Below are 72,089 nucleotides of genomic sequence, written 5' to 3'. Positions count from 1 at the left end.
CACATCTTGCTTTTCAAATCTCCCATCTTAGATCATATTTTCTGCCACAAAGATATTTTTGTTGGTTATAGAACTCTAGTTTGCCACTTGTTTTCAGATCACTTTGTCTTTGGTATTCTATAGTTTCAACATAATGTCTATAGGAGTGTGCGTGTTTTTTTTTTTTTTTTTTTAATCTTGCTTGGGATTAGATATGCTTCTTGAATCCATGTATTGATGTTTTCTAATAGTTTTACAGACAGTTCAGTCCTTATATCTTCAAATATTTCCCTTGTTTCACTCTCAATTTCTTTTGTTTTTGGATCTCTGATTAACTGTATAGTAGATCTTCTCAGTCTGTCCTACAAGTCTGTTATCCCTTCTTTCATAGTTCCTATCTCTTCATCTCTTGGACTGTATTCTGTATATTTCCTTCAGTTCTTTATTATAATTCTCTAAAATTCTATTCAGTTGTGTGTAATCATTGTTAAACACTTTCACAAAGTTTTCAATTTCAATATATTCCATTAAGATGGGTTCTTTATGAATTAATAACTACTTCCTCCTTGGTTATATTTTTAATTCTCTCTTTAATTTATTAAAATGTAGAAAGCTTATTTTATACCCCAAGTCTCATAGGTACAAAGATAAAATTTTATGAATCTTATTCTATTGTCTTTTGTTTCTACTGGCTCTCATGCATGGTTACTTCTTCATAAGCTTATTTTTCTCTCATTTTCCTTTTATCTCTATCTGTGGGAATTATTTTGAGCTTAGGATAAAGGTATGTTCACTCAAAAAAGAACTTGAGTTTGGTTCTGTTAGACTCTTGGAGAAACCACCAGTCTGGTTTTGCTTTAAACTAAATACTCAGCTTTGGGTTTTCCAGGCTACATACATGGTGAATATTTGGGCTGTAAACTTATGTAAAAACTAGCTTGCTATCTCAAAAATCTCAAGAGATTAACTCACATTCCTACCAAGGTTCAAAGCAGGTAGTACGGTTTTCCTTTCAGCCTCCTGGATAAGGAACAGATTTATTCCTAGTTAACCCTTAAACTGTAGGTATGGCTCTTTGGGTCCCAAAATTTGTAGAAGGATCTCTTGTTAGATTCTTCATCTTAGGCGGATTATAGGCTTTGTTTCTTGTTCCCTGAACTCCACAAGACTGTGAAAAACAGTTTGTTGGGCTCAGCATATGCTCTTAAACTAAAAGTTGCCTTCAGAGAGATGCCTAGTCCTTTTAGGTCTCTGCCTTCATTTGGTCACTGAATAATAATTTCTTATTCCTTTTTCTAGCTGATAGATGTATTCAAAAAGATTTATAAAGTGCTTGTGTCTGTTGTACAAATATGAGTGCTTTTGGTTAACATTAAAATTTTTTCTGTATCTTCAAAGTACTTTTTGCAATAAATCATATATTTATTAATATAAATATTAATAGGGCTTCCCTGGTGGCTCAGATGGTAAAGCGCCTGTCTGCAATGCAGGAGACCTGGGTTCAATCCCTGAGTTGGGAAGATCCCCTAGAGAAGGAAATGGCAGCCCACTCCAGTAGTCTTGCCTGGAAAATCCCATGGACAGAGGAGCCTGGTAGGCTACAGTCCATGGAGTCGCAAAGAGTTGGACACGACTGAGTGACTCCACTTCTTCTTCTTCTACTATATTTATAAAAGAAAAATAAAGGTGTTATTTTTCTTTGTTTTTAAACAGAAGTCTTAGACAATAAAATGGTCTTAAATGTTGATACTCTGAAAAATTGACCTTCCCTAGTATTTCAATAACACACTTCATTTTGCCACTGTTTAATAATTAAGAATGTCCTTTGTGTAAAAGATAGTACTTCTACTGAATGATTTGATAAATTATACCTGATTAAATGTGATTAAGAAACAGCCTGAAAAATAGTCAATCTGGTATTTTCAGACATTTTAACAAGCACAAAGGATTTACTGCAAAGGTGATCCCATTGATTATGCAAAGTGCAATCATTAAGAGGTCTGTAAAAAACAACTTGACCTAAAAAATACGTCTCTAGCAACCAGTAAACTTGGACCAAGTTTGCATGCTCTTAACATTCTCTTTCTCTATCTCTCCTTCTCTCTCTCTCCTTTTGCTTGCATGCCTGCTCAGTTTGCTCAGTCATGTCCAACTCTTTGTGACCCCATGGACTGTAGCCTGCCAGGCTCCTTTGTCTGTGGAATTTTGCAGGCCAGAATACTGGAGTGGGTTGCCATTTCGTTCTCCAAGAGATCTTCCCACCCCAGGGATCGAACTTGCATCTCTTGCAATGCAGGCAGATTCTTTACCACTGAGCCATTGGCAAAGCCCAATGATTATTATGACATGGCCTCAAATATCATTAAATCTTCATAGATCTGTCACTTGTGGCACAACTTAGATTTGGGAAGTTTTAAAAGAGCATGCAAAGCTTGTAACTGAAAGCAACAAGAAGTAAATAGATTCAATCTATGAAGAGAACAGGTTTTATAGTAGGCCACAAGAGCCATAGAGGAAGTTTCAAAAGGGGTAGGTTAGTACAGAATGAAAAGGAAAAGAAGCTACAAATTAAGAAAATAATCAAGGGGTAGCCCAATTAATTCTACATATTTATTGTCCAAGAGATCATTTTTAGTGTCACAACTTTATGGGGGCTGTCATTTCTCTGTTGACACTCTAGCACCAAACATATTCTTCTTTAAAAACCTAAGAGCTCCATGAGGGCACAGACTGTTTTGTTCACTGCTTTATCCAGGACTGATAGTCAGTCAATAAACATTGGCAAAACCTACTGGACTGCATGAGTTCTGACAGGTGGAAGCTGAGGATGCCCATGCTGTACCAATTCTTAAATATCTTATTTATAAGCCCTAGATGTTCCTTTGATTTACATTGCTTGGCACATATTTGGCATTATATATACACACACACACACACACACACACACACACACACACACATATATATACATAACTGGATATTGTAGTTCACCATCTGTTAACTACAAATTCACCATCTGTTCTTTCCTGTATGTTCCCACTGTCATGGCATAATTCCACACAAGACTTTTAGTGGCCTGTATTTTCAACACCCTCGTAATTTACTCAGCCACCATCAATGCCAACCTCCATCCCAATTGATAGCTATTCTATTACCAAAATAAAATGTCTAAAATGCTATTTTTGTCATGTCTCTCCCCTGCTAAAAACCAACAAACCACAAAACACACTAATGCTTCTCTTTCATCCATAAGATAAAATCTAAAAATTCAAACAGTTTAATTTGCATCAAAAACTCTCTAAAATCTAGCCCAAACCTACTTTTTTCAAGTTTAGTTCCCTAAATTCTGCTGCATCTGTGTCCTTAATGCTCTTCCCTATTGATTTATTCTTCCCACTTCATCCATCTGCTGAAGTTCCACTTCCTCTGTGAAATCTTTCCTGGTTGCCCCAATCCATTATAAGTTCTTCATCTTATGAAACCCAGTATCATTCAAGCTTTGCATTTTGAGGTTTTTTTTTTTAACTTTTTTCACAGAAAGGCATTTTATTTTAAATATAGCAGTGTGTACTGTCAATCCCAAACTCCCAGTCTATCCCTCCCTGGCAACCATAAATTCATTCTCTAGATCTGTGAGTCTATTTGTATTTTGTAAATAAGTTCATTTGCATCATTTTTTAAAGAATCTGCATATAAGGGATAACATATGATATTAGTCTTTCTGAGATTTTGCATTTTTGGTACAAATTTTAACCTACCTTGCATTTTAATACATATACATATCTACACATCGTGAAATTTTAAATTCTCAGAGTATAGGAACCATGTATGCATGCTAAATCGCTTCAGTTGTGTTTGACTGTGTGTGTGACCTTGCTATTTATTTGCTTCTTTGCCCAAGATTCTAGAATAATATGTGAAAACAGTGGCTAAAAATTTCCATTTCCTATTCCAGGGGATCTTCCCCACCTAGGGATCGAACCCTCACCTCTTGTGTTTCCTGCACTGGCAGGCAGATTCTTTGCCACTGAGCCACCTAGGAAGCCAGAAATTTGCTGGTTAATTGGCTCACTCATATTTCACTCTCTCGATCCTTTCCTTCCTTTCATTTATTCAACAAATACTTTTGAGGGTCTATTCTGTATGCCTAACAAGGAGGATACAAACATGACAAGATACAGTCCTTGATTTCAAAGACTTTGCTGTCCAGATGTTAATCACCAAAGAATATTAAATGATGCACTGATCACCTAGTGGAAGAGGTCTGAATTACAGTCTCTTGACCTGCTAACCATTATTGCGTTTTCAAAATTTGTTATAGGAACTCTTTCATTGTTTCACTTTTTTCAGGATACACATGCTGTTAAACAAACAGGTTAGAGGCTAAATCAAGATAAGAACCAGGTAGAAAACTCAAGGCCTGTGGTTCTCAAACCTGGCCGCACAGAACAATCCCCTGGGGAGCTCTCAAAGCTACCCAGTGCTTCTGCACCAATATAGATCAACTCAATCAGAATGGAGGGAGGAGGCTCATCTAGGCATCTATCTTGAAAGTTTCCCAGGTGATTCTGATGCTCAACAAAAGGTGAAAAACACCACTCTAGGCTAGAATAAATTGCATTTCTACATATCCAGCAAAATTATGTTGAAAGAATAGTAACAAATAAGTATAATTTACATATTCATATAAAAATGAAATCACGCCATCATATCCATTGGTTTAGACAACTAAATTAGGTAATGTCCTTTAAGAAAATAAGTTCAAAATTCCTTAGTATTATTAACCAGTGTGGATAAAGAAATCACCAGCTTTTTACAACACATTTGCTCTCTATTTTTATTTTGCTAAATTAAAATATGAGGTAAGTCTCTCATGCTCCTGTTTTTAAAATACTGGTTTGGACTGAGAGGATCTAATAGCAAACGTGAAGGTTAGCTATATTACACAAAGCTCATATTACACTAGAGGACTGGTTCACAAACTTCTCAAATCATCTAGAAGTCTTGCTTAAACCAGATCACTGAACCCCTGCTCCAGAGTTCCTGATTCAGTAGGTCTGAGGTAAAGTCCCATAATTTGCATTTCTGACAGATTCTCAGGTGATGCTGATGATGCTGATCGAGAGATCACATTTTGAGAACCACTGATTTATATAGAGAAAAAGCTCATAATAGATGTTTGATAAATATCAGATCAACTTAATTGAGCTGAAAGGTGTTTTTTTAAGTATAGAATCTACAGTACATTCTAATATGTATAAAGATAGACTACATTTTTTATCAGTTTCCTATTTCTCTAGGTCTTGCTTATGAATAGATATCACCATAAGTGATATTATATTATCAAAAATGCAGCCCCCTGGGTTCCATTCCAGATAAATTTAATGAGACTCTCTCTTGGTGTGGCCCAGGAATCTGCATTCTTAACAAAACACCCAGGCATTTCTTGTGCACAAAGTTTCAGAACCAATGCTTTGTTCTCTTACACTACTGCTTTTGTCTTACACTACTGCCTTTCTCTCCATCTCTGCAGAAATCCTGTCCCCTTCTTCAAAGCCCAGCCCAAATATAGCTTCCTTCCAAGCAGTCTCCCCCAATTCCATAATTACCACATACAGCAGACAGAAAACAGGGAAATGAGTGCTGTGGGATAGGGCAGTGGGACAGTTGTAATGGAGGAGTAAGATTGGCTCTGGGTTTTGTACACAGAGGTTATACACTTGACTTTGTGCACATGAATGGAAAATTACAAGAACTGAAATAAGGGTAAATTTTAAATTTATTTAACACTGAATCTCTTGCTATACAACAGCTATATTTGAAGCAGAGGTATGGTAGGCATGCCTGGACAGGAAAGGAAACAAGGAGGAGAAAAGGAGACAGAATGGCTCCACATTGGATAACCTCAATCGTCCATTAAGGAAAATGGATAATAACATTCACTGAGGGGCCTTTCCTTACCCAAGAGGAGAATAAAATAGGCATCCAACTCAGCTGACCTTGAGCCCATGATGGGGAATGAATAACATGGAGGAGTTAGGTCAGGTAGTTGACAGCGGCATCTGAGAGGGGTGGCGTTAAGTGTGAAGCTAATAAGAGACAGAGAAGTTGAACTCAAGAACTTCTTTAACATCTCTGGTAGTTTTCCCTAAGTACAGTACCTGTCTTGCTAGTCAGAATTTGTATTTCTTGCAAGCTCTCCAGATGATTTTGGTAGACTAAAATTTAAAAGTTACTGATCCAAAAATAAATAAATAAATCAATAAATAAAGATAAAAACTACTGATCCACAATACTGGAAATGTATGTGTGGTGATTATCTGTGTGTGTGTCTGTACTCAGTCGTGTATGACTCTTTTGTGACCCCATGGGCTGTAGCCTGCCAGGCTCCTCTATCCATGGGATTTCCCAGGCGAGAATACTGAAGTGGGTTGCCATTTTCTTCTCCAGGGCATCTTCCCGATCCAGGAATCGAACCTACATCTCCTGTATTGGCAGACAGGTTCTTTACCAACGAGCCACCAGGGAATTCTTATAGCCTCCTCCCATTCAGCAGCTGGGAATGAATGGCTACCCACTCTGGTATTCTGGCCTGGAGAATTCCATGGAGTACAGTCCATGGGGTCGCAAAGAGTCAGACATGACTGAGCGATTTTCACTTTCACTATTCAGCAGCTAGTAGAAATTATACACACTAATGTAATATATAAAAGCAGATGATACACATTGAGAAAAATAAAAAGGACCCTATTACAGGTATTAGGCACTTTCTTCTACTTTTCATCCTTAACGGTTTACATAAGATAATCAGCCAACCCATCAACAAATACCTACTGAATGCTTTTCATATATTTGCTACAATGGGATAATGATGTTTATAATTTGTTGTCTTAAATAGCTTTTACAATTAAAGAAAAATTGTTAAGACATTTTTTTCTGTAATGAGATAAAACCACAGATGGAATTTATGATGATTTAATCTAATCATCTAATTTTAGATACGAAACTGAATGAAGTCCAGAGAGATCAACAATTAATTTGTTCCCAGTCCCAAAGCTACTGAGTAACACAGCCAGTGACTGGATTTCTGGTTTCCTGTCAGTCTCAAGCATTTTTTTATACGTGTCAAGATTTAGTGAATATTCTAGCAGCCCAACTCTGTGGAAGTGTCAAACTCACTGACTTCAGTGCCATAGTAGTGCTGGGATGAGAGTGTGGCTTCAGAAATTGGTATCTGTATATTTTGCAAAGTCTTCATATAAAAGCTAAAAATAGGAAATTCTATAGCAAACTTTGTCATATACTTTTAAAATAGTATGTGCTCTCTAGGTATAAAATTTATCACCACACCATCAAAAATTGATTGCTAGATTATCTTGTAAGCTAAGAAAAACAAACTATTAAATTTAGTAGATTAGTACACTCTGCAGGTGATATTTATTCTTTTCATTTGACAATTGACTGGTCACACCTGCTTTCTTTTCCATAATATGCACTTGGAATTATAAAGAAAAAGGCCTACCAGACATTCAATTAACCCAGCTGTCATACATCTGTTGTCGTCTCTACAAATGTAGCAATTCACTGGTAATTACTCTTCTCATAACAATCAAAAACTTCACACCTCTTTTAATTGTCATAGTTTCTTCTTCCATCAAAAGTATCTCAATGACTTTGTGATTCAAACATTCCAGAACATATACAACTATTCCTGATTTTCCAAGTGGGCTTGTAAATAAGTCTGGCGTCTCCAGAGTGACTTGAAAGCTTACAGATGTGGTCTCAGTGTGTTCCACCAAATTTCAAAATATGAACCTAGACTAGCCAATAAAGGTCTACTCCTAACATGGCTATAAACTTGCTTCCAGAGTGTAAGCAAATTATGTAACTGTTTTGTACTTAAGCTTTCCAATCTGTAATATGTGCAAGAAGACTCGGCTCTCCTTCTACTTAAAAAATCATTTGGAGCATAGTTCATGGTTGTTGTCTGAATGTTTGTGTACTCCCAAAAGTCACATGGTGAAAACCTAATACCTAAGGCAATGGTATTAAGAGAGGGCTTTGGAGGAGGTGATTAAGTCATGTGAGCCAAGTCTTCATGAATGGAATTAGTTCCTTTCGTTAACATTTATTTTGTATTGGGGTATAGCCAATCAATAATGCTGTGATAGTTTCAGGTGAAAAGCAAAGGGACTCAGCCATACATATACATGTAATCCATTCTCCCCCAAATACCCCTTCCATCCAGGCTGCCATGTAATGCTGAGCAGAATTCCAACAGTAGGTCTTTGTTGGTTACCCATTTTAAATATAGCAGTGTGTACATGTCCACCCCAAGGTCCCTAATTATCCATTTCCCACATCCTTCCCCCCACTACAGAGAAGGCAATGGCACCCCACTCCAGTACTCTTGCTTGGAAAATCCCATGGGTGGAGGAGCCTGGTAGATTGCAGTCCATGGGGTCTCCAAGAGTCGGACATGGCTGAGCGACTTCACTTTCACTTTTCACTTTTATGCATTAGAGAAGGAAATGGCAACCTACTCCAGTGTTCTTGCCTGGAGAATCCCAGGGATAGGGTCGCACAGAGTCGGACATGACTGAAGTGACTTAGCAGTAGCAGTCCCTCCACTACCCAGCAACTATAAATTTGTTCTCTAAGCCTGTGAGTCTCTTTATGTTCTGTAAGTTCATCTGTATAATTTCTTTTTAGATTCCACACATAAGTGATGTCATTCGATATTTCTTCTCTGACTTACTTCACTCAGTATGACAATCTCTAGGTCTATCCATGTTGCTGTAAATGGCGATTATTTCATTCTTCTTAATGACTAAGTAATATGGAATTGCTCCCCTATAAAAGAGGCCCCTGAAAGCTAGCTTGCCCCTTCCACCACATCATAATACAAGAAGTCTGCAACGATAAGAGGGCCTCCATCTCATCATGCTGGCACTCTGATCTGGGTCTTTCAGTCTTGAGAACCATGAGAAATTAGCTTGTTTGAAAGCCACCCAGTTTGTGATATTTTGTTACAACAGCTGGAACTAACTAAGACAATGATATACAAATTTCCTGGGGCATCAACTATGTTGTGCTAATAGCTTCTCCTGGAAATTAGAAATTTACAAATCTGCTGGAACAGTTGTTTTTCTTAATGAATTAAATAATAAATATTACCATTTATTTATGTAGTACTTTATTTTATTCAATAGAGTTTCAGCCATAAAGCATGGATTTAAGTACCAGCTGTGTGCCAGGCATTGTACTAAATAGAACTAGAAAAATGACTAAAGCTTTGTCCCTTGTTTTTGGAGTCTTTGAGGCAGCTCCATAAACATAATATCTCTTTCCTGTTCAATTTCTGAACCAACTGAGAGGTAGCACATAGTAGTAAGTTAGATTTTAAAATATCAGCTTCATATCTCATACAACTGATATTCAAGAATATGATACTTCTAAGGCCAAGTGAATTTCATAATCTGAATCACAGAATTAATTATAGACTTAACCATTTAGCAAGATCAAACCTGAAAACAATGGAACCAGTCCTTGGAGAACAGAATAGGCTACATGTTCCCTACGGGCAGCTGCTCCCAAGAAGCAGGGGACAGGAAAGGGCTGCACTATGCATACTTAATTTCTGCATCCAAAGTCACCAATCAAGTGGTTGATTCCTCTTCCATACCTGGTTGTGTTATACTAATGGGTATCTTTCCACCTGGAAGGGAATATGAGGAGTGAAGAAGCATTCCCCACTCCAACACCTACCCTCTAAGTAAATAAGAAGTGATTATTTCACATTGTTTTTATATTAATAACAGGAAGCTGTGATCTAGAGGAGTCACATAGCTAGGTTGAGAACAGTATCTCAGTTCTTTATGGTATGAGTCTGGATATTGTTACCAATGAAATTAGATCATAGACTATTCCATACAATGCTACATTTTTTCTCTTGCAAGTGAAACATTTGCAAACAATACCATTTGGAATCAAAGCTTAGCTAAGGTTTTAACAAAAGCACCTATCATCTTGTGTATAGATGGGGTTATTTGCAAATTTGAATTTTCTGTGGTAAGAGCAGATAAGCTTTAAGAAATTGAATGCCACTATAGTAAAGTTGTTTTTTGGTTTTTTTGTTTTTCTTTTTTAAATAGGAAAAGCAGCCAGGCAAAAGCAAGAAAAACAAGTAAGACAAAGGAAAACCAGGAAGTTATCCAGTGTTCAATATGAGAAAGAATGCTTAATTTGGTCAACTGGTACTGTGTTTCTATAGTAGTTATAAGAGGCACTAATACATATTGAGCTCCTGATAGTTTAGGTTCTGGCTAAGCACCAGTTATGTGAGCTATCATTTAATTTTCACAACAAGTATACATGAAAGTTATATCTTCTTAGGGGGATGGGGAAAGCAGACTTACTTAGCTTAAGTGACTTATCTATTGTCATATAACCACTAATAAGTGGTAGTGTCACGGTTTGAACCCAACTTCTGACTCCAGAGCCCATACCCTTCACTAAGCTGTTAAGAACATAAACTGAGTTACTTCTAGATGCAGCATGTTCCAGCAGGGGACAATTAAATACATTTAAGAAAGTCACCTTATTTTCAAGCTTAGAATACAATTAGATACACATGACTCAAACATTTAAAAGGCTGAAAAAATATGTTGACAGTGCATAAGTGAGCACAAATGAACATATTAACAAGTGCATGAACCCCCAGAAGAGCTGGAATGAAAACGTGATTAGAGCAAGATTTAAGTTGACAAGCAGTGCTAATAGCCTGAGCTATTTAAAACCTGCTTCAGGAAGTAGTAAATTTTCATCATGGGAGGAGCTTCCCACACAGGCTGGATGGACAAACACTTAGCAGATTAATGTGGGTTGTTTTATATGGTTTCTAAAATCCCACTAACCCAGAGATTCTGTGATTTGGTCGACTTATTTCGAATAGCCATTATGTGCTACTAAGATAAGCTCCTTTCAGAAAGAGAAGTAAGACACACTGTCAAGGAGAACACAGTCTAGTGGGGCAGTTAGCACAAAACCACAAATGTAGAATGAAATGTGATAAGTGCTCATATAGCATGGGAGCAAAGAAGACCTACACCTAACTCAAACTGGGAAGGGGAATTCAAAAGGTAAATTGGACGTTTCTTAGAGGTGATGCCTAAATGAACCTTTGAAGGAAGAGTAAAAGTTATCCAGGTGTTCCAGTTATCTACTGCAATGTAATAAACTATCTCTAAAACTTTGAACAGGTATCTTATTATTTCATAATTTGGGTACCTACTTATCAACTGCGCTGGTTGGTAGGATGCAAGATAGTTTCACTCACATGCCTGGTACCTTGGAGGAGATGGCTTTAAAGACAGGTCTCAGCTAGAACCCTCCCTTTCTCCATGAAGTTTCACGGCTTCACCCTGAAAGGTAGATTCTTACAAGGTAACTCTGGGCTCCAAGAACGAGTGCTCTAAGAGATCAAGGTGAAGGCTGAAAGGTTATAGCTTAGCCTTGGAAGTCAGGAAGTATCACCTGCAGTGCAATTTTTGGTTATACCTGGTCGCTGTGAGTGAGACACATAAGTGTGTAAATACTTGGGTTGTTGTTTAGTCACTCAGTCATGTCCAACTCTTTGTGACCCCATGGACTGTAGCCTGCCAGGCTTCTCTGTCCACGGGATTTCCTAGGCAAGAATATTGGAGTAAGTTGCCATTTCCTTCTCCTCAGGGTCTTCCCGACACAGAGGTTGAAGCCTTGTCTCCCGAATTGCAGGTGGATACTTTACTGCTGAGCTACCTGGGAAGCCCAAATACTTGGGAGATGTGGTTTATTGGAGGCCAGTGTAGCATCTGGTTACCACACAAAGCTAAGAGGTTTGGGAAATTGAGAGGATTCAATTTTCAGCTAGAACAGAGATCATGCACACAGACAAAGAGGCATATAAGACTAAATCCTGAGAAACAGCAGGCTGCCACATTACCAGCTCAGCAGTGTGTGAGCAGATGGGAGACTGGGCTATGCCCCATTGCCTCGTCTTCCTGCCACCAGTTCCTACATCCTAGGTCCCACATAGATGACCTTAAAACCAGAAATGCATGCTTGTTTCAACAGCCTGTCAAAACAGGATAGACTATTACTAAGTTCAATGTGTGCAGAGACATCCCTCAGCCTTTTAAGGTTATTAAAAGGGGGGGAAGTGGATACATGTATATGTATGGCTGAGTCTTTTTGCTGTCCACCTAAAACTATCACAACATTGTTTTTTTTAATTATTTTTTTAATTGAAGGATAATTGCTTTACAGAATTGCTATCACAACATTGTTAATCGGCTATACCCCAATAGAAAATAAAAAGTTTTTTTTTTTTTTTAAGCTAGCACTGAAGTAACATCCAGACAAAAATCCTGAGAATAAAGAATAAGCAGAGACACCAACAAGGACCCACTGTATAGCTCAGGGAACTCTCCTCAGTGTTATGAGGCAGCCTGGATGGGAGGGGGGTTTGGGAGAGAATGGATACATATAAATGTATGACTGAGTCCCTTTGCTGTCCACCTGAAAATGTCACAACATTGTTAACTGGCTATACTCCAGTATAAAATAAAAAGTTTTAAGAAAAAGAATAGGCAGAGAGAGAAAATTCAAACAAATAGCTGAGACTTATGAGGTATTATCAGATGCTTAAAAATGGGACATCTATGACAAATAGATGGAGAAAAGGGAAGCCTCCTACACTGTTGGTGGGGATGTAAATTGGTACAGTCACTGTGGAGAACAATATGGAGTTTCCTTAAAAACTAAAAGTATGTATATTATCTATAGTGAAACAGATCACCAGCCCAGGTGGGATGCTTGAGACAAGTGCTTGGGCCTGGTGCACTGGGAAGACCCAGAGGAATCGGGTGGAGAGGGAGGTGGGAGGGGGGATCAGGATGGGGAATACATGTAACTCCATGGCTGATTCATGTCAGTGTATGCCAAAACCCACTGAACTGTTGTGAAGCAATTAGCCTCCAACTAATTAAAAAAAAAAAAAACTAAAAGTAGAGTTACCATATGATCCTGCATACCTAGATCCTGCATACCATGTGATCCTGCAAACCTAGATGGTATATTAAAAAGCAGAGACATTACTTTGCTGACAAAGGTCTGAATAGTCAAAGCTATGGTTTTTCCAGTAGTCATGTACAGATGAGAGAGTTGGACCATGAAGAAGGCTGAGCACTGAAGAATTGATGCTCTTTAACTGTGGTGTTGGAGAAGATTCTTGAGAGTCCCTTGGACTGCAAGGTGATCAAATCTGTCAATCCTAAAGGAAGTCAACTCTGAATATTCATTGGAAAGACTGATGCTGAAGTTCTAATATTTTGGCCACCTGATGTGACGAGCTGACTCACTGGAAAAGACCCTGAAGCTGGGAAAGATATGAGGACAGGGGGAGAAGGGGATGACAAAGGATGAGATGGTTGGTTGACATCATGGGCTTAATGGACATGAGTTTGAGCAAACTCCAGGAGATAGTGAAGGACAGGGAAGCCTGGAGTGCTGCAGTTCATGGGGTCACAAAGAGTTGGACACGACTTAGCAACTGAACAACAAACTGAGGGTGTTTTCTAGAGTGTATGAATGCTGGTAACATAGTAAGTTCAGACAATTGTTTATTTTATTGAAGTATAATTGACTTAAAATATCATATGTTTCATATGTAAAATACAGTGATTCAATATTTTATAGATTATATTTCATAGAAAGTTATTATAAAATATTGCCTATATACCTTGTGCTATATATACATTACATCCTTGCATCCTATCTATTTTATACCTAGTAGTTTGTACCTCTTAATCCCTTTCACCTACTTTGCCCTTCCCCCCATCCATCCCCTAACTGATAGCCACTAATTCATTCTCTGTATCTATGAGACTGTTTCTGTTTTATTATATTCATTTGTTTTATATTTTAGCATTCACATGTAAGTGAAAACATACATCATTTGTCTGACTTTGACTCTCTTTTTCTGACTTAATTCACTAACATAATACCCTCCAAATCGATGCATGTTGCAAATGGCAAAATTTCATTGTTTTAATGGCTGAGTCCTATTCTATTGCATAGATACACACATACATACATATATTCCATTATATATATACATATCATAAATATATATGATATATACATATATCACATTTTCTTGATCCATTCATCTGTTGATGGACATTTAGGCTGCTTCCATACCTTAGCTACTATAAATAATTCAGCTATGAATATTAGGGTTCATATATCTTTTCCAATGAGTGTTTTCATTTTCTTTGGCTATATACCCAGGAGTAGAATTGCTGAGTCATATGGTAGTTCAATTTTTAGTTTTTTGAGGAACCTCCATACTGTTCTCCATAGTGGCTGCACCAATTTACATTCCCACTAACAGTATCCTAGGGTTTTCTTTTCTTCACATCCTCACCAACACTTGTTATTTCTTGTCTTTTTGATGACAGCCCTTCTAACAGGTATGAGGTGATATCATTAGTAAAAATGCAAATAAAAACTAGAATGAGGTATCACCTCATAAAAAATAAAAAAGTTAAGTTGGTAAACTGGGTCTTTGCCATTTGCTTAAAAAATAAAATTAATGTGAATGTATTTGGTGCATCAAAAAAAAAAAAAAAAAGAATCCTGAAAAACACCAGAACAAGAAGCAGCATAGTGTCGTGGTCAAAGGTGCAGGCTCTGGAGTCAGACTCTGGAACCAGTTATTATTCCCTAGTGTAGGCTTTATATTCTAGAACTGAGCTGTCCTAGAAGGCTATAAATTAAACTAAATTTATTAGTTAAATTAAGGATTCAGTTCCACAGTCTCATGGAAGGCACATTTCAAGTGCTCAATAGCCACATGTGGTTAATGGTCACTGTACTTGACAATGCAGATATAGAACCTGTCCATCACCACAGAAAGTTCTATTGAACAGCAATGTGCTAGAAGCTCTTTCAATTGACCATTATTTAACTGATTTGCCATGTTAACTCTGTAAAACATATCAACTGATGCCCAAAACATACTGAAATTTAATGGATAACCACATATTTCTTCACTCTCAGATTTAACTGTTTGCTTATAAAACATCAGTTCTGTTTGATCCCAAACCTGTGTATTCCAGTCTATATTGTAATTATATAACTTAGTTATATTTTTTAATATATAAAATGTCGATGGGAAAAGTCTTACTTCTATGTATATTGAATTGAATGCCTTATTAAGAGATCATAAAATAACAGAAGTAAAAACATTTAGAATTCTATTTCAAGAACTCCACCTTAAAGAACATGAAACTGAAATGTCTTAAAATACAATTATAGGTGTGATTTATTAAAGGAAGATGAAGCTGAACCCCCAAAATTATAACACTTATCAAATAATGGTTAAATAAGCACACAAGACACTCTGAGTTAACATAAATATATTTAGAAACATAATCAGATATTGTATGCTTCCTAATGGAAGTAAGTCTGGAAAAAAAAAATCAAACCTGTAGATCCAATCAAGTCTCTAGATCCAATTGACATTTTATAGGAAACACAGAGGACAAAAGAACTTGTTATTCTATACCACGGGAATGCAATCATCAAAGTCTATACTGTGGGAAATTCTACAAGACAAACAACCTGGTTTCTTCAACACACTGCCAAGAAAAAGAATAGAGATGGTAGGTTAGGTGATAGATTAAGAGACTTAAAAGAGCAACAAATCACAAGGTGTAGACCTTATTTGGATCCTAATTCATATGTAGTGTATAAAATACATACTATTTTATGGAAATGTGTACAATGGCAGGGTATTTGACATTAAAAGAATTGTTGTTAATATTATAGGTGAAATAATTGTATTGTCATTATATTTAAAATGGTCCTCTTAGAGATACATACAAAAATATTTACACATGAAATATAACATGATGCATGGAATTGCTTAAATATGGGAGGGGTTAGTGCATGGAAGTATGGACGACACGTGATGAATTGATTATTATATGGGGCTGGGTATATTGAATACATAGAGATTCATTATACCATTCTATCTACTTTGTGTATATTCTAAAATTCTTCATAACCCAAAGTTTAAAAAAGATAAAATAATATATCTATCATTTTTCTCACCAAATATTTCTACCGAGACCAATTTCAATAGTGTAAAATGAGGAAAATGAAAAGAAAGTAATAAAGATTAAGACAGTGGTCGTTATTTTCCATAATGTCCTTCTTTAGTATCAAACCAAATTTTTAAAAACATATTTTTCATGTCCCTGAATCAAACACAGGCCAAAGGCACTACATTCTGCCTACTAATTTATTTAGCACTAATATGGGGTTGCAAAAAGTTGGACATGACTTAGCAACTAAACAACAACAAAAACAGTTCTGGAATCAATACTGATTCTAATCCCACATTTGCCACTAACTAACTACATTACCCTTGGACAAAGTTCTTATCCTCAATAAACCTCAGCATTCTCATCTATCAAGTGGGGTTAAGGATAAAAGTATATATCATAAGGTCATTGTGAAGATTCAAGAAGATTATCCAATGTAACATATTTAGCTTGTTTGCGGCAAAGCCCATATTGGGGACTAATAGGAGAATACAGTATGGAAATTGCACATGAGAACAATATGGAGAGTAGTTTTGAAGGTCATACCAATGAATTTGGATTTGTTGTGTTATGTGAATTGTAAATGTTCTAAGAACTTGACTAAGTGAAAATGATGTCTGAGAAAACTGACTTAACTACTCTCTCTCTCTGTAGGATGGGCCTGGTGGGACAGAAATAGAAGATAGCGAAATGGCTTAGTTGTTACAATTTTTGTACAAAGTCCTACATTATCTGGTGGCTATAAAAATGGAAAATAGTGGCAATCCAGACATTACTGTGAATAGGTACTAAAGTTACAGGTAGCAACGTGTCCATTTGAGTCCTTAATAGACTACTGATTATTGGGGAGCACCATCTTCAAACTAGAGTCGGACACAACTTAGTGACTAAACAACAACAAATCACCTCAGATAGCTAGACACAAAGGAAAAGAGATGGAAAGGAAGATGGAGGAAATAAAGAAGACATCAATCTCAGATTTTTAATTCTGTTTCCTATTTACTCACTTTATCCAATGCTAATGCTAAAGATGTCAGAGGCTTAATGTAGATTCAGATAAATGTGAAAAGTATCAATTGAAATTTAATACGACCTGATTGCTTGAGACAGAGGTAAGGTTCAGGAAAATGTCCAATACAGTTTCCTGTTGATGCCGGAACAAATTTTTCTCTTGCCACTTTCAACTTGCTTATAACTCCCAGCTGTGAACCAAAAAGAAAGGTAGTTAATTGCTCACAAAGGGAACTACAAGAAAATCTAAAAGTAACAGCTTTCACTGTTACTCAACAAAAGAGACTTTTTTTTTTTTCAAGTAAGCAGTGTTCTTTATAAATTTATAATTTTTTAAGCAAACTTTCTTGGACCAGAGCAGTGATAAATGCATTTAAGACTCATTCTTTCCTAACTGCAACCATCCCCAATGTTATTTTTCACTGTAAAACTAAGCAATTCTTAAGCTTTTCTTAGACCATAGAGCTAGTCTTATAATGTTCAATTGGGTAGCTCAGAGGTTTCCCTTGGGCTACTTCATCACTGTTTCTCCTGATTAGCTAATTAAAATGAAGCTCAAAAAAGACAAGCTTTCCACATCTGGACTCCCAAGAGAAGACAGCCGGAGATTGGGTGTTCAGTCCCTGCCAAGCTTCCTGACTTTAGGTGATTGGAACAAATCACTTACATTTGTACTACCAGTATACCTATTTTAAGCAGAAAGTCTATTAATCTGAAAGCACAATGAGACTTGATTTTTCAAACTGATTTCTTTGAGGAAAATTAATTCTGGGAGCATTAAGCACTGTTATACGATACAGAAAAAGATTGAACCACACAACAAAAGAAAAAGAAGGCTTGATTTTGTTGAAAGGACTATATAACCTTTAAAATGAGGAATTTGGAGCTTACAAAATGTCTCCTCTCAAACAAATTTCTTCTTGTATTTGATCACTTTCTCAGCTATATGCATTTACAGTATATTCAAGTGTAAGCCAGACCGCTGAGACAATGAATCCATTCACAATTCACAAAGTGTCCACATCCCTAAAAAAAAATCCCCTTTGCCAATAATAAATAGGAACAATCTCTGCATCACTCTGAATCCCATAAGGAAGTATTCTCAAAAGTTGCTTTCTGTCTTCTTTTTTTAAAAAACAGTAACACCTTATTAATTTAGACCTATAACACTTCAACACTTGTTTTGCAAATCCTGCCCCCACATAGTTTTTTTGTTTTGTTTTTAATGTATTAAATGTATAAGCCTGCTATTTGAACATACCAACACCAGGTGGCAGTTGTATGCCATTGCCTCCAAAGTTTGAGCTAAAAGGTGTAAACCGAGACTTGTTTGATTGCCGTTGACAGTCTTTTGAGCCTTGTTCGTAGCAAAAGCACATTATAAACTGAAATAATAACTAAATCTTAAAACAACATTTTAGAGCAAATGTCAATCTTAAGTTCAGGATGCAATTTTATTCAACATCTCTTAACATATTTTACTCCAACAGGAATGCTAATCCTCTTATCTATTATCACCTGCACCTTCCTGATTTTTTTTACGGTCAGCCTTCTTGTGCACATTCCCATTGACTTAGGCATGCTATAGCTGCCCTGTGTGCTCAGTCACCTCAGTCGTGTCTGTCTCTTTGTGACCCTATGGACTGTAGCCCACCAGGCTCCTCTATCTATGGGATTCTCCAGGCAAGAATACTGGAGTGGGTAGTCATTTCCTCCTCCAGGGGATCTTCCCGACCCAGCGATTGGTACCGGATCTCCCACATTGGCAGGCACGTTCTTAACCACTAGTGCCACCTGGGTGTCTCTCTCCTGGACCTCATAGTTACCAGATTTCAGTCAACCCTGCATGCTTACGTTCTTAAATGATCTTCATAAATTCATCTATTCATCCCTTTCGGCGCTATAGTTACTTTCAGAACTCACCACTTTGTGCTTGTATCATGTTGACACTATTATTTCACCTAAGTAAAGAAACAGCAATTCCTGTGGTCTCTTCATCTCCCTGAAGCTTTCTAGGTCTCCCATTTGTTCTCCCTTTCTTTCTCTTTACTTCTACCTTTTTCCTTAGATGATTTCTCTTCATGTTTGTCCCTGATTTTTACAATTAGTTTTATTTTTTCTTGTTGAAAAGAATTTACTCTTTTCAACTGCTGGAGCTGACTGAAGTTTAGCCAAAATAGCAACCAAAAATAGGCAACCCCACTCTTGAGCATATAGCCGAAGAAAAACAAGATCCTAAAGGATGCATGCACCTCAATGTTCACTGCAGCATTGTTTACAATAGCCAAGACATGGAAACACTCTAAACGTCCATCCACAGATGGATGGATAAAGCAGATGTGGTACATATATACAATGGACTATTACTCAGCCAATGAAAAGAATGAAATAATACCATTTGTAGCAACATGGATGGACCTAGAAATTATCATACTAAGTGAAGTAAGTCAGAGATGGAGAAATATGGTATGACATCCCTTACGTGTGGAATCTAAAAAGAAACAATACAAATGAACTTTACAAAGTAACAAAGCAGAAAGAGACTCACAGAGAACAAATGTATGGTTTCTGGGGGGAAGGGATAATTAGGGAATTTGGGATGGACATGTACACAGTGTTATATTTAAAATGCATAACCAACAAGGACTTATTGTATAGCACATGGAACTCTGGTCAATATTATGTGACAGTGCAGATGGAAGGGGGCTTCAGGGGAGAATGGATACATGTATATGTATGGCTGAATCCCTTCACTATTCACTTGAAACTATCACAACATTGTTAATCAGCTATACTTCAATACAAAATAAGAAATTTTAAAAACAAGCAAATAATTTTTTAAAAAGGCAAACAACTCAATTCCAAAATAGCTGAAGGACATTGATAGATATTTCTCCAAAGAAAATATACAAATGGCCAATAAGCACATGAAAAGATATTCCACATCATTAGATGTTAGAGAAATACAAGTTAAAACTACAGTGAGATACCACTTCACATTCATTAAGATGGCTATAATTTAAAAGAAAAAAAAAAAAGAAAGGAAAGTAAGCCTTGTCAAGGATGTGGAGAAATTGGAAGTCTCATGCATCATTGCTTGAAATGTAAAACAGTGCAGAGCATTAGTCGCTCAGTCGTGTCTGACTCCTTGCAATCCTGTGGACCGTAGCCCACCATTCCCTTCTCCAGGGGTCTTCCCGACCAAGGGATTGAACGTAAGTCTCCTGCAACGCAGGTTGATTCTTTACCATCTGAGCTATCAGGGAAGCCCACTACCAGTATTCTTGCCTGGAGAATTTCATGGGCAGAGGAGCCTGAGAGGCTACAGTCCATGGGGTGGCAAAGAGTCAGAGACAATTGAGCAACTAACTTTCACTTCATTTACTAGCTAGATAAGAATGTTAAGGTAGACAAGTTATCTAGTTAATGCTTAAAATAGTGCAACAACTGTAGAAAATACAATGGTTTCTCAAACAAAAATTACTATATGAATCAGTAATCCTAGGTTTATACCACCAAAACATTGAAACCAGAGACTTAAACAGACATTTGTACACACATTTTATAGTAGCATTATTCACAATAGCCAAAAGGTGAAACTACTCAAGTTTCCATCTATAGATGAATGATAAACAAAAAGAGGTGTGTGTGGATATATATATATATATATATATATATATATATATGTAAAATGCAATATTATTGAACCATAAAACATAATGAAATTTTGATAGATGCTACAACACAAACGAATCTTGAAGACACTATGCTAAATGAAATAAGCCAGACATAAAATGACAAATACTGTACAATTCCATGTATATAAGATACCTAGGAGCATCCCAGGTGGCGTTAGCATTAAAGAACCTGCCTGTCAATGCAGGAGACCTAAAAGATGCAGGTTTGATCCTTGAGTCGGCAAGATCCCCTGGAAGAGGGCATGGCAACCTATTCTACTATCCTTGCCTGGGAATCTCATGGACACAGGAGTCTGGTGGGTTACAAAGGGTCAGACACGACTGAAGTGACTTAGCATGCATGCAAGATACCTACAGCAGTCAAATTCATAGAGACAGAGAGTAGAATGGTGGTTGTCAGGGATCGGGGGTAGGGAGAATAAGGAGTTAGTATTTAATCCAGTTTCAGATTGAGAAGATGAACAAGTCTAGAAACAAATGGTGGTGGTGGTAGCAATGTGAATGTACTATAGAACTGTACACTGGTTATAATGGTAAGTTTTAATGGTGATGTGTAGATTTTCCCATAATAAAAATCATTCTGTCTAGCTCTAAACCCCAACATAAAAGAAACATTAAGCTTTTCTTGTTAGTTACTGACTTCCCAATGGTTTTGTAAGACTGATATCTGCATATATGTGAAAAACCTTTCAGATAAGATACTCATATGAGAAAATGGTTGTTTTTCCACCATGAACAAAACATCTGTAAACTCAGGAAATTTGGCATAATATATATTTTCTACAAATAACAACAAAGAAAAGCTTTTTTTAACAAAAAGTGCCCATTGGCCACCTGCTGATAATGAAAGTCTAATAGGCATTGCCTCAATTTAGACAGTATGCTATCAAATGGGAAACTTGGAATAAAGGAAATAACAAGCAGAGCTTTACCTCGCTGTATCACAAATCTATTCATTCAGAGCTTGAGATAATTCTACCCAGGTTAAGCCAATATTGACGTTGAAGTGTCTAGTAAATAATTTCTTCTCATTAATGTAAACAAGAGATAGAATTAATCAATGTAAGAGAACAACCAATTTTAATTTTTTTAGCATATTTATGGACTTCATGGAAAAGAATGTTCCTAATTAAAAGTGACTGCCCGAAAGTTAATTTTTTCCATAAATGCCAGTATTTAGGATTGTTCATTATGTAATATAACTCTGTTTATTCTGTGTGTTCTTCTCATCTATCTGAAACTTGTTTTGCTATTTCTCTGGCACAATGGAGTATCTGACCTCTCTGATAATTATCTAACCACTGCAGAGGAACCAGTGTACCCTATTCCTTAGTTCCAACTTCTCTAGCCCATCTCTCAGGCAGAGGAAGGAATCTGAATTATCTCCACATCATGAATATTGTGTTAATATTGCCTACTACTGTTCGGATACCTAGTTTATGAGAGCACTGTGCTAGTGCTTCTTCTGTGTTATTTCTAATTCTAAAAACCTTGGGAATTAGACACTGGAATCTCTATTTTAGAGGTTCGGGAACTGAGGCAATAACACTGATGTATCTTTGATCAAGGCCACAGAGCTATTAAGTGATCCAGCAAGGTTTCTAACACAAGTCCTTTAGCATCAAAGCCTGTGTGTGACCTTTCTGATACTGTGCTGCCTTCAAAACTTCATTTGTTACCGTCAGACAAGGTATATGAGGGTTTGAACTAGTTCTGAAGGAACAAAGATGCATTCTTTGCAAAGAATGTATAATTTGAGCTTACCCTTCAAGTGGCCTTGTGCTTTTCTTCATTTTGTTTCCCCCTGATTTAGTGCAGTGAGAATGTGAAAGCGTTATAGCTCAAAGGTCCCTCTGTGTCTATAATCTTTAGTTCCCAGGTTAATGTTAGCATGTCTCTAGGGATAGTTTTCTTCCTGATGACCTTGGCAGGAAGTTAACCCCCTCATCAACCCAGTGTGTACACTACACCGAAACATGAGAGGACCTTCATTTTTTCTCCAAAATATCTCTTTATATAATCCCCAGAGCCCAGTCAAGGCAGCTTAAAGGGTAAAGCAAATATCTTCTGAGACAGTAGAGAAGAAAAGTTTCCAGGAAGTCAGGGATCTGAGGTTGTCCTCTGCCCTACTGTTGATGAACAAGCAAAGGAATCAAGAACAGATAAGGAACTAGCAGATAAGAGAATTTTCCAGTGTGGTCCACAACAAAGTAACAAAGAAAAGATAAGATATTTGCAAGAAAAATAACCTTTGGATGTCCAAAAGGCTAGGTAGCCTTTGACAAAATTGTGAAGGAGGTTGTCTGTTTTCTCTTTTACTCCCTCTGCATTCACTTCTCCTCCTATCATTCTACTTCTCCCCCCATGTAGTCCCAGAGCTCATAAATACCAGTTGAATGAATGCATGTCCAAGCCTCCTACCATGGGCCTGCCTCTTCTCTCCCACTCCCTTGACATATTTCATGTTCCATAGCATTTTCCCTAAGTGTTAGTCGCTCAGTCGTGCCCGACTCTCTGTGACCCCATCAACTGCAGCCCACCAGGCTCCTCTGTCCATGAGATTTTCCAGGCAAGGATACTGGAGTGGGTTGCCATTTCCTTCTCCAGGGGATCTTCCCAACCCAGCGATCAAACCCAGGTCTCCTGCACTGCAGGCAGGTTCTTTACCAACTGAGCTACAGGGGAAGCCCCAGCATCTTCCCTACCCAAGTTAAAACTTGCTCCATCTTTTAACTTATTCTCATTTAGGAGCTCCAATTAAACTCACCTGGTCAATTTATCTAGCAAAGATGTTGATGGCTAGTCATGATTTAATGGATTACCCTTACCAGATAACACACTTGCATTTTTATAGGACTTTTCAAAACCTTAGGGCTGTCTTTCCAAGTTATCTCTTCTGCTTTTTCTACTTGTGAACCTATAAATTCCATCATGCTGTTTTTATAACCTCTCCAACAGCAGCAATGAGAAAGGTTTGACTGTACGAGATAAAGGACTAATGTGCATAAAAGAGGAGACATTTGTTTGTAAATATTAATGGGACATTGCTTACAAGCCTAGTACTCCATAACTTGAAGGAGCTCACAGTTTAGCTGGGGAGACAAAATTAACACATATGAAAAGGCAAACAACATAACCAAAATATGATGCCCTTCCTGGGTTTGATTATCTTGGAACACCTATAATTCAAGTGATCTGACACTAGCAGAGGCAGGAGGGATGAGAGAAAAAAACAAAAGCAGTAGTATATGGCAAAAATAACTACATGGTGGAGGGTAAAAGAAGCAGTAACAGGGTCACAAATATATTGTGAAAACAAGGTCATACCCCTAACATATACACCCATCAATCCCAATGTGTGCTGGATTGTTCCAGTAGTGAGGGTCCGGGCTCTGGGGAATACATGGATGAAATACTATTTAGTAAACACCTCCTAAAAACTACTTTTCATCATTTCCCTGTGAACACATTGAAAATAGGATTGATAGCATTTTAATTTATTCTGTGTCTAATATCCAGATGGTAACTTCAGCAATGGCACAAAGCAACTTCCTTAGGTTAAAGCTCTAAAATCAGGGCTTAGGAATTGAATTTTCAGAAAGTTACTTAAAAGCAGTACTTGGAGCAGTGGTTCTCAATCAAAGTCAGAGTTAGAAGCTACTGAGGAAAGGGACACTTTTCCTTTTATCTCCAAACTACAGGCATAGAAAAAACAGCTGCTTGCATCTTCCTAAATATGGCAATGATAGTAAAATACTTCTATCTGTTTTCAACTAACTTGAATTGCTGTCACATTTAGGTTAAATATTTATTTCCATATTACTTTCCTCTTTCTGTGCATCTTACAACACTGATAACATTCACACGAAGAAAATCTTCAACATATACTTTCCCACTGATTGGTTTATTCTGGAAGAGATCCCAACCTTTAGGAAAATTTTGGTAGAAACAGAATTTCCTAACTCCGAGGTCTGTTTCAGAAAGCTGTCTCCTTCTTTTTTAATCTGTCATTGTTTTTTTTTTTAAATTTAGTGAGTGATCTTTTTTCTGTGACCACTTGTTTAGAATTTTCCAGTTCTCCTGGGCTATGACTCTTTTCTCCCTAAATTACATTTCTTTTTCCCTTCTTTTATTTATTTATTTTTAACTTTTTTGTATATTGGAGTATAACCAATTAACAACGTTGTGATAGTTTCAAGTGGATAGCAGAGGGACTCATCTGTTGATAAACCTGTATCCATTCTCTCTCAAACCCCACTCCTCTCCAGGCTGCCACATAATATTGTGCAGAGTTCCCTGTGCCCTTGTTGTTTATCTATTATTCAAACATAGCAGTGTGTACATATTGATCCAAACTCCCTAACTGTCCCTTCACCCCATACTTCCCCCCAGCAACCATAAGTTCATTCTCAAAAAAATTTCTCTGAACTGACTTTGTCACACTTACTAAGAGATTCAGTGGATGTAAACCACAGTTCCCATTAGATGAAGATAAGATATTGATCAGAAAGGAGGGGGATATGGTTGAATTCCCTGAGAGAGCAAAAGGAAGGGAAAAACAGAAAAGTGGAATAACAAACTCTTTCTCCCATGAACATACATACAACGTGACTAGGAAAATTTATAGAACTACAAATGTGGCCTACACAGGTATATAACTTTGAGTACCCTTGAAATATTCCAAAGTAAGTTGTAGAAAACTTTCTCAGTAAGACTTTCCTTTGATCTTCCTATTTAATTGCAACCCTACCTCCTACCACCCACCCCACACCCTATACCATTTCCTTGCTGTATTGTCTTCCATGGCACTTATCAATACATATTTTGTAATACATATGTTATTTATTTGCTTCATTTGTTATCTTTTTGGCCCACAAGGATGGAAGTTCCAGAAGAACAAAAGTCATGTTTGTCAAATTAAACACTGTTAAAAGATAATTTCCCCCCAAATGGTAAAATCATGATTCTCATACAAAGATAAAAATAAATATATGTTTAGGATTTTACTTAAGTCACTAATGAGGAAACTGGTAAGGTTTAACAACCAGTTGACTGTAGAATCCAATATTCCTAATCTAATGTGCAAATAGAGGCAAGACTGGTTTCCCCACAGAGAGAAGAATTATCCCTTCAACTGAGAGAATTAGATTTGTTTACCTATAGACAAAACATCATTGTCTATAGACAAGAAAACTTTTGCACTGTTATCAGTTATCTCCAGAGTTGTAAATAGTTGCCACCCAAGCAGGATTAGAAAAATCTAATCCTCTCAGTTGAAGGGATAATTCAATATGCCAGCAAATTTGGAAAACTCAGCAGTGGCCACAGGACTGGAAAAGGTCAGTTTTCATTCCAATCCCTAAGAAAGGCAATCCCAAAGGATGCTCAAACTACCGCACAATTGCACTCATCTCACACGCTAGCAAAGTAACGTTCAAAATTCTCCAAGCCAAGCTTCAACAGTGTGTGAACCGTGAACTCCCAGATGTTTAAGCTGGATTCAGAAAAGGCAGAGGAACCAGAGATCAAATTGCCAACATCTGCTGGATCACTGAAAAAGCAAGAGAGTTCCAGAAAAACATCTACTTCTGCTTTATACACTATGCCAAAGCCTTTGACTGTGTGGATCACAACAAACTGTGGAACATCCTTAAAGAGATGGGAATACCAGACCACCTGACCTGCCTCCTGAGAAATCTGTATGCAGGTCAAGATGCAACAGTTAGAACTGAACATGGAACAACAGACTGGTTCCAAACCAGGAAAGGAGTACCTCAAGGCTGTATATTGTCACCCTGCTTATTTAACTTGTATGCAGAGTACATCATGAGAAATGCTGGACTGGATGAAGCACAAGCTGTAATCAAGATTGCTGGGAGAAATATCAATAATCTCAGATATGCAAATGACACCACCCTTATCAAACAAAGATCATGGCATCCGGTCCCATCACTTCATGGCAAATAGATGGAGAAACAGTGGAAACAGTGAGAGACTTTATTTTGGGGGGCTCTAAAATCACTGCAGATGGTGATTTCAGCCATGAAATTAAAAGATGCTTACTCCTTGGAAGGAAAGTTATGACCAACATAGACAGCATATTAAAAAGCAGAGACATTACTTTGCCAACAAAGGTCCGTTTAGTCAAGGCTATGGTTTTTCCAGTGGTCATGTATAGATATGAGAGTTGGACTATAAAGAAAGCTGAGCACCAAATAATTGATGCTTTTGAACTGTGGTGTTGGAGAAGACTCTTGAGAGTCCCTTGGACTGCAAGGAGATCCAACCAATCCATCCTAAAGGAAATCAGTCCTGAATGTTCATTGGAAGGACTGATTTTAAAGCTGAAACTCCAATACTTTGTCCACCTGATGCGAAGAGCTGACTCATTTGAAAAGTCCCTGATGCTGGGAAAGATTGAAGGCAGGAGGAGAAGCAGATGACAGAGGATGAGATGGTTGGATGGCATCACCGACTCAGTGGACATGAGTTTGAGTAAACTCCAGGAGTTGGAGATGGACAAGGAGGCCTGGCGTGTGGCGATTCATGGGGTCGCAAAGAGTCAGACACGACTGAGTGACTGAACTTAACTGAACTGAAGGTGTGCTATGGACATTGCAGTCTTCCACTAAAACACAAGAGTTCTCCTGACATCACAGCAGTGCCTAGCAGAGTGCCTGGCACACAAAACACTTTAGAAGGCAGCACAAGGGCCAGTATTACCAACATGAATCTAGTTCTCCAAATCATAAACATAGTCATCATCCCAGATTGCCCTCTCTCCCACTACCCTCCCTCTATATCCCATCAGTCACTGCTGTCCCATCTGATAATCTGATAATCTACCATCTGATAATCTATTTTCTTGCATGAAAAAAAAACTTCTGTTCTATTATATAAATCTTTCATCAGGTGTTTTCATGTTTAAAACCCATGCCCTCAGAATAAATTCTGAAGTAATTTAAAGCCTAAGGACCTTTACTTCTGGGTGGTAAGTAAGTAAGTGTTAGTTGCTCAGTCGTGCCCAACTCTTTGCAACCTCATAGACTGCAGCCCACCAGGCTCCTCTGTCCATGAGATTTTCCAGGCAAGGATACTGGAATGGGTCACCATTTCCTTCTCCAGGGGATCTTCCCAACTCAGGGATCGAACCTGGGTCTCCTGCACTGCAAGCAGATTCTTTACCTACTCAGCTATGAGGAAAGCCTGGTTTAATCACTAAGTCATGCCCAACTCTTGCAACCTCATGGGCTACAGCCCACTGGGCTCCTTTGTGCATGGGATTTTCCAGGCAAGAATACTGCAGTGGGTTGCCATTTCCTACTCCAGGGTATCTTCTCAACCTAGGTATCAAACTTTCATCTCCTGAATCTCCTGTTTTGCAGGTGGTCTGAATTGCATGAGGATTCTTTACTGCTGAGCCACTAGGGAAGCCAGCTTACTTCTAGGTACCTCTAACAAAGGTCTCCCCTGGTGGCTCAGACAGTAAGGATCTCCTGCCTGCACTGCAGGAGATCTGGGTTCGATCCCTGGGTCGAGAAGATCCCCTGGAGAAGGGAATGGCTACCCACTCCAGTATTCTTGCCTGGAGAATTCCTTGGACATAGGAATCTGGTGGGCTACAGTCTATAAGGTCACAAAGAGTTGGACACGACTGAGTAACTAACACACACACACACACACATACACACACCTCTAACAAAACAGGACGGTACAAAAAGGTCATCAACAAACCACCAATTCAGTATAGTTGCTCACACATAATGGATGCTCAGTAATTATTTGATAGATGAATTAATTCACAGAATTACTCAAGGAAGATCCTATAACTCATCTTTCCCCCGAATTCTTTTTATTATAGTTTATTCTATAAACACACCTTCTTTTACCTTTTCCATTTGGTACTCAGACTTCATTAAAAAAAATAATAATTGGATTCTATGAAAAATTTTATCCTGAATCTAAGGCACAAGAGTGTTAAAATTATTGTTAACTTCTCCAGTCTGACAGTCTTACCTAATTATACGCACCAATTCCATGCCCAAGGGAGTCTCTAGATGGTACTGCCAAAGCTCTGATTGTTGCAAGAAAAATTAAGAGCAAATATAATGGTTCTGTAGATGAAGAAACTTTCTAAATTAACTTGAGCTGGCTGGAACGGATGGCCTCTCTGCCTTCACTGTATTTTGTGGTATTTTATTCTCTTTGAAGGAAGGCTGATGTCTAAAGAAATCTTCAGAATCAAAGGCTAAGGTGCAGCTTAGTTCTGTGGTGATATTCTCTCTAAGAGCTCATGTTTTTGTCAGCAGCAGGTCCTTATAGTTACCATGTATAAGAGCTCCCAGGGAAAAGAAAATGTCAATTCAAAAAGTACATTTTTGAAGCCCATCACTGTTATTACAGTGAAATGCAGGATTTAATACTTAACAAACAAAAAGCACTGTAGTAGAACCCTTTTGAAACACTGAGAGTGGGTGAGGTGTCTTGCTATTCTTCCAGCCTTCCCCACAGATACTTCTATTTCCCCACTAGGTAACCAGGTCCTTCATGTCGTAGCCATAAAAGGTCTGCCCTCCTTGTGGTAGATAAATGGGGATACAAAAGCAAGGAATAAGCCTACTCATTGGAATAGCTTATGATTAACAACTACATCTGTACTTTACTTGCTATGAATTTGTCTTATCATTTGTCTTATTCTTGTAAAATCCAAGTACAGTGCAAGGGAAAAAATCCTATTAGATTCAGGTCAATCAAGGTTTCACTCTAATAGAATTAATATAATGTGGTGACTTTGAGCTGAGAAAAAAAAATTGGGGATATTCAGTTCAGTGAGCCTGTAATATTGATTTAATGACCTGTTTGAATGGGTCACACTAATTGAACTAAACTGGACTCTTTACAAGGGCAGCTGGTAGTGAAAATAATGTGTCCTGTATCCTACCAAAGTAGACAACACAGCTCATTTTACTTATTGCTTAGAACTGGCTTGCATGAACTCCATTTTGGATAGACATTAATTTTTTATTTTACTTCATTTTGTATTTGTATGCCTTTCTGTATATCACAAGGTAAACTATTTTCAAATGGAACATTAGCATAATAAATTAAAAGGTGATAAGGTGAAGTCTTTCTTATCTTGATCACTCCAAAAGTTCAGTTTTAATTTCTGTGATAGTTCTGGGGAAAAGTGGTTATTTGTGCTAACATAAAAATCATATTTTGGCAGGTGTCATATTTAAGATATATACTAATTGCTTAAGGTATACTATGGGAATGTTTTTGAATGTGGAGGGAAATGGTAAGTATTAATACATCCATTTTGAGGTTTTAATTGTAAACATTTAAACTATGTCAAAATGCCATTTCAACTGTGTTGTTTTGGCCCAAACAAAATTAGTTGACAAATTAAAAGAGAGCATTAAGGTCATGTCACTATAGCTTAATAGTCATTAACCATCTATTGTTTTGCTAAAATGTTTTTCCCTCCTAGCCCCATCTATAAGACACTATTAAAATACAGAATCTTATTTTGAATATCAATGTGTAAATATTTATTATCAACCTACCCTGTAAGCATTACCCATATGAATCATTTCCTAGTTGAAGAACTTGACATCTATTTGAGGAAGTGAAATAAATACCCATAAGCAATAAACCTCAGTATAAAACAAAGAATAATAGGATATCAGAGAAAGGCAGTTGGAAAGACTTCAGAGAAGAGATGGGATCCTCAGCAAGACCTTGAAAGGCCCAGTTGTGGATAGGTAAAGGAGAGTGAGGGTGGCTTAGTGGTAAAGAATCCGCCTGCCAATGCAGGAGATGGGGGTTCGATCACTGGGTTGGAAAGATCCCCTGGAGAAGGAAATGGTGACCCACTCCAGTATTCTTGCCTGGGAAATTCTGTGGACAGAGGATCCTGGCAGGTTGCAGTCCATGGGATTGCAAAAGAGTCAGACATGGTGACTAAACAACAACAAAAAACAGTATTCTTGCCTGGAGAATTCCATGGACAGAGGAGCCTGGCAGGTTGCAGTCCGTGGGGTTGCAGAGTTGGACATGACTTCGGGACTGAGCATGCACACAGCCTGGTACTGGTACTCATCCCTTTGCATTCCATATCAAAGCTTGAAAACTGGATATTTACTGCATCCATGGATCTGTACATGTTAGGACAATGTTTCCCCAAAGTGTCTGACAAATTAGTAGTTCTGAGAGATGTTGAATAGGTATGTAAAAATGTGCCACATAGAGTTTGGGGGAGATTGTTACATGTATATATGTGGCTGAGTCCCTTCTCTGTTCACCTGAAACTATCACAACATTGTTTATTAATCAACAATACTCCAATACAAAATAAAAAGTTAAAAAAAATAAAATTTAAAATAGGAATCTATCCAAATTTGGAACTTGAAATAAAATTGTATTGTGTTGACTATTGCTTGGTGTAAAAATATAGCTTTATTGGACAATTAAAATTTTTATGCAAAAAAAAATGTGCCACATAATCAAGTTCGGAGCTACAGCCTCCTCTATCACCATCTTGGAGATTCCCAAAGAATATTTATCCATATATCAGAATGTTCTGTAAGCTCCTAGGGTAATTTGTTTTAAATTGTTCACATTGTTTACCACTGTATTTCTCAAACTTATTTCGCTAAAGAAATCTTTTTATTTTAATAGGCCACCTATTAAACATCATTCTGTGGGAGACTAACATCCAAATGAAAACCAAGAGAGTTGCTGGAAAAAAATTGAGCATTCCAGTTTTAAATCTGCAGCTGCCTGTACCTTGTTGTAATTTCAAAGATGGTGCCCTCAAGAAAAGTGTCATGACTCCCTATCTCCACATGCTATAGTTTATCAGTGAGACAGTCTTTGTACTGTCTGCTTACTTGTGAAATGATCTAGGAGTCCCCAGGAATAAAATAGTTACAACCACCTGTGACAGTTACAAACCTAGTCTTCCCACTTATGTAACAATGCATAGCACAATTTCGAAATTTGAGTTTCCAAGGAGTCGTCTAGTTTTGTGTATTTGATTATGGTTCCATAAACATTGGTTCTAAGTGAGTGGAATAAAATTTCTATGTGGATCAAAATTCTTAGGTGCTAACAAGCAAAACCTGAAAATGGTTTTAAGATAGTATTTTAAAATGCGTCACAGTTTTCTGTATTTCATCACCTTAGTTTCCCATCTTAAGAAAGTTTGGCTACTGCCTTTCTTTGCTAGAATTTTGAATGGGATTGATCAGATTATCTTTGTGGGTTAATTAAGGAATTTAATCATTTTTACAATATTGTCTCCATTGGAAAACTCATTTGGCACTTCATGAGAGGCAACATATGTGATAATAATGAGTTTGACCTCTAGAAACAGACATAACTGGGTCCAAACTCTGGATTATCTCAGGTAATATATGAGATTACATATAAGAAGGGTACTGTTATTTTTACCATTTAATAGAGAAATTTGCCAGTGGGTTCAAGAATGGGAATTTTCTTCTAGAGTAGTTCGCAACCAAAGTTCACTGCCTTTTCCACATGTCTCTGCATTCCAAAGCACTGCTCTGCAAGTGATTAGGGTTAATGATAGTAACAGTGAAACTATCACAAAAATGAGGACTGTATGTGTAAACAACAAAAGTATGTACACTCTTACATGATAAAACAGAGCTAGGGATCTCTACTGAGACAAAGACTCAGCAACTTGGTTCACTCTGAGTGATCAGGCAAATACATGATACAAATCAATAGGGACAACCAAGGAGAAAGTAAAGAAAAAGGAAGTAAAATGTATGGACTTTTTTTCTCTATATTTTCACTTTTTTAAAATGTTGCAGAATTTTTATTTTAAAATACAGAAGAAATCACAATTAAAAAAAAAAACTGTTATACCATTTAAACAAATTTCTCTACAAAATGAATAGAGAAGCTTCTCTTCACCTGTAATTCCAGCACTGTAAATCTTAACTACAGTTCAGAGACTGGTACATATGTTTCAAGACATTTTTCTATGCTTCTACAAATAATACCTCTATGTAAAAAATATGTTCCTTAATCTTTATTTTAAAATCATAATTATGCTTAAAATTTTTGTGATATGAGCAGCCTATTTTTCAAACATGGAGCTATTTATTAAGTATATATACACACATATATGTATATGTAATTTTATTTTAAATTTACAAATGGTGACTAAGATGATGCTTACTTTAAAAATGAAAAAAAAAAGATCATGTTCTAGTTTCAAAGGTCATGCCTCCAGGGTTGAGAAGGTGTAGAATTATCTATTTTAGAGACAGAAAAAGCATTCCCTTTTTTTGCATATGTTCACAATTTATCATACATATTTAAAATTTATAGGTCACTTTCTTTTTAAATTTATTTTTAATCTACATATTATAAAATCCACTTTTGATGTGCATATCTGTAAGTTCTACCACGTGCAGATGATTATACAATTATCACCACAATCAAGATGCATATAGTTTCATCATCCTGAAAATGCATGAAGTATTCTGGGTTGATGATTATTTTCTTTTAGCACTTTAAAGATATCATTCCACTGTCTTCTGTCTTCCATCTTCCATTGTTTGTGATGACAAATTCACCATCACTGAAATCATTATTTCCCCCATATGTAATATATCCTTTTTTCTCTAGTGTTTTCAAGAAGTTTTTTCTTTGGTTTTAAGTATGTAAATTATGATGCATCTGACCAGGATTTATGTTTATTCCCTTTGGAGTTTGCTGAGCTTCTTGAATCTTTAAATATATATCTTTCACCAACTTGAGGAAGATTTTAGCCAATCTCTTTCTCCTCTCAGTTTGGGACTACAATGACAAAAGTGTTAAACTTTTTTTGATAGTGATAATAGTGCTATTTTAAAATAATTAAAACAAGTAGTAGCAATGATGAAAATATATTTTTATCAGCTCTGCTACTGCTGCTGCTAAGTCACTTCAGTCATGTCCGACTCTGTGCGACCCCATAGACGGCAGCCCACCAGGCTGGGATTCTCCAGGCAAGAACACTGGAGTGGGTTGCCATTTCCTTCTTCAATGCATGAAAGTGAAAAGTGAAAGTGAAGTCGCTCAGTCGTGTCTAACTCGTGTCTGACGCTTCGACTTCATGGACTGCAGCCTAGGAGGCTCCTCTGTCCATGGGATTTTCCAGGCAAGAGTACTGGAGTGGAGTGCCATTGCCTTCTCCTTTATCAGCTCTCCTGAGATGTTATTCACATAAACATATAATTCATTCACTTATAGTATACAATTCAAATACTAAAAATTTTGATATTTTCTCACACAAGTCCCTGAGGACCTTTTTTTTCATTTATTTTTATTAATTGAAGGCTAATTACTTTACAATATTGTAGTGGTTTTTGCCATACATTGACTCCATACATTGACATGAATCAGCCATGGATTTACATGTGTTCCCCATCCTGATCCCCCCTCCCGCCTCCCTCCCCATCCCCTCCCTCTGGGTCTTCCCAGTGCACCAGCCCCGAGCACTTGTCTCATGCATCCAACCTGGACTGGCGATCTGTTTCACACTTGATAATATACATGTTTCGATGCTGTTCTCTCAGATCATCCCACCCTCGCCTTCTCCCATAGAGTCCAAAAGTCTGTTCTATACATCTGGACCTTTTTTTCAATCTCTTCTCTCTCTGTTCTTCAGACAGAATAACATGTATTGCCCTATCTTTAAGTTCACTGACTCTTTTCTCTGGCATCTCTATTCTGCTATTGAGCCTCTCCAGTGATTTCTTTTTAATTTCAATTATTATATTTTTCCATCCTAAATTTTTGTTAGTTCTTTTATATAGCTTCTATTTCTTGGCTGAGGACTTCTATCTTTCCATTCATTTCAAGAGTATCCATCCTACCCACATGGACCATTAGAAAATATCTGTTTTAAAGCCTTTGTCTGATAATTCCAATATTTGAATTATCTCAGATTTAGCATCTCTTTATTGTCTAAAAACTTAAACAATTTATCTTGGACATGCTGAATATTCTATTTTTACTTTATATCCTTTTTAAAGTCCTCTGGCAAATGATGAGTTTAGTCTGTTGGTTGGTTGATTTAGCAGGCAATCAATTCATTTAGGTTGAAATTGCAAGTTTTACCTTCCCTTCTGTGAGCAATAGCTCTACTATCAGTTCAGCTTTCCAAGTCATTGCTATGTTGCTTGGAAATATGCACCAGTCAGGACTTACTCTGGTCTTGGGCAGTAGTTTATATCATAGCTCAGTTTTCAAAGCTTTTTTCGTGCTTTTGTGTGTGTGTGTGTCTATGCCCTGCATGCACAACTTGGGTGTAAGCCCAGAATTTGTGTCAGTTTCAATGCAGAATTAGGGAAACTCCTTCTTCAATGCTTTACTATCTGGAATTCCACAGTCTCTAGGTTCAAAAGGCCCCTTTGTCCAATTCCTCTGGCTAGAATATATGTTTTTCTCATAGATTTAGACCTGTGTGATGTTGCAAAGTTCCATGAAATGGAGGCCAGAATTAAAGCAAGAAAAAGAGAGAAAATAATTGGGATTCCCCACACATCTTTTGGTTCACCAAGGTCACTTTCCTTGCTTCCTCTAGAAAGAAATACGGGAATTTTTTTTGCATCAGGGTTTTAGGTGAGTGCCTCATCATTACAACACTGCAGATCTGTAACTAGCAAGGCCTCGGGATAAAAAAATAAAGAAAAGATAAGAATTTCCTTTGCATTTTCCAAATCACTTTCTCAGTCTTCTGGCTGAAAAAAGGAATTACTCAGAGTTTTTGCTGTCCATGCCCACTGCATAGGGTGGAACATTTACCACCCATGAGTCAAAGCCAAACAAACAAAAGAAATAGTAAACTCATCACTTTACTGTCCATTCTTCAAGTTTTTACATCTCTCCTCAATCTACGGCTCTTGTTTACTCTTCAGAGTCTCCAATGAGTTACATTTTGTGTACTGTTCATAGTTTTGGATTATAATTAATGGGGCAAATAGGCTTACTCTGTTTAGTTCAGCCCTGCAAGTCCCAGGCAATCTCTTTTGGTTGAGGAAAAGACAAATACAGGGAAATCACACATTTTAGATTTACTTGGCTATCATCTTATGTTTCTCCTTCCCAAAGACATAAAAACATGAAATAAAAGAAGGAGCAATTATGTAGGTAAAAATAAAATAGATCAAAAGAATCAATATTAATACCAAAGTACAATTAAAGGGAAAGAAACATTATTTGATAGAGAAGATAATATGTTTTGATTAAAATGGATAATTTACAATGAGGATATAACAGTAATGAACCATTATCAACAGCATAGTGTCTCTACCACTGTTGCTGTTTAGTCACCAAGTCATGTCCAGCTCTTTTGCGACCCCATGCACTGTAGTCCACCAGGCTCCTCTGTCCATGGGATTTCCCAGGCAAGAATACTGGAGTGGGTTGCCATTTCCTTCTCCAGGGGGTCTTCTCCACCCAGCAATCAAACCTGAGTCTCCTACATTGGCAGGCAGATTCTTTACCACTGAACTACCAGGGAAGCCCTGTCTCTACCACTATATGTACATATAAGCAAAATCTATTCAAGGAGAAATTGAAAAGAAACATAATTATAATAAAAGATGGATATATTATATTACTAAATCTTTGATAGAAAAAAGTAGAAGAAAACAATACTAGAGAAAACTTGAAAATATAATTTATGCATTTAAATTATTAGGCATATATCTAATAAAATGTCCTAAAAAGAGAATACACATTTTTAAATTAAAGCTCATAAGCATCTCTAAAAATTGATCATAATTTAGACCAGGGGATCTATAAACTTCTTCTCTAAGGACTGGAGAGTAAACATTTTAGACTTCATGAAGTCTTTTAGTCCCTGTCACAGGATGCAGCTCTGTTATTGTAATACAAAAACAACCATGAGCAATACATAAACAAATGGGCATAGCTCTCTTTCAGTGAAACTCTGTTTACAAAAATAGGAGGAGAGCCAGATTTGCCACCCCCTCCCCCAACCCAGGATGTAGTTTGCTGACCTCTGATCTAAACTAATCAGAGAAACTGGAAGCTATGAAGATTTCTTCAGTAGGAAACTGTGAGATAGGTCAAATAACAGAGATGAGTTTTAAATCAGATACAGACTCAAACATTCCCAGGTGTCTTGACAGATGAAGAGTAAAGCAGCCTGATACAAGAAGAGGCAGGGGTATTTGGTTCTTGATCAATGAGAAAGGTGAGAATAGAGGAGTCATGACACTGTTCAGTTCAGTTCAGTCACTCAGTCATGTCCACTCTTTGTGACCCAATGGACTGCAGCACACCAGGCTTCCCTGTCCATCACCAACTCCCGGAGTTTATTCAAACTCATGTTCATTGAGTCAGTGATGCCATCCAACCATCTCATCCTCTGTTGTCCTCTTCTCCTCCTGCCCTCAATTATTCCCTTCATCAGAGACTCCTTTCCAATGAGTCAGTTCTTCGAATCAGGTGGCCAAAGTATTGGAGTTTCAGCTTCAACATCAGTCCTTCCAATGAATAATCAGGACTGATTTCCTTCAGGATTGACTGGTTTGATCTCCTTGCAGTCCAAGGAACTCTCAAGAGTCTTCTCCAACACCACAGTTCAAAAGTGGTGCCATCAAACCATGGTAGTGTTAGGAAAATTAAATTACATCCAACTCTCAATCTAAGAGATTTTTTGTGCGTTGAAAAATGTACTAATTCTTAGACAAAATGAAAGCTAACTTCAGTAAAAATTGCTAGTGGTTAACATTTACTAAAGTGACTAATTATGTTTATAAAGATGGAGACTGGTTTTGATGGAAAGCCACAGGATTAAGAATGGATTTAATTGGGAGCTCTGTTACTAATTAACTGCATGCCCTTAGGCAAGCCACTTAGTCCGTTTTGGCCTCAATTTTTCAACAGGTAATAAGAGGCTTGTAGTGAATAGATACTTACATGCCTTATAGTTTGAAAACTTTTATGGTTTATTTAAATATCAGTGTATCACTTTAAAATTTATTAATAATACTTGTCAATGTTTAATAGTCTACCTAGCTACTTTTATGAATTACCTAACACCCTTAAAAGATAATTACCTGGAAAGGTGATCTATCCATTAAACAAGTCATCAACCAATTTACTTCAATTGTAAACAAAGCAATGAGAATAAAATAAATAGCTTCTTGAGGACCTATCTTAAAAATCCCACATCTGAAAAGTAACAGTAAATATCACAAAGGATAAAAGTGAAGGAGTAGAAATAAAGTAGGAATAAAATAAAGTTGAAAATAAAGAAAGAAAAATAGGTAACTGGATACAGTAGGAAATGATAGACAGAAAATATATCAATGATTGTTTCTAGCACCAAAGGTTGTCTAGAGAATGATAGAGTCCTGATTAGAGATAGTGATTATATATTTTTTTTTGAGGAATAAATTCACTGAACATGTAAACATTAGATGCTGAATAAAATAAATTTTATTCTCTCCAATACCTTTTGCATTTATTGTTTTCTCTATGCCAACTACTTACAAGCATTACAACTTTGAATTCTTACAATAAACTTATGAAATAGGTACTAGTCTTTCCTCCTTTTTCACAGAAGAAGAAACAGAGGCATACATATAAGAAGAAATTTGCCCAAACTCACACAGGTAAGTAGCAAAGCAATCATTTTAACTCAGTTTTCTATAACAACAAATGTTTTAAATTTACACTATATTGTTTCTCAAGTCTAAGAATTTCCTCAAAATAAATGCATCAACAAACCAAGTACTTGCAGAATAACTTCCATGTAACTAACATTACTGGATTCAGTGGTAGACCCAAAAGGAAGTTTACAACCTATTGGGCAAATAATGGAATATTTTGAATAAGAGTTGCTGTTGTTGTTCAGTTGCTCAGTCATGTCCAACTCTTTGCCATATATATATATATAATATATATATATATATATATAAATAAAAGAATACCATTAAACAATTATTTCTTTGGGGAATATATGAGGATATTAAAATCACTGCACCAGTATTAGATTTTTATGTTTTAAACTTTCTATGAGCTTTACTGAGGTATAATTTATATACAATAAGATTCTAAAATGTCAATGACAAATGTATCCAGTCATGTAACCACCATCATTACAACAGTTAAACAGAACATTTCCATCACTCCAGAGTGTTTCCTTTTAGCCTTTGGTACTCAGTATCCTTCCCCCACCTCAGACCCTGGCAATCACTAATCTGTTTTCTGTCACTTTAGTTTTGCTTTTTCTTAAATGTCATATATATTGAACTGTACAGTATGCAGTCTTCAGTGTCTGGCTTCTTTCACTTAGCATAATACTTCTGAGACTCATCCACCTTGTATGTATCAGTAGTTTGTTAATTTTTTTTTCCTGAGTAGTTTTCCATTTTATGAATGCACTACAATTTGTTTATCCACTCATCTATTAAAGGATACTTGAGTTGAATCTGGATCTTGACTCTTGTTTAAAACTCCCCATAAACATTCAACTACAGATCTTTATATGGATAAATACTTTCAATTCACTATGCAAAAGTTACAGCAGAAGTTAATATAGGAGGGCACCTAAAGGTAGCAGAAGGTCCATAATAGAGAAGGTCCTCCATATAAAGAGAAAAGAATTTTAAGAAGGATGTGGTAATTAACATGCCTTAAGAACATATGCCTTAGAGAGTCATATACCTTAGAGGAGGACTACTAATAAAGAGGGCAAAAATTGGAAGTTATTATATGAAACTATTATCACAATATTGGAACTTAGGGAAAGAATTTCAGTACAGTTGGGAGAATAAGAAGCCAATTTTAAAAGGGTATAAAGAAGCAGTAAGGAATGCAAACTGCAAGTATAGCCTACTTTTTAAAATATATTGGCAATTAAAAAGTGTGGAAGAGAAGTGAAAAGGCAATTTTAAGAGATATACAATTTCAAGGAAGATTGTGGGGGATCCTGGGGGAAGCTGATCTTCTGTGTGGCAAAGAAAGAGAGATTAACATTGCAGAGAGAGGAGGTTCCAGAAGAGTGTGGAAAGGATAAGAACAAGAGGCACCTGCCTTGAAAAAGTGTCTCTTACAAAACAAAAACAGGATGTGAGATTATATATTGGTAGTGAGGAGGGTTTGGCAATAAAAGCCTGCTTAGAATAAAACCAGGGAAGGTCAGCGAGCCATATCAAATGACCTTGATCTTACCCAAGTAGTTAAGAACCTGTTTAAAGTTTGGGAATCTACCATAGGAAAAGATCAAAAAACGTCAAGAAAAGAGGGAAGAACTAGCAACCAAAGTGAAAAACCCAGCTGAAGTTCAGTAGCACAAATTTATTGTGAACTTGATCATTATTGCTTTGTGACTTTCCTCAGAAATGAAGGTCTAAGAGAAAAATCAGATGACCAGAACAAGAAGACATCTATTTCTCGGTTTAAGAATGGGCTTTCCTTATATTGAAGGCACATTATTCTTTTCTCTAAAAAAGAAAGAAAAATATAAAAATTCACATGAGAAATTAACAGTCTATATTTGAAGCAAAATAAAGTTTGTCCTGTTTTTAAGTAAAAAAAAGAAATAATGAGCTTTTCAGATTTAACAAAAGATTGAAGAAATGAGGTATAATTGAGTTAATGATGAGATATGTTAAAATCATGGGTCCTAAATGGATAAAGAAGATGTGGTACATATATATAATGGAATATTACTCAGTCATTAAAAAGAAAGAAATAATGCCATTTGCAGCAACATGGATGGACTCAGACATTGTCATACTGAGTGAGGTAAGTTAGATAGAAGAGAAATTATCATATGACATCCCTTGTATATGGAATCTAAAAAGAAATGATACAAATGAATTTAGTTACAAAACAGAAAGGGACTCACAGACATAAAGAACAAATTTATGATTGCCAGGGGAAAGGGATAGTTAGGGAATTTGGGATAGACATGTACACATTGCTATATTTAAAATGGATAATGAGCAAGGATCTACTGTATAGCACAGGGAACTCTGCTCAATGTTACATGCCAGCCTGGATGGGAGGGGAGTTTGGGAGAGAATGGATACATGCATATATACGGCCGAGTCCCTTTGCTGTCCACCTGAAACTATCACAACATTGTTAACTGGCTATACCCCAATACAAAATGAAAAGTTTATTTTAAAAAATCATGGGTCCTAGCATTAGTAAGCAAGAAAATAAAAAAAAATAAATGAAAAGTTAATCAGGAGAGCTAAATTATCATGAGATGATTTGTGCAGTGGGAGCAAAAAGAGAGAAGCATGTAGGTATAAAAGAGTAAGGCTAAGGAAGGAAATATTATTGTGGTCAGAGTAGTGATAACTGACTTACTGAAGAAACAGTTAAACAGGCTAAATAAAGAACATGTTGGGGAGCAATTTGCAGGAAATGGAATTGTTACAGATCGCTTGTAAGAGACAAACTACTGCAAGACACCATGAAAGAAGAAATGTGGTGCTAATTAAAGATCTATTAAGATAGTTTTATCTTTTTCTGCAACAACACAGATTGCCTCCAGAAAGACTGAGGTTCTATCACCAGCACTACATCAAATCAAAGAACAAAGAGAAGCAGTTACTGGTTCTTTGATTGTGTACTGTTTTTTCTTTACAATCAATTTATCAGCTTTAGTGCATACTGCTGCCATGCTTACTCTTTCGATTGCTACCACAGTCATAAAACTGTTGCCATACAGTACATTTCAACTATCTGTCTCATCCCCCAAGTGTACACTGGCAACTTAAACAGAAAAGATTTGATTTTGTTAAATATTTTGATAATACCCTTATTATAAAGAACACCAATACACTCCTACTGAACATGACAGAAAAAATCATGAGGATAAGATAACAAAAGCACCCCATTACAAAACTGGCTGGGAGCGTGGAACCAAAGTTAAAGAGAAACCCCAGTTACATGAACCTAGGAGTTAGTTATAAGGTCCAACCCAGAGCCATGGCAGCAGTTGTACAACATACTTGATAACAATGAAAAGGACATGGATATACCAATTCCCTTACAGACGTTATCTCTGGAGGGTGGAGTGGGGAGGAGGGGGAGAAAGAGACTTCAACTCTATATTTTTGTCACTTGGTTTTTGCCAAGTATGTATAACTTCTGAAAAAATTTTAAGACTGAAAAAAGAAAAAAGGAAGGGAAGATGAAAGGAAAAGAAGAGATGTACCACCTAACTTTGGGCAATATATTTAACTTACCTATCTGAGCATCAATAGTTTCATTTATAAAATGGGAATATCAAGAACTATGTTGCCTGTTGGTTCAGTCAACAAGTATTTATTGAGTTTATTGTCTTAGCTGCTGTGAGTTGGCAATAATTAACGTTGTGAGGAATTGAACGAAATGATTCAGATGATGTGTCTGGCTCAGAGAAAGCACTCAGTGGATGCCATTATTTTTCTTCCATTTTTCTGTATAAAAGCAGAAACGGTCTCAGAACTTGAGACAGGTTTAAACAATCTAAGCTGGGGAGACTTGTGAATGAGAAAGCAGAACAATGGGCAGATTCTGTGTAAATCAGTCTACCTCCATGTTGCTTGAGGAAGTGGACTCTTGAGTAGCCTGAAAAGTCCCAGAGTCCTTGCATCTACTCTAAGTCCATTCTTGCATCAATAAGATTGAGCTGCAAACCTGAAGTCTTCTTTTCATCCTTTAGAACTTACATTTCAGAGTAGATTAATCTTTATTTCTCCTGTCAAAAACTGTACCCAACAAGTAAATTTATAGTTTCTTGAAGTATCTCACGTACCTGTTGGATGAAGGCACTCCCAATCTTGGGTGTTCATGTCTAATTTTAAAGATTAAATGATAGTAAAAAGCTTAAGTGTAATATTAAAAAACACAAATGTCTCTAAAAATTGAATGCTGGTAATGAGAAAAAAGAGCATGATTTTTCAAGGTTGATCTCATGTAGAATGTCTTTGGGGAGGAAGGGGCTGGTGGTGCTGAAGGGAGTCGACTCATAATCTATCAATCTGCACATTAAATAAGATTGTTGTGAGAAATCAAATGAAATGATTTGGGTAATATGTCTGGCATATAGTAATCATGCCTGGCACACTAATTATTGAAAACCTGCTAGATTCAGTCAGCTAAATCCAGTCTCATCATCAGTTACCTTATGATTCTGTAATAAACAGTCTTTAAAAGCCAATTTTTTTTACAGTTTCATAGAAATAGCTATTCGTGACTACATTTTGAGAAGCAATCAACCCAATCATTTATATGTATTACATGAGGCCCCAGTATCCTAATTTTCAAGGCATAGGTGAGGACAAAATTCTGAACTGGAAATCCTTACATGGAAAACAATTTAATGTGAGGATTAGATTTGAGCTTTAGATGGATATAGTTGAGAGGAAATCTATTAAATAGAAGTTGTTACAAGAGAATCAAAGCCTTAAACAGAAATTGTTTTCTTACTTATGAAAGAGTTCACGTTTTCCTAATGCTGTTCTATCAGAATCAGAATGCTTTCATCTCTGATTTGTGGGTTCTAGTTCTGCCATAAATTATGCTAACTTGCAATGTAACTTTGAACAACTCAAAGACTCATATTTCCCACTTGCAAAATGAGGATAGTGCTAACAGACTTGCCTAACTCATGGGGATTTGATAAAGCTTAAATGAGATAATCATGGCATCTGGTCCCATCACTTCATGGCAAATAGATGGGGAAACAGTGGCTGACTTTATTTTTCTGGGCTCCAAAATCACTGCAGATGGTGATTTCAGCCATGAAATTAAAAGACGCTTACTCCTTGGAAGGAAAGTTATGACCAACCTAGATAGCATATTAAAAAGCAGAGACATTACTTTGCCAACAAAGGTCTGTCTAGTCAAGGCTATGGTTTTTCCAGTAGTCAGGTATGGATGTGAGAGTTGGACTATAAAGAAAGCTGAGTGCAGAAGAATTGATGCTTTTGAACTGTGGTGTTGGAGAAGACTCTTGAGAGTCCCTTGGACTGCAAGGAAATTCAACCAGTCTATCCTAAGGAAGATCAGTCCTGGGTGTTCATTGGAAGGACTGATGTTGAGGCTGAAACTCCAATACTTTGGCCACCTGATACGAAGAGCTGACTCATTTGAAAAGCCCCTGATGCTGGGAAAGATTGGGGGCAGGAGGAGAAGGGGACGACAGAGGATGAGATGGTCGGATGGCATCATCGACTCAATGGACATGGGTTTGAGTGGACTCTGGGAGTTGGTGATGCACAGGGAGGCCTGGCATGCTGCACTTTATGGGGTTGCAAAGAGTCGGACATGACTGAGCGACTGAACTGAACTGAACTGAAATGAGATAATATATGTAAATGCATTTGGAAATGTGTAAAGTACTATGCTGCTGCTGCTGCTAAGTCGCTTCAGTCGTGTCCAACTCTGTGAGACCCCATAGACGGCAGCCCACCAGGCTCCCCCATCCCTGGGATTCTCCAGGCAAGAACACTGGAATGGGCTGCCATTTCCTTCTCCAATGCATGAAAGTGAAAAGTGAAAGTGAAGTTGCTCAGTCATGTCCAATTCTTAGCAACCCATGGACTGCAGCCCACCAGACTCCTCCAGCCATGGGATTCTCCAGGCAAGCGTACCTGTGTGGGTTGCCATTGCCTTCTCCAGTAAAGTACTATATAAATATATAAAAGGATATTTTTTAATTTCCCTCTATTCAATATAAGCATTATTCTACAATTCTAGCACATACCCTTTGGCCCTTCTCTAAACATTTATAATAGTAGTTTTCGAACATTTGTGTTTATTTTTCATCTGTGGCACTCTTTTTTTGTTTGTTTGATTCAAGTGAAATAATGGGAAAGTGAAAGCATTAGTCACTCAGTTGTTTCCTACTCTTTGTGACCCCATGAATTATAGCCTGTCATGTTCTTCTGTCCATGGAATTCTCCAGGCAAGAATACTGGACTGGGTTGCCATTCCCTTCTTCAGAATGGGAAGATAAAGGAAAATCTAAATGTAATATAAGTAAATGAGGAGCTGCTCCATTTAAGCTGGAATATGACTTCTGTGGGCTAAGCCCAACCACCCCTCCCCGTTCCTTCTCACCCACCATCTGGAGATTCCTGAGGCAAGCCCACCAAACACAACCAGAAAACTATTAATATAATGACTATAAAATGATTCCCACCTGATTTAGTTCCAAATTATTCAAAATATTCACGCACATTTTATTTCCCATCTACTGCCTTACTTTCAAAGGCAGGTACCATGTTCTCAAGTGGTTCTGTTAACCGCAATGCTAGACAAACTGACAGGCAGCCCAAATATCACGCCTCATCAAATTTTAAATGACATCAATTACAACTATATACTATCATATGTAAAATAGATAGCTAGTGGGAAGCTGCTGTATGGCACAGGAAACTCAGCTCGCTGCTCTGTAATGACCTCTAGAGGGGTGGGGCGGGGGTGGGGTGAGAGGGAGGTCCAAGAGGGAGGGCATAAATATATACATATAGCTGAGTCACTTCATTGTACAGCAGAAACTAATGCAAGATTGTAAAACGATTATACACCAACAAAATTTTAAAAATAAAAAGATACACATTATTTAATGTACCACTAACAAAGAAAAAAGTTATATCTAAGACATCTTTTCATAATTTCTCACCATGATATATTATTTTGTAACTCACAGATTAGCAAAGATGAAAAATATCCATACTATCCACTGTTGGCAAGGGTATGAGAAAACAGACTCTCTCAGACACTGCTGTTAGAATGAAAATCACTAAAAGCATATTGAAAATTGGCCTCATGAATTCATTTATTCACTGAAAGTCTGCTATGTATACAAGGAAAACGGACGGGAAAAGCCTTGCCTCCAGCAGAGCTTACATTCTTATGAGATAAAACAAATAAATAAATATATAGTGTATCAGGTACTGATAAATGTTATATAAAAAAAGATTAAGCAAGATAAGAGGGAAAAGAGTGATGGGAGGTGCAACCTTAGATACAGTGATCATAGAGTTTCTTCCTGAAAAGGTAACAGTTAAGCATATAACTGACTGATGTAAGAAAACAAAGGTACCTGCAAGAACAAAGAGGGAATTGTAGGGATGACAAGGGGCCCAGAGTGTATGAAACAGAGAACTATGGGTTTCATAAGTGTCCTGGGAAGCCATTGGGGGATTTTCAATAAGGCATTGACATAGTCTTCGCATTTTTAAAGGATCATTCATTCTATGGTATGTAAAGTAGATCTTTATTTTCTTGGGCTCCAAAATCACTACCGACGGTGACTACAGCCATGAAATTAAAAGACACTTACTCCTTGGAAGAAAAGCTATGACAAACCTAGACAGAGTATTAAAAAGCAGAGACATCACTTTGCAACAAAGGTCCACATAGTTAAAGCTATGGTTTTTCCAACTGTCATGTATGGATGTGAGAGTTGGACCATAAAGAAGGCTGAGTACAGAAAAATTGATGCTTTCGAACTGCAGTGTTGGAGAAGACTCCTGAGAGTACCTTGGACTGCAAGGAGATCAAACCAGTCAGTCCTAAAGGAAATCAACCCTGAATATTCATTACAAGGACTGATGCTGAAGCTGAAGTTCCAATACTTTGGCCACCTGATGCAAAAAGCCAACTCATTGGAAAAACCCTGATGCTGGGAAAGATTGAAGGCAGGAGGAGAAGGGGACGACAGAGGATGAGATGATTGGATGGCATCACCAATTCAATGGACATGAGTTGCAGCAAACTCCGAGAGATAGTGAAGGACAGGGAGCCTGGTGCGCTGCAGTCTATGGGGTCACAAAGAGTCAGATATGACCCAGTGATGGAACAACAAGAGTAGATCTTAAAGGGGCAAGGGTGAAAGCACTTAGGAGCCAGAAGCAGTAGCTCAGGTGAGCTATGATGGTGTCTTTGACTACAATGGCTGAGGCAGAGATGGTAAGATATTGTCCAGTTTGGGATATATTTTTAAAGGTAGACCTGAATCTTCCAATTCAAGTTGATGGATTAGATGTGAATTGTGGGAGAAAGAAAAGAATCAAGGTTTGTTCTCAGTTATTTTGTTTAAGCAACTGAGTGGAGACAGATAAAAAATGAGCAGTTTAAGAGTGGGGTAGGAATAAAAATACTGACCTAATACATGTTAACCTTGAAATGCCCATTAGATAACAAGATAGATTGAAATTTAGAGAAAGGTTAGGGCCAGAGATATAAATTTGGAAGTCATGGGACCAGCTGAAATCATGTAGGAAGCCAATTGTAGACAGAGTTCCAAGGACTGCACTTTGGGCATTCCAAACACTTAGATGTTTGTTAGGAAGAAAAAAAGAATCCAGCAAAGGATACAGGAGTAGCCAATGGGTGAAAATGATAGTATCCCAAAAGCCAAGAAAACAGTGTTGCAAGAAGTATTTACCAAATTGCAAATTATATATCCAAAGTTTCAAGATTGTTTTTATCTGTGGACCATACTCTAGCAATATATCCTGAAGAAATATTCATATATGCACACAAGGATTTAGGGCTTTCCAGATGGTGCTAGTGGTAAAGAACCTGCCTGCCAAGGAGGAGGCAGGAGACATAAGAGATGCAGGATCGATCCCTGGGTTGGGAACATCCCCTGGATGAGGGCATGGCAACAACTCCAGTATTCTTGCCTGGAGAATCCCATGGACAGAGTAGCCTGGCAGGCTACAGTCCATGGGGTTGCAAAGAATCAGACATGACTAAAGCAAATTAGCACACATGCACACACAAGGATTTAGCTATAAGAATATTCATTAGATTGCTGTTTAAAGTAGTCTGATTTATAAACTACCAGAATGTTAATAACAGAATTATTTTAAAATAATCAGTATTCCCCATTCAGTGACAAAATAATGTGAAAGCTAAAAACTAAAAGAATATCCTTTTATGTATTGCCTTGAAAAGATGCCCAAGATAAAAATAAAATAAAAATATGTCTTACATTCACATCAAATTTATATCTATAGCACAATGCCATTTTAGAAAATAAACTATAATCTATGTGAGCTTATACATGTATAGGAAAAAAATCCTAAAGAATTTACACCAAATTAACAGTGATTTTCTTTGGGTGATTTTTACTTCTTTACATTTTCTACATCATCTAAATTTATTTCCATTTTAAGAAAAAAAAATCATATGTTCTATCGAAGCTTCACAGATTGTACTGAAATTGAGAACTCAACATCCTTCCTTGGTCAATTCACAGATGTCACTTTTCACTAGTCTAAGAATTTGCATCTAAATCTAAATGCAGTCCAAGTATTATCTTCTTTCCCTGTAGATAGCCTCCTCTGGAGAAATTCAAATTACTATAAACCATATGAATTTCTGATATTAAATCCTTTGGGCTTATTAAGAGAGCAATTTCATGTAGTTTGACCTACTATTTGAAGTCTAACCTAATACTATGATTCTAGATCTGGAAGATCCTAACTCCAGTAGACCACCCCATAAAATACTGACTCCTCCTCTCTGCCCCCATCCTTAGAGTTTCCACCCCCAAACTTAGATAGGCAACTGTGATGTAATGAAAAGAATCCTAGACTGAGGGTCAAATAGAGAACTTTTAAAACTTTATTGAAACCTAATTTAAATAAAACAAACCACACATAATTAAAATCTGTGAAATTTGATTCATTTTGACATATGTATGCAACTATGGAAATATACCACAATCAAGATAATAAACATTTCAGTCACGCTGAAGAAATCACCCATGCACCATTCCATCCTTCCCTCCACCTCCATTCCCAGGCAACTACTCACCTACTTTCTGTCACTATAGATTGGTTTGCATTTCTAGAATTTTATATAAATGGAATTCATATAGTGTGTACTCCTGGATGTCTAGCTTATTTCAATCATCACGTTTATTTTAAATCTATCAGTGTTGTTTTGAGTATCAGTGCTGAAAAATTTCAAAAATCAGTAAGTCATTGCTCTTTATTGTTGATCATTCATATTAGTATGAACTCATGGAAATTTATTTTATATCTCATGCTGTAATCCAACTATTTTATTTATTTTGTTGCTCAAATTGTTCCAGTTTTGGCCACTGGAATCTCTTTTAATTGGGTCCTGTGTCCCTTTGATGTATCCCCATCATTGAGGGTTTTTGTTGTTTGCTTGCTTGCCTGATTGCATGTTTCTTTGCTTTCTGGCAGTACAAAATGTTCCAGGCTCATATTGTACATTTCCTTCCCTGGTGCTACAATCAGCCATTCCTTCAAAAGCCCTGATTCCTTGTAGGAGAATGGTATTAGTAACCCATATATGGGCACTGGTTATACTCATTTTTTGCATTGTTTTTCAATTTTTGAAAATACAACCTTAAGGACATTACTAAGTGAAATAAACTGGTCACAAAAAGACAAATATTATACAATTTCACTTATACGAGGTACCTAGAGTAGTCAAAATCAAGGAAACAGAAATTAGAAAGGTGGTTTCCAGGGGCTGGAGTGAGGAGGAAATGGGGAGCTGTTGTTTAATTGGTATAGAGTTTCAATTTTGGAAGGTGAAAAAGGTTTGGAGGTTAGTTGCACAACAATGTGAATACACTTAACACTGCTAAATTGTATACTTAGACATTGTTAAGATGGTAAACTTTATGTAATGCAGTAAAAATATGTTTTAAATGCATGAAATAACAAAGAAATACAGTAGACATAACTACAAAAAAGAGAAGGGGACAACAGAGAATGAGATGGTTGGATGGCATCACCAACTTTTTTTTAAATTTTTTTTATTAGTTGGAGGCTAATTACTTTACAATATTGTAGTGGTTTTTTGTCATACATTGACATGAATCAGCCATGGATTTACAAGTATTACCCATCCCGATCCCCCCTCCTTGGCATCACCAACTTAATGGACATGAGTCTGAGCAAACTTGGGGAGATAGTGAAAGACAGGGCAGCCTGGCGTGCTGTAGTCCATGGGGTCGCAAAGAGTCAGACATGACTTAGTGACTGAACAACAACAACAATGACAACAAAAATCAGTTGTCCATGTTTTTGTGAGTCTGTTTTTGTACTCTTGATTCTGTACCGATGATCTGTGTGTCTATCCTTTCACCAATACCACTGTATCTTGGTTACTGTAGCTTTATAGTAAGGCTTGAAATTAATTGGTGTGAGTCCTTCAACTTTCTCTTCATTTTCAAAATTGTTCTGACTATTTTAGTTCCTTTGCATTTCCACATACATTTTGAACCATCTTTTCAATATCAGCTAATATCCTGCTATGATTTTTATTGTGATTGAATTGAATCTATAGATTTGTTTAAAGAGAATTGAAATTTAAACATATTGAGTCTTTTCATCATTGGTCATTTTCAGCAAACAGAGACATATATTTTGTTAAATATATTTCATGTTGTGTGTACATTGTAAATGGCATGGATTTTTACATTTTGTTTTCCAACTGCTCATTGCCAGCATTTAGAAATATAATTGATTTTTGTATATTGACTTTGTATGTTACATAGCTAATCTCATTTACTAGTTCTAGGACTATTTTTATAGAATCCTTAGAATTTTCTATTTAGAAAATCATGGTATCTGTGAATAAAGACAGATTTATTTCTTCTTTTCCAATGTGTATGCATTTTATTTCTTTTTCTTGCTTTATTCCACTCAAGAAGACCTTAAGTATAAACTTGAATAAGAGGGGTAAAAGTAGACATCCCTTCTTGATTCCCATTGTAAGTAAACATTAGTCTTTCACCATTAAGTATGTAGTTACTGGAGGCATTTTGTTTCATTTTGTCTTGCTTTTAGATGTTTGTTTTTGTAAACTCTTTTTAAGACTAACTTCTCCTCCAATTTCTTGTTTGTTGATAATTTTTTAAATTATGAAATGATATTGAGTTTTGTCAGATTCTTTTCCCTGCATCTTTTGATATGATCATATATTTTTTCTTTAATCTGTTATGGTTGATTAAATTGACTGATTTCCAGTGATGAACCATCCCTACATTCCAGAGATAAACTTGTTTTGGTCCTGATGCATTATTATTTCAGATATAATCAATTTTTATTTGCTAATGTTTTGTTTGGGGTTTTGCATCTGTGTTCATGATGGATGTTAGGCTTCTAGTTTTCTTTAATGTCTTTGATTTTGATATCAAGGTGATGTTGACCACTTTTTACTGGAAGAGATTGTATAGATTTAGAAGTATTCCCTTCTTAAATGTTTGATAGGATACTCCAGTGGAGCCATCAGGACCTGGAGTCATCTTTTTTGAAATTTATTCAACTATGAAATCAAATTATTTAATAAGTATAGGACTATACAGGTATCAGGTAATCATTTTGTTAGGTTTAGACCATAAATTCTGTCTTAAGTGGGTAGCAGTTCAAATGTGTTTAGAAAGTGAAATAGCCATATGATGGAACGCTTTTCATCCTTAAAAAAGAACAAAATACCCATACATGATACAATATGAACAGACATCAACAACATGCTAAGTGAAATAAGCCAGGTGCAAAGACCATGTATTGTATGATTCCATTCATGTGTAATGTCCAGAAAACACAAGTCCAAAGAGAGAGAAAGTTGATTAGTGGTTTCCAGAGGTGAGAACAGAGGTTAACTGTAAACAGAAACAAAGGATCTTATTGGGAGGATGGAAATAATCAAAACAGAACTGTAGTGATGTTTGTACGAATCAGTAAATTTCCCCCAAATCATTGAATTATAAACTTAAAACAGATGAATTTTATAGTATGCAAAGTTGCTAAAATTTGAAATCTTGTTTTATTTCTCAAAGAATTTCCTCTGCTTATTTGGATGTGTTTCATGAAGGTATTGGGCTTCCCAGGTGGCTCAGTGGTAAAGAATCTGCCTGCAGACATGGGTTTGATCTCTGGGTGGGGAAGATCCCCTGGAGGAGAAAATAGCAACTCACTCCAGTACTCTTGCCTGGGAAATCCCATGGACAGAGGAGCCTTGAGGACTATAGTCCATGGGGTCACAGAGTCAGACAGGACTGAGCGACTAAACGACAACATACAGGTATTATTCAGGGTCATTTTGACTCTAATCTCACCTCAATTCTAAAAGCCTTTGCTTTGCTTATTAGGGTCTATTCTATACATGAATAGCTCAGGGGTTCAGCTGAGATTTGTACAAAATTAGAGGACCCCTTCTCCAGATTTCCCCTCTCTGTGATCCCTCCCACACTATCCAGTATTATGACACTTCTTTTCCTTGTTATTCTGGCCAGAAAGTTGATGAATTTTTTATCAGAGTTTTAGTCTCCAACATCACCATGCCATTATATGACAGGGACCGATTCTAGTCACAAAACAGCACAAGGGAAAAAAAAATGGGAACCTCACCCCCATGCAGGTCACTTCAAGTTTTGACTTCTCTCTGTAATATTACTGCTTTTGTTAACTTTTGTTAATACAAGTAGATTTCTTGTATTTTTCCATATTTTTTCCATTGTAATCAGCTTATATAGCCATAATGTAACTACAATCATGACAGATCTGGTTTTGAATCCTAGCTCTGCCACTCACTAGCTGTATGAAATTGAATAAATTACCTAATTTTTCTGAGTCTATTTTATTTTTGTCTATAAACTGAAATCCATTTTTTTTTTAATTTAAAAAAAATGTTAGAAAAATGGGCAAAGGTAGGCCTTCTGAAGATAATACCATTACTGCTGGCTACCAGAGAGGACAGACACTCCTTATCCAAATGTTTATTACTTTACTGTAGTTATTTGTCCAACAGTCCATCTTCTCTACTAGAAACAAAGTTCCGTGAAGCCAGGAACTGCATTTTCCTCGTTTATGGCCATATCACCACAATACTTTCCACAGCAGAGGCACTCCCTATTCATTCAATAAGTAAAGATCCCTATGGACAGTTAGTTCACTCAATGCCAACATTTGTAGTTCCTAAACCTTTAACCCCTGTGACATTTGCCTTCACTTCATTCCACCCACTCACTGCCATTAAAGCCTTCCAGATCGGGCCATCACCAGGACTACTCTACATCAAAAAGACTTATCTTCAGTATCCCCATCTTTAGCCTCAATTTCTCCTGCTTTCAGCAACCCCTTCCCCCTCAGTCTCAATACACATATTCCTGACTCATAACAACTTCTTCTTCTCCCAGTCTTTTGGTAAAAGGCTTGTAGCACCTTTGAGGCTGTGAAAAAACATCCTTGGAGAAATTTCTCAGGTTGCTTCTGTCTGTTTCTTGTGGGGTCTAGTAGATGAACCATGTGGGTTCATTAACACATCTTCATAGTGTAATTTTATGGATTAGTGATACAATATGTAATTAGATTAGATAGTTCATCCCTTAGGTTGAAGTCTTATATACTCAATGTGCTACATAATATGCCAAGCTCTGAAAAGTCATGTTAGGTTACCATTACATGACAAAACTTCATTTCTTCAAATACTGACTCTTATTATGGACTATCTCTAATATCATATATATTATCTGTATAGTGATTTGTACCTTGAAATAATTTCTATTTTCATGAAAAGCGTAACTAAGGAGTAATGTAGACTTTTTGCTTTTTAAAAAAATGCATGGTGGGCAGATGTTTCTGAATAAGTAATTTGATTCATTAGAAACAAGTGTTTTTATAAAACTAGAAAAGTCAAAATAGTCTGTCTTTTAATTCTGGTTTAGTGATCAGGGAATAAATTCCTCATCAGTCTCTTATGGTTCTTTAATATAATTAACCCAGGGCACTGGCAGATTTGCAAGTGATTTATATTAGTTTATTAGTTGGTATAAATGTACACATCTTTCTACTTCCATGTGGTAATAAAACTTTTGCATGCTTTTTAAAATAGCCAAGTCTCTGTGCTTAGCAGTAGCAATTTTTTACGATGACTTTGAATCATGTATTGTAGTTGATGATCAGTTCCTCTTTGGTTCTCTGGCATGTAGAGAGGTAAATGAAGGGGAGAGAAAGAATGAGGAAATAGACCTACTTCTGCTTACTGTTGAAGCAAATGCTGATCCTGTTTTACCTAAGTCTCAATCTATTCCTGAACTAAAAATTCTTCAATTTCTCTTTCCCTCATCATTCTTAACCTGCTAGAAAATACCAAATCTTGTTAATCCTAATGGAGAACCATTTGTTTTCTTGGGGAATAGATCACAAACATCACATACCCAAGACAGAAGCTACCCGTATTTAATATATATTCAGTCAGCCTCCAAAGAAGCCAGCTATAACTACTCAGATATCACCTACTCAGAATTCACATCATATACACAACAGCCACGCTTCCAACTTGAGCTGAAGTCTGTGATCAAAAAACTGAAAAACAATAGAGCAGACAGAGATAATATAATTCAACCCCTCCTTTATTTTACAGATGGGGAAACTGAGTTCCTAAGAGGTTAATTGACATGACTGGGGTCACACCCAAGCTAGCTCATTCTTTCAAATTGTACACTCACTCTGTGTCAGTAGAATATTTTCTAATGCTATATATGTTACACTAGCCATTGCAACTGTGGTCACACAATGATGCATTTTCTCCCTCTATCCTCATTTCATAAAATATAAAAATAATCACAAATATCAGTTCACTGTCAGAACACCTGGTCTGTTGTTTTAGATCACAAGCATGAAATTGCCTCCATTTGATGTTTTGCTTTTCATGGCTGCAAAGTGCAATTTCATTAAATATCATTGATTCATTTCTTCAGCAAGTATTTGAAACCATGTTCTTGAAGTTAGATGCCAAAGGTGATATGGGAAGGGTGTTACAAACATAGTAAAAAGATGCATGTCTCATTGCCACTGAACAGCTTTGCAACTAGCTGGAGGAGGGAGATGGATATATAGAAAATGACTTCGGAATGATGCAAAGCGGTATATCCGCAGGTGTAGAAGATTATGCAATTATGTGAGTACTGAGAAGATGAACAAGAATCATGGTGAGACCTAAGTCAAATGGGGTTAATTAAGCAATTTCTTGGAAAAGGTGAGTTTTGTGCAAGATTATGAAACAAATTAAAATGTGGTGGCATTGAAGAGCAAAAGACCCTCTCTGTGGAGTAATGACAACAGTGAAAGCACGGGACTGAGAAGCTGAATAGTGTTTAGAGCAGAAAGGAAATTAGTTTGACTATAACAAAGGGACCAATCTTCAATAGACTGTAACAAACTAAGAGGACTGGTGCTTGGGATAAATACAGGAGCCAATTCCTGAATGATAGGATAAAGGATTTACATGATACCTTCCAAACACTAGATATCTATCCATTCATTAAATCAATATTTATTGAATGGCTGTGTACTCTGTACTATGTACATATTAAGGCTTACCATCATGCCAGGCACTATGCTAAGAACTTTAAACATTGTCTCATTTTACCCCTCACAACAATACTACCAGTATTGTATACATTCCCCTGCTTTGTTTATAGGGAAACTGAGCCTCAGAGGAAATAAAGGACATTCCCAAAGTCACACAGCTGGCAAAAGGCAGAGACTCAGACTTAAAACCTCTGTTGCTAGAGCTCTGTAACCACTAGAGCTATAAACATTCTTAATAGGATTTTTGAGCAAGAGAAGAATACAATGAAAATACTATTCATAAGAGACTATACCAATAGGTATGTGAAAGATGAACATAAAAGCTAAAGTTCATAATTTTAAGTGGTTCATATGAAATATTTGCCACTAATTTAGTCACAATTAATATTAAAGTGTGTGCAATCCCCCCACTGAATTTTTTAAATCATGTATATGAAGATACTGATGTGAAAGGAAAAAGACTAAAACTGAATACAACTTGTTTCTTAGTCCTAGCTGTGCTGAACAATGAGAATACACACAAATTTCATTGTATTTCCTGACAGGCTAGCATTCAAGGAGGCTTTACTTATGTACATTTATGTATTTATTTAATTTTGGTAGGACATAAAATCCCAGGCAAAGAATTATTTTTCTTTTCATATATCTAACAAAATTATCTAAAAGTCAAGTATCTCTTGTGCAGCAGTTCTATGATAAAAATGAAAACTACCAAAATGAATCGTTCAATTAGTCTCTGCCTAAAAAAAGAGTTACAGGCTTGGGTCAAAGAATATTTACTCTTAGTGTCACAAACTGACTTCTACTGTTGGTATTGAACTATCGAGCTTAGAAAAAGTAAACAAAATCTATTGTAAAAATAAATAAAAATCAACATGTATATATTGACTGCCTGCAATGAGCCAAGCACCAAGCTACGCACTTTTAATTGGTTTGCTTCTTTCCACATTGGGTACCCAAGATATACTAGAATTTAAGATTAAAGAGGGTGGACTCCAGGAGTTGGTGATGGACAGGGAGGCCTGGCATGCTGCGGTTCACGGGGTCGCAAAGAGTCGGACATGACTGAGAGACTGAATTGAACTGAAGATTAAAGAAAAAGATATGCTAGAAAATGTTATTTATAGAATCTCAAGTACTAGATCAATTCTACCTCCTTTATTTGAAATGTCGTCTATTATTGCCAATAAATTATTGCCAATTTTTCATTATCTGAACTCATTTTGTTATTTTAGTAGTCAATCCCCTTTTTTCCTGAGAGACTGAGCCACAGTAAATATAAACTTTGACCCTAAGCCTCAGTTGCCTCATCTGACAAATGAGTTATAACGGGTCTTGAAGATAACTAGTCTAACTCCCAAAGGTTGTAGCATAACTGCTAAGGAACTGCTCAAATCCCTTCAAGCTCCAACATTCTCTAACCTACAGAATGTCAATGGGTTGTATTCTTTTCTCTTCCTGTGGTCATTCTTCTGGCTAATACATAACCATCTCTATTTACTTTTGTGCTAAAAATGCAGCCTGGGAGAAACTCCAAAAAAAGGAAGTTTGAAGCTATTTCCTTTTAAGAAAACCCTCTTACCTCCAAAGAAGTTGTAACATAGAGCATCAACAAGCTGAGAAAGAAAATGAGCATCTCTTAGATTAATGTCTAGCCTATTCATAAAGCCAATCCAGGAAGGAAATTCCTGAATTCTCCTGGGTAATCTTCTTGAGAAGTTAACAAATAGTGCAAAATATTTACATTCTTGCTTGAGACTGACTAAACTTGGGCTCCTTGAAAATGTTACCTGTCTTCAATATCTCTATAGGACTTCATGCTGCACCATATCCATGGTGAGAGCTTGTTACACCTATTTTTAGATGTTGATTGAGACTGTTGTTCAGTATAAGGCTCTAGTGACCTGGGAAACAAAACCTCTTGAATAGAACTTGAACAGAGTTTATGGTTGGCTTGCACTGGTGGTGATTGATCTAGTTCATTTTCACTCTTGTCAACGTGTAGCCTCTCAAAAATGTTCTTAGCTTACAGGATATGACCGAAAGAGTTTAAACAGTCATTTCAAATACTCGCACAGGCAGAAACATTTTTAAGTTGCTCATTGTCCAAAATCTGGCTAGTTGAGGGAATTAGATTATCAAAGCAATAAGATCACTGTCCAGTTTAAAAACCTTTTCAGTTAAGGTTGAATGTGAATCTTTTAATTTTTCAAAAATCTCTAATATAAATTTACATATTCTGTGAATTCAAATGCAAATTTGTGTAAATGTGAAATACCATGTAAATCTGTAAATTCTGGATATAAATATATGCATATTCAATGATATTTATGAAAATTACATATACATCTACGCTTATAAATATATATGGATAATTATAGAACAGGGGTCTTCGAATATTTTAAATGTATTTGTCCTTCCAAAATAGTAGTAAAACCTTGATGGTTTGATATTTCTTCTCCCTCTTTCTTCCCATTCTCAATTATTATAGAAGATACTACTGATAATAACAGTGATTTCTTGAAAAAAATTGGTAAGTACTATAACAATCATGTATTTACAATCATAATTCTATATAACAAAAGCTTAAAAGAAGAGTAAAAGAGATCTACCAGTCACTGGTCCAGATCTAGTCCACATAGGTCTAAATCTGTGTTTTAATTGACTCAACATTTAAAAAGCAAGGAATTTCACTTTTTAAAAAATCCAAATTTCTGACTTCTCTTGAAAAAAATTAAAAAATCTGGCAATATCAGGCATGGCATTCCAGTGTGTCCACAATCAATAGGAACCAAGTAGCTGCTGCTCTCTTCAAACAGGGCTGTCTTCTTCAGTACATCAAAACCAAACAGGCCATCTCAATTATTTGTTACATGCTTGGCCCCTATACTCATCGAAGTTTGAAACCACTGATGGGTCTGACCTCACATAATAGAGGTTGACTAATTCAGAAATTAGGTGGCTAAAGTTACTCAGTGGAAGAACACAATGAGTAAATATAGTCTTTGCCCTCAAAGAGTTTATAATCTGCTGCAGGAGAATAAACATATTCATGATAAAGCACACAGAATACGATAGTCACCCTAATAGATGGAGAACCATAATACAGAGAATGTTATGAGAAGAGATCACATCTTGCCATTTCCTTCTCCAGGGCATACCAATAAAGGCTTCACAAAAGTGTCATCTCATAAAGCAGAAGATATCATCAGAAACCAGTTTGTCAGATTTTTAAGCACAAATTTTAGCCCTGACACTTATCAGCAGTGTGACTGATGCTGTTACTTAACCTCACAGAGCCTCAGTTTTCTCATCTGTAAAATGGAGATAATAATAGAAAGTACTGAACAGGAATGTTGTGAGAATTAAATGGGAAAATAAAGGTAACAAACCTTACATAGTAAGCAACTACCAAAATATTCTTCTTATTATTTTTTTATGGATAAAGCAGACTGTTTATAGATAGAAATGGAGGACATGATCCTACTCAGCAGAGTGAACCTCTAGTTAGGAAAATATAGGGTACAGTCAAAGAACAGTAAGGACAAAATAGGGTTGAATTATAAATAAAAGCGACAGACAGGCACCTCCCCAAAGCAAGGGCAATGTCTTCACAGAAACAGTGTGAGGACATGAAGGAAAAGTAAAAGCTGATCGGTCCATTCAACTAACAGAGCACCTTTCATCCTGCCACCTCTCTGACTGATGGGGGTCTCCCACCCTACTTAGCCACACACCCATGTGATAAGCATAATAAAGAGATGTACAATGGAATATGAGAAGGTTAGGGACAGTGGATCAAGTCAAGGAAGTCATAAAAGTCTTTCCTAAAGGAAAATAAACTAAGACTTGAATGATGAGTTTGAGGTGACCAGAGAAAGTGGGGTAAGTGCATTCCTAGCTAAGAAAAAGCATGTTCAAAGGCGCAGTGGCAAGAAGCAACATGGAATGGGGAGTAAAGGAAGGTCGGTGCAGTTGGAGTACAAAGAGTAAGGCAAATGCAGGGTGAGATGACACTGGAGAGGGTGAGAGGGGTTCAAATCATTCAAAGCTTCATAGGTCTTGTTAAGTCTTCAAACTTTCCTCAAGATCAGTGGCAAGGAGAATTATGTGTTTATGTCTTGAAATGGCTGCACTGTGGAAATGGTATAGAATTAAATATGCTTTAGAAGATTTTTTAAAAACAATTCTAAAAATTTATTTTGTTTTTTGGTCTCATGGCATGCAGGATCTTAGTTACCCAACCAGAGATTGAACCTGTGCCCCTTGTAGTGGAAGGAAACACAGGGCCCTATCCACTGGACCATCAAGGATTTTTGAAGTAGTCTAAGTGATACTTCATGAATAAACTGCATGAGGTTAATTGTGGTGAAGTTAGAGGGAAAAACAGAACTGAGAGATATTTAAGAGAAATGGAGAAACTTAGTGATGGATTGAATGTGGCAAGGAAAAGAGAAAAAAGTGGTATCAGAGATGATTCTGGCTTGCAAACCAGAATACATAGTGGCATTTTTGGTAGAGAGCATTAAATGGAGAAAGAAATTATAGTTCTTATTTTTTGAACATGGTAAGTTTGAGTGCCTTTAAGATAAAATATATATATCACGTAGGTAAGCTCTAAGAGCCTGGAACTAGAAGAATAACCTATGCTTGAGATAAAATGTTGAGTCATCTGAACCAGGTGATAATTCAAATGATGGACATGAATGAGCTCTCCTAAAAAGAGAGTACAGATTGAGAAAAGAGGCCCTAACACTGGCTCAGTAGTTTAAGATGAACCTGTACACAAGAGAGAAAGAAGGAAACCAAAGATATAGATGGAAAACCTCAAGAGTCTTATGTCAGGAAAATTAAGACAATAGAGCATTTCAAAGAGTCAAAGGTTTAAACTACAAAGTGCTGGCAATGAGTCAAAAAACAAAAACAAAAAAAAGCCCAGCATACTTTTTCTTTTTGGTGTTAAATCATGCAGTTCATTTCTATTGCGCCAAGTTTCCTTCTTGTATCTTTCTGGTTTACAATAATGAAAGTTTTAGTATGGAAGGTCTTTCACTGCTCCTTTGTAACATAAAGAGAATTCTGAGGTACAGGGGGGAAAGTAGGAACCAAGAGGATAACCAAAAAGTACTGCAAGTTCCCCCATGTACACTTGAACATGGGTTTCTATATCCAAGTTTGCTATGAAAACAACAACCTTAAGAAGCTGTATTTTTATGCAACTTGTTGGGAGCATTTTTATTTCTCCTGTTTCTGTAACTGTGATTGCCTCTCCTCAAAATGGAGCTGACTAATCAAATGGTTGTTGCATCTTAAAAAAAATAAAAGGTGCTATGAATATTATAATAATCACCAATTAATTCGAACACAAGCTTTCTGACTGGTTAATATTCTCCCTTCTCCTTTTGTGACACAGAATGAGATAACATTAGTTTACCATCTAGGGCTTCCCTGGTGGTGCAGTGGATAAGAACCTGCCTGGCAATGCAGGAGACAGAGCAGACAAAGGTTCAGTCCCTGGGTTGGGAAGATGCCCTGGAGAAGGGAATGGCAACCCACTCCAGTATTCTTGCCTGGAGAATCACATGGACAGAGGAGCCTGGCAGGCTACAGTCCATAGGGTTGCAAAGAGTCAGACATGACTAAAGCAACTTAGCAAACACACACACACACACACACACACACACACCAGTGCAGTGGACATGGGTTCGATACCTGTTCCTGGAATATTCCACATGCTGCAGAGCAACTAAGCCCATGGGCCACAACTACTGAAGCCCATGTGCCTAGAGCCTGTGCTCCACAAGAGAAGCCACCACAATGAGAAGCCTGTAATGAAGCACTGCAATGAAGAGTAGTCCCTGCTCTCCACAACTAGAGAAAGCCTGTGCAACAACAAAGACTCAGTGCAGCCAAAAATAAAATAAATAAATGAAATTATTTTTTAAAAATAAAAAAAATTCCCCATCTATTTACAAAATCAGTCTGATGTCCAGTTCTGCCACTGCATTCCAAAAGAAGAAAACAAGGAAAGAACTGCTATCAGATGGCTCCATATTTACATCCCTTGTAAAATAAATTAAAAGTAACAATAATTTTTAAACAACAACTTCGTTTTCCGCCAACTATCCATACTTCACTCTTCTTGTTTGGCAGGCTATCAGTTTTAGCAAATGTAACCACTGCTTCCCTAAACCATACCAGTCACAGGAAATAATTAAGGGCCCAGATTATATATAGGGCAATAGTGGTCTCAAATTTTCCATTCAATTTTTATCTATTGTTAATCGAGCATCTATTATGTGCCAGGCATTCTTCTCAGTGGTAACAATAAAGCAACAAAACAGACATAGATCCTTGCCCTAGTGGGGCTTATCTTTTCCTTTATTTTGATTTTGTGAGGCTTTCACCAATACCCCTTGCTAACTAGTTTACCTCTTTGCTTGAGTGAGATTGGGAAGAAAAAAATTCCTCAAGGACCCTTCCTTTTCCCCTTTCATTTATTTCTCCCACTGCCAGGAAATATATCCTGAGTCCCATAGGAATTACAGCAGAAAATTATTTGTGTGGCCTAGCTCTCTGCATGTCTGCAATTTCATCCTTCTTCCTCTTTCCGCACTCTGTATTTTAAATCAATATACTTTTCTTGTAATGACAAGGTGAATGATTCTACTTCCCAAAGTGTTTTTTTTTTTTTTTTTTTTTTTTAGCATTTTTAGATTTTGTTTTTGTTTTTTGTTTAGTGGGGGAAAAGCAGACTTCAACTCCCTTTCTTTCTTTGAAACTATCCATCCCACGATCCAGTTCAGTCTTTTCTAAGCCTGTGGTGGTATCAGTTCAGTTCAGTTCAGTTGCTCAGTCATGCCCGACTCTTTGCAACCCCATGAATTGCAGCATACCAGGCCTCCCTGTCCATCACCAACTCCAGGAGTTTACTCAAACTCATATCCATGGAGTTGGTGATGCCATCCAGCCATCTCATCCTCTGTCGTCCCCTTCTCCTCCTGCCCCCAATCCCTTCCAGCATCAGGGTCTTTTCCAATGAGTCAACTCTTCGCATGAGGTGGCCAAAGTATTGGAGTTTCAGCTTCAGCATCAGTCCCTCCAATGAACACCCAGGACTGATCTCCTTTAGGATGGACTGGTTGGAACTCCTTGCAGTCCAAGGGACTCTTCTCCAACACTGCACTTCAAAAGCATCAATTCTTTGGCGCTCAGCTTTCTTCACAGTCCAACTCTCGCATCTATACATGAACACTGGAAAAACCATAGCCTTGACTAGACAGACCTTTGTTGGCAAAGTAATGTCTCTACTTTTTAATATGCTGTCTAGGTTGGTCATAACTTTCCTTCCAAGGAGTAAGCATCTTTTAATTTCATGGTATAGTGGTATGTCTACCAGCAAGTAGGGCTCCTGGTAACCTGGCTTGATGTTCCAGCACTCCCCAAATGAACCCTTTACTCCACTATGAAAAAAGAAAACAACAGCAATAACAATGACAAAAATGCAGAACAAGGAATGTTTCCTGCTTTGGAACTCTTCTTAGTATTCTCAACTCCAAATAGCTCTTATATGGTGAGAGTAGAGAACACAAAAACAAAAAGGCATAATGAGGAACATGTTTTCCTCTCTCTACCAAAGAAGAAGCAGAAATTGTGATATTAAACGTATGCACATCTAAAAATTTTTTTTTATTTTGCCTTCAAAATTATGTAAAGTGAAAAACCAATAGTGTGTGAATATGAATATATTAACTGCCTATCTTTGCCAACTTGACTGCCTAAAGATAGGTATATTATTCTGTATTTTTTGATTACTAAAGAGATAGAACTTTTTTGTTTCTTAATTCTTTGTATTTCTTGTTTTGTGAATTGTGTGTTAATGTTCTCTTATTTGATTCTCTTTTTACCTACTGGGAAACACTTTATTTTATTTTATTTTTATTGGAGGCTAATTACTTTACAATATTGTGGTGGTTTTTGCCATACATTCACATGAATCAGCCACAGGTGTACATGTGTTCCCCATCTTGACCCTCCCTCCTACCCCCCTCCCCATCCCCATCCTGACCCTCCCTCCCACCTCCCTCCCCATCCCATCCCTCAGGGTCATCCCAGTGCACCAGCCCTGAGCACCCTGCCTCATGCATTGAACCTGGACTGGTGACCTATTTCACATATGATAATATACATGTTTCAATGCTATTCTCTCAAATCATCCCACCCTTGCCTTCTCCCACAGAGTCCAACAGTCTGTTCTTTACATCTGTGTCTCTTTTGCTGTCTCACATATAGGGTCATCGTTACCATCTTTCTAAATTCCATATATAGGCGTTAATATACTGTATTGGTGTTTTTCTTTCTGACTTACTTCGCTCTGTATAATAGGCTCCAGTTTCATCCACCTCATTAGAACTGATTCAAATGTATTCTTTTTAATGGCTGAGTAATATTCAATTGTGTATATGTACCACAACTTTCTTATCCATTTGTCTGCCAATGGACATCTAGGTTGCTTTCATGTCCTGGCTATTGTAAACAGTCCTGCAATGAACACTGGGGTACACGTGTCTCTTTCAATTCTGGTTTCCTCAGTGTGTATGCCCAGGAGTGGGATTGCTGGGTCATATGGCAGTTCTATTTCCAGTTTTTTAAGGAATCTCAACACTATTCTCAATAGTGGCTGTACTAGTTTGCATTTCCACCAACAGTGTAAGAGGGTTCCTTTTTCTCCGCAGAAATTTCCATTTTCATTTCCTTTAGACACCTACAACTCAACATGTCCAGAACAGCATCCACCATCTTTCTTTTCAAAGCTGTTCCTACTTCTTTAAATCACTACTCCTGGTATCTCCTAATATTTTCTGCTCCGATTGATGCCCACCATCATCTTTCTTCTATGCTACAGAAAAATCCTCTTAAATAGACTTCTTGCCCACTCCAATCCATTCTCCACACTACAGTCATATAAGCTAGCCCAAATCTAATCATAGTATTTCTTCCCTGCTTAGAACATTTTAATGGATTCCTGGCTTCCTGGTGGATCAGATGATGAAGAATCTGCCTGCAATGCAGGAGACGCAGATTCAATCCCTGGATCAGGATGATCCCCTGGAGAAGGAAATGGCAACCCACTCCAGTAATCTTGCCTGGAAAATTCCATGGACAGAGGAGCCTGGAGGGATATAGTCCACGGGGTCACAAAGAGTCAGACAGAACTGGGTGATTTTCACTTCACTTAAGAAAATTGAAACTTAACATAGTTTGCGAAGTTTACATGGTTTGACTTCTCCCCTTGCAATCTGTGCCTCAGGCACACTTAAATATCTTCATTTCTCACAAATTCCAGGCCTTCACATATGTTATTCACTATGATTAGACTACTCCCTGACCTCTTTATCATTTTCTATCCTCATCATCTCACCGACCCATTTCTATCTCTGTTTGTCTACATTCTACCCATTTTTCATGTTTAAAATTAGAAGTTGCTTCCTCTGGCATCTTTCTCTCACTCCTTAACTATTAATCAGGTGCCTCTCCCATATTTTCTGAGCATAGCTTCATCATACTAAATTGTACTTAGTCAAGTTACTTATCTGCACCTCCCATTATCTTGCAAGATCCATGAAGACAAAGAGTATATTGCTGTTGTTGTTGTTGTTACTATTTTATAAATATAACAAATGTTCAATAAATATTTATATTAATGCAAAGATGGGCTCAATAAAGGACAGAAATGGTAGGGACTTAATAGAAGCAGAAGATATTAAGAAGAGGTGGCAAGAATACACAGAAGAACTGTACAAAAAAGATGTTCACAACCCAGATAATCACGATGGTGTGATCACTCACCTAGAGCCAGACATCCTGGAATGTGAAGTCAAGTGAGCCTTAGAAAGCATCACTACGAACAAAGCTAGTGGAGGTGATGGAATTCCAGTTGAGCTATTTCAAATCCTGAAAGATGATGCTGTGAAAGGGCTGCACTCAATATGCCAGCAAATCTGGAAAACTCAGCAGTGGCCACAGGACTGGAAAAGGTCAGTTTTCATTCCAATCCCTAAGAAAGGCAATCCCAAAGAATGCTCAAACTACCTCACAATTGCACTCATCTCACACACTAGTAACGTAATGCTCAAAATTCTCCAAGCCAGGCTTCAGCAATACATGAACTGTGAACTTCCAGATGTTCAAGCTGGTTTTAGAAAAGGCAGAGGAAGCAGAGATCAAATTGCCAATATCCACTGGATCATTGAAAAAGCAAGAGAGTTCCAGAAAAACATCTATTTTTGCTTTATTGACTACATCAAAGAGTTTGACTGTGTGGATCACAATAAACTGTGGAAAATTCTGAAAGAGATGGGAATACCAGACCACCTGACCTGCCTCTTGAGAAACCTGTATGCAGGTCAGGAAGCAACAGTTAGAACTGGGCATGGAACAACAGACTGGTTCCAAATAGGAAAAGGAGTACATCAAGGCTGTATATTGTCACCCTGCTTATTTAACTTATATGCAGAGTACATCATGAGAAACGCTGGGCTGGAGGAAGCACAAGGGGGAATCAAGATTGCCAGGAGAAATATCAATAACCTCAGACATGCAGATGACACCTTCCTTATGGCAGAAAGGGAGGAAGAACTAAATAGCCTCTTGATGAAAGTGAAAGAGGAGAGTGAAAAAGTTGGCTTAAAGCTCAGCATTCAGAAAACTTAGATCATGGCATCCGGTCCCATCACTTCATGGCAAATAGATGGGAAAACAGTGGAAACAGTGGCTGACTTTATTTTTCTGGGCTCCAAAATTACTGAAGATGGTGATGGCAGCCATGAAATTAAAAGACACTTACTCCTTGGAAGGAAAGTTATGGCCAACCTAGATAGAATATTAAAAAGCAGAGACATTACTTTGTCAACAAAGGTCCATCTAGCCAAGGCTATGGTTTTTCCAGTGCTCATGCATGGATGTGAGAGTTGGACTATAAAGAAAGTTGAGCGCCAAAGAACTGATGCTTTTGAACTGTGGTGTTGGAGAAGACTCTTGAGAGTCCCTTGGACTGCAAGGAGATCCAACCAGTCCATCCTAAAGGAGATCAGTCCTGGGTGTTCACTGGTAGGACTGATTTTGAAGCTGAAATTCCAATACTTTGGCCATCTGATACGAAGAGCTGACTCATTTGAAACGACCCTGATGCTGGGAAAGATTGAGGGCAGAAGGAGAAGGGGATGACAGAAGATGAGATGGTTGGATGGTGTCACCGACTCAGTGGACATGGGTTTGGGTGGACTCTGGGAGTTGATGATGGACAGGGAGGCCTGGCGTGCTGTGGTTCATGGGATCGCAAAGAGTCAGACATGACTAAGTGACTGAACTGAACTGATATTAATATTTGTCCCTTTTTCTACTGAGGTGTTCAACATTTTTCATTGAATTATAAAAGCTCCTTATATATGAAGGATTTCAACCCTGTGTCATTTTTTTACAAAAAAGGATACTTACAAGTATCTTCATACCAAAGAAACTACTCTTATGTTTCCTGAGCAAATTATTCTCTTTTTTTAACTCCTTTCCTCTATGTATGCTGTTCTGTTAGGAATGTACTTACTCCCTATATATGAATGGATTCCCACTCAAATGGCATTTCATCCATGAAGGCTTTTCTGACTCCTGAATAATTCACTCCTTCCTCTGTATTCCCATAGGAACATGTACACACGTCAACTTCAAGAATTTAATGTTTTTACTTCTAATGTTATTACATTTTTTCATGACTTTATCCTCCATTAGACTGTCAACTTAAAACCAAGGATTTTTAAATTCATTTTTTAACTTCCTATGCCTATCATTATGCCTGAAAGATAGTATCTTTAAAATCTTTTTCTAAAAGCATTCATTTGAATTCAAAAGTGAACAGTGTTTAATACTAGAATATAAAGACAAAATATTTCCTGGGGATAATCTTAAATTCAGAACTCCAGGAAAGTCCTGTCTGACTACTAACATCTCAGTTAATAGAAGCCTTAACTATTGTAAACTGGAAAGTTAGTTGGCAACTAATGATAAGTCAAAGAAAGACCCTAATTATATATATACTGTTTGTACTTGTGTATGAAGAATTCAGATAAAATGTTAAACCTGGGTTGCAGGTTAAGCAAAGACAACCCGCATATCCAGTAGCTTTACTTGTAGTCCTCTAATACTTCTAGAATATACTGCTTTTAGTTTCTGTGGTTTTGAATGAAAGGAGAAAAGTAATTGACAGATTTATCCTTGGTTACTAAATAGTATAAGGCAAAATCTGAGATTTAAATTGTTTTGCTAATTACTTGTTAAAGCACTTTCTAATTGCCCCTTTTCAAGAAATTGTTTTTGATTTGTTTTGGGTTCTTTTTAAAGTCACTTCTAGTTTCTTACATTTCCTATTAGACTTCACTGTTCAAAACCTGCCATTTCTAATTAACCTTTTAGTTATGTAACTCTTAAGGAGAAGAGTTACCTTTACTTTTTGCTCTAAGGACTTTTTCCTGCTTAGTTAAAGCCAAAGAGAATTTGAACTTGGCCTTTTAAAACCAGAATGTAGAGCTAGATAAGACAAGTTACAGTTAAGTTTGTTCAACTGCATTATATTTCATATGAGAAAAACAGATTAGGAGGGATGCTAAATGTCTTGATCAAGATCAAACACCAAGTAGCACAACCAGGGTTAGAACCAGATTTTCTGTCTCACAATCTCCATTAAATAATAGCGTCTTTTTAAAAAGCCTGCTTGGCCATGTAGCCAATGATTCAGTAATCAGTAAAGAATGACTCATGTGATTCAACAAATACATACTGAATGCTTACAATGTGCCAGGTATTATGCAAAGAGTGTGCATTACATTTTTAATTTTGCAACAGCTCTTTTTGTATGCATAGAGGACACAATTGTGAAATAAGAGAGATTAGGTCCCAGGCCTAAAAGTCTGACGGAGGTGCAGATATATCTTTTTCATTCCTCCACCCCACCCCTAGCTCCCACTTTCACTAACCTCTGTCTTCACTAACACATTCAGTTCTCCCCACAGGAGGAAGAATGACTAACCTGATTGATCAATCACTCACTGAGTCATATTATCCTATTGGTTGAGGTCCCTTTGCCTCCAAAAGCAGGAAGGAGGCTCTGCTTTGTCTCTGAGACAGTCTGCCTCACCTACAGGAAAGAAAGGCAGCACAATCGCCACTTCTGGACTCCACTGTGTCAACAGATGCTGCTCTCTTTTCCTGCTCTTCACCAGGGTGAATAAATTGACCAGACTGATACTAGAGCCTAGGAACCTTCAGTCCAGGGAGCAAGGGAGTAGAAGGCCCAGTTTAGCCTCAAGCCTAAACTGTGTCCTCTAATAATTTCCCCTGTACTTCAGAGTTCCTGGCCACCACTCTCTAAATTTTGTGTACATTTTCAATTGGTTAGAACCCAGGAGGAAAGATGATGAATGATGCACATTTCCCCCAAGCCAGTCTAGTAGGAAAGAGAATCAAACTAATAACTCAAAAGTAATTAACTACAAGGCAAGTTTGGAATGCAACATGGGCATATATATCAGAGGAGACTTTTTGAGGTAGTGACATTTAACTAGGATCGAAAAGATAATTAGGTGCTTAGATAAGCAAAGGGAAGTGGGAAGAGGCAGAATAGTCCAAGAAGAAGGACCAGCATGTTTGAAGATTCTAGGGCATAAAAGAGCAGACTACATTCCAGGAACTGAAAGGAGACCAATGGGTCTGGAGCAGCCAGTGTAGGAAAGTCCTGTATCATTCACTATTTTAAAAATAGCACTTTATTATTATTACTTCTTAATGATGCATGATCTTGAATTGTACTAGTACACTTGCACACACATCAATGAAAATGGAGAAGTACTACGCTTGTAGGAGTGCTCATATGTCAGGAGCTTTTGCTGCATAGATGAGTTAATAACACTCAATTATACTAACAGTGGGACTTCCCTGGTGGTCCAGTGGTTAAGACTCCACCTTGCAATGCAGGGGAAATGGGTTTGATCTCTGAGCAGGGGACTAAAGATCCCACATACCACAGAGCAACTAAGGCTGCATGCCACAACTAGAGAGTCCATGCGCTGCAACAAAAGCTACTCTGCATGATGCAACTAAGACCTGACACAATCAGATAAGTAAATAAATAATTTTTTAAATGAATAAAATAAAACAACAATTACACATCTAGCTAACCAAAATGCCCTTATCTCCAACCAAGCCAGTCAAGTGAAGTCTGAGTCTAAGGTATCTGTAAAATATCCATAGGAGACATATAGATTTCCCTATCAAAAGCTAGAGTTACTAAAAGCTCTCTCCCAGCACATGTTTAACCAGCCCTGGGCTCACCTGGTGGCCAAGTGGTAAAAGAATCCACCTGCCAATGCAGGACATGTGGATTCGATCTGGTCCGGGAAGACCCCACATGCCATGGAGCAACTAAGCCTGTTAAGCTACAACTACCACTATAGGGCCCATGAGCCACAACTGCTGAGCCCATGTGCTGCAACTACTGAAGCCTGTGTGCCTAGAGCCCATGCTCTGCAACAAGACAAGCCACTGTAATGAGAATTGCACTGCGACTAGAGAGTAGCCCCCACTCACGGCAACGAGAGAAGAGCGCACACAGCAGCAAAGACCCAGAGTAGTCAAAAATAAATAAGTAACCATCCCCATCTTCAAACATGAGAATCATGTGTTCAATATATTAACTTAAGATTTGTTTCTGACAGCCACTGATTTTGCTTTCTTCAGCAAGACAAATCGAAGTATAAAAAAATAATATATCCTTTTTCTCACTCAACTTCAAGGAGTTATGAGTGAGAAAAGGGATATATTATTTTTTATATTTCGATTTGTCTTGCTGAAGAAGGCAAAACCAATATCCCTGGTGGCTCAGTCAGTAAAGAATATGCCTGCAGTGCAGGAGACCACCTGCAGCACAGGAGACCTGGGTTCAATCTCTGGGTTGGGAAGACCCCTTGGAGTAGGAAATGGCAACCCACTCCAGTATTCTTGCCTGAAAAATCCCATGGGCAGAGGAGCCTGGCTGGCTACAGTCCATAAGGTTGTAAAAGAGTCAGACACAACTTAGTGACTAAGTGAAAGTGAAAGTCACTCAGTCGTGTCTGACTCTTTGTGACCCCATGGACTATATAGTCCATAGAATTCTCCAGGCCAGAATACTGGAGTGGGTAGCCTTTCCTTTCTCCAGGATATCTTCCCCAACCCAGGTCTCCCACATTATAGGCAGATTCTTTACCAACTGAGCTACAAAGGAAACCCAAGAATACTGGAGTGGGTAGCCTATCCCTCCTCCAGCGGATCTTCCCAACCCAGGAATCGAACCAGGGTCTCCTGCATTGCAGGCGGATTCTTTACCAACTGAACTATCAGAGAAGCATAGCAACTAAAACAACAATGATATATCATAAACTCTCAAAATTTATCTCTAGTTCCAAACTTCCCCTACACTCCAGACTTGTGTAGCCAACTGTCTTCTCTGTATCTTCACTTAGAAGTTTAATGAGCAGCTACTTCCCTGGTGGCTCAGACAGTAAAGAATTTGTCTGTAATGCAGGGGACCCGGGTTCAATCCCTGGGCTGGGAAGATCCCCTGGCAAAGGGGATGGCAACCCACTCCAGTATTCTTGCCCAGAGAATTCCATGGACAGAGGAGCCTGGTGTGCTATAGTCCATAGGGTTGCAAAGAGTCAGACATGACTGAGCAACTGACACTTTCACTTTCAAACTTATCACTTCCAAAACTGAATTCTTTATTCCCACACCAAGCCTGCTCCTCCCCTAGTGTGCCTCCTTTCAATAAATGACATCACCATTTACCTAATTGCTTAGATTAGAATCCTTGGAGTCCTTTTAGATTACTTTCTCACTCACATACCTCACCTCTAATGCTTCAGAATATCACACCAGCCCTACCTTCAAAATACATTCAGAACACGGCACGTCCCACCACCATAGTACAAGCTGCCATTATCTCTTGGCTAGAAAATTGCAAAAATTTCTTGGCTAGAAAATTACTAGAAAACCTACATTGATGCATCATAATCATCCAGAGTCTGTCATTTACATTAGAGTTTGCTCTTGGTGATGTACATTCTATGGATTTGATGGCTCAGTGGTAAAGAATCCGCCTGCCAATGCAGAAGATGCAGGTTCGATCCCTGGATCGGGAGGATTCCCTGGAGGAAAAAATGGCAACCCACTCCAGTATTCTTGCCTGGGAAATCCCATGGACAGAGAAGGCTGGCAGGCTACAGTCCATGGGGTCAGAAAAGAGTCAGACACAACTGAGCAACTAAACAACAACAACCTTTGTGACTAGACCTTCTCCTCTCCTCTAAACCTCAATTCCCCCTCCTACCCCTCCCTTCTTGCTCTCAGAAAATGATCTATTTTCTTTTTTTTTTCCATTTATTTTTATTAGTTGGAGGCTAATTACTTCACAACATTGCAGTGGGTTTTGTCATACATTGACATGAATCAGCCATGGAGTTACAGGTGGATCTATTTTCTTAAAGTGAAATTCCTCTGAAATGTTCTCCCTGATCTACTCTTAACATATCATGTTTATTTCTATAGTTATTCTTTCTCTCTTCCTGTAAATCTCAAATGAATAGGCATCTCTTCACTTTTTCTACTGCAAAAACTTCTCTGTTTCTAAATTTTATTTATTTTCATCTTTCTTTGGTTAATTGTGATGATGATGATAATGATGAGGAAGATTATGATGAACATTTATTAGACTCTTTCTCTGGGCCCATCATCACTTTATTTTATCCTCACAGCAGCCATATGATGTAAGCACTATTATAATCCCC

The sequence above is a fragment of the Dama dama genome, chromosome X (assembly GCF_033118175.1).
Source record: "Dama dama isolate Ldn47 chromosome X, ASM3311817v1, whole genome shotgun sequence".
NCBI classification, from domain to species: Eukaryota; Metazoa; Chordata; class Mammalia; order Artiodactyla; family Cervidae; genus Dama; species Dama dama.
Note: the sequence above shows the minus strand (reverse complement) of the source record.